This window comes from Capra hircus, chromosome 7, assembly GCF_001704415.2.
Source record: "Capra hircus breed San Clemente chromosome 7, ASM170441v1, whole genome shotgun sequence".
Taxonomy (NCBI): Eukaryota; Metazoa; Chordata; class Mammalia; order Artiodactyla; family Bovidae; genus Capra; species Capra hircus.
Window position 1 is genome coordinate 57,546,736 of NC_030814.1, and position 62,498 is coordinate 57,609,233.

Below are 62,498 nucleotides of genomic sequence, written 5' to 3' on the forward strand. Positions count from 1 at the left end.
CTCTCCTCCTCCCCCACCTTCAATACCAACGCTTCGCTAGCAGGGCTGCTTAGTCTGCCCCTGACACTTGGCAGAGATGGATGATCTGGGATGTCCAAGGTCAAGGGTGCGGGGTTTACCTGATGGGGGCCCTATGCGCATGCAGGGGAAGTTTCCCTTCTTGGTTCTCCTGCATCTCCCCCATGAATTGGCATATCCCTGGATTTAAAGATATGTTTCTGCTGCGTGGCTCAGATGTCAAAATTATTAGTTATAGCTCTGCATTTATTCACACACACCTGCACCTACATTCACAGTCTCAAATGTGCATTTACGTTTCAACACAGAACGCATACCCAGAGATAGGCTTCCTGGACACATGGTGCGGCTCGAATGCTGCTGAGAAGGCCTCCTTACCCTATCAGCTGGTCACATGTCTCTCAAAAACCCCACCATTAAATATTTATCCCTTTGGGAGTCCCCAGTCAAGAATCAAATACCTCTGGTGAAGGCAACACACCATAAAGTTATCATCTAACATTTTGGCAGGAACTCCCTTTGCCCAGGGCACTTCCCCCTGCGTGGCTGGCTGACTCTTACTCATTCTTCAGGTCTGATCTGGCCTTTCCTGCCTGCTCCCTCTTCCTCTAGACTAACAAGGGAGGTTAAGTCCCTCCATCATCCACTCTCATTACTCCTGTCATTTTCCTTAGATGCAACCACTATAACTGTAATTAAATGATTATTTGTGTCATTATAGTTGCATAGTTTGTGGCTACAATAAAACTGAGAGCTCCAGTAGGTTAGGGGCTGTCTTTCTCTCTGATCTTCACTGTACCCCTAGTGCCTAACATGTTGCCTGGTACATAGTAGATGTTCAATAAAATTTAAATGAAATTGGAGGGTTTGAGGAAAGGAAAGGAGAAAAGGGGGCACAAAAGGTCAGAGCAGATAATTCCAAACTTTTAAAATCCTGGGCCTGTGAATATCACTAGTCTTGCCTTTCCTTACCTGCCAGAGTGACATCAGGTCCACTTCCCTGGGTGATGTTAAGATGTCTGAATAGGTCCACATGGAGACAGCACTAGGATTTAAGCTGACAGAGACTTCTCAGCTGGAAGAAAGAGGGGCATCCTGCCTGGTCTGGCTCCCCACTTTTCCCAATGACTAAGAACTCATAATTCTAGAGCAAGCCTTGTATGAGGAAGCCCTTCTTCTAGATGTCTCCTGGTAAATAAAATGGAAGCTGTTTGTTGCTGAGAATGTACAACATCAATAATAATAACAAAATACTAACAGCTGGCATTTACTGAAAGCTTACTATGTGCCAAGAACTGAATCAAGCACTTAACAATAGTTACATATATAATTATTTCAATTAGTTCTCCAACCGTCTTGAGAGGCAAGTATGTATTATTCCCCTTTACAGATGGGGAACAAGTTCAAAGAGATTGTGTCATTGGCCCAAGGTAACCGAGGACCAAACTAGAAAGGAGTTGAGTCAGAACAGGACTCTAGAGGCCAAGTTTTTACCCACCAGGATATACTACCTTCCATTTTAAGCCCTATTCATACTGTTCATGGGGTTCTCGAGGCACGAATACTGAAGTGGTTTGCCATTCCCTTCTCCAGTGGACCATGGACTGCAAGGAGATCAAACCAGTCAATCCTAAAGAAAATCAATCCTAAATATTCATTGGAAGGACTGATGCGAAAGCTCCAATATTTTAGCCACCTGATGTGAAGAGCCGACTCACTGGAAAAGACTCTGATGCTGGGAAAGAGTGAGGGCAAGAAGAGAAAGGGACAGCAGAGGATGAGATGGTTAGATAGCATCACTAACTCAATGGACATAAGTTTGAGCAAACTCAGGGAGATAGTGAAGGACAGGGAAGCCTGGTGTGCTGCAGTTCATGGGGTAACAAAGAGTCAGATACGACTTAGTGACTGAACAACAATTTTAAGCCCATGGGGAAACGCCAGCCTATCCCTTATCCTTAGACTTTCATACTTACTCAGAAGATAGAAACTGACACCATTTATAAACTTGGGATTTATTTGGGATCTTGTCCTAGAAGCACCTAGACTCAGCTCAAAGAAGAGGAAAGATGCCAAAACATCTGGAATTGCAGGAGGAAGCAGATACATATTGCTAGAAGGTGCCAGTTCCTGGATATTCCCCAGGAAAACATGTCTGGGTTCAGGCCCTCCTGCTTGAAAGTTGGGCCCATTTTAGCCTTCCCTCTGGACTTCTCTTCCCCCAGTGGTGATGTTGAGGGCTTATTTTAGACTGATGGTTTGAGGTAAGTGACAGATGAGCCACGCAGGGTCACATAAACCCAACCCAGCCAGTATGAGGGAGGATCTACTACGGAGCATGGGCTGTTTTCTTGGGATCTCACTTAGGAGCCTGGATTATTGTGCAGAGCCCCATCTAGAAAATGAGAACTATTGTGGACACCGGGTCATGGTCTCTTTTCCCCCCACCTCTCCCTCATGTGCTCACCTCAGTTTTATTCCTCCAGTGATTAGCAGAGCCTGAGCTCCAAAGTAGGTCTGGATTCAGTTTAAGACCATTAAGGTCCCAGACCCCATGCGGCTGAAATTTGGTCTGTCACAGATATTTTCTGGCTCATCTTTTTAGCCTGCATTGATCCTGGTGTTTTCTCCTCTAGTCTGTGAACTGCTAAAGGGCAAGGTCCAAATTAGTGTTAAATAGGGTCAGTGGGCATGCATCCTCTATTGTTACTTTCTTCTACTGTGTTCTGGAGACTAGAAAGCTAGACTACATTTCCCTGACTCCCTTACAGTTAAGTGCACTTGTGTGACTGGAAGGCAGAAAGTGGCAAGAGCCTTCTTTCTACTGTTTTGGGCTTTCTGCTGGTAAGCAGGATTCTGGAGAGGTGCAGTTCTCCTGCAGCAGTTATTCCAGCTTCCTGGTCTCTTCTTCCTAATTCCTAGATGGCAAAGCTTTGGCAGTGTGATCTTTAATTCAATAGTACCAATGGTGGCCTTTTGAGTCCCCATTTCTGATTATGGACTATGTCCTAGCCCTCTTGGTACAGCCTCTAGGAGTCCACTCCACAAATCTTTAAAAATATTTTTGTAAGGACTCAATTCCCTATATTAAATTCCCTTCAGTTTAAAACACCTAGAGTAGTTTCTGTTTCCTGCACTGAATCAAGCCCTCAAAGAGTTGTGGAAAGACTTCTTGGACAAACTGGTCAGTATAATGAAGGGTAGGTAGGAAACCAGTTGAGCAAAAACAAAAATACACTATCATAAATCAGCTTCTGTTACTGACAACCAGTAGGCTTTCCCAATTAGGGTATAACAAAGATAGAGGCGGGGCAGAGTAGGTAGATAGGGCAAAAAGAAATAGACATATTTCAAGGCCTATAAGGCTTATACAAAGGGGATAGAAGGCAAATAAGTACACAGTTCAAATGTGTGAATTCAGAAGTCTGTTACAGATCCACCATTGAATGCACACTGAATATGTGTGATCCTTAGATACACACACACACACACACACACACACACAGCATGATTCGGGATTCTCTCTCCTAGCTTGAAAATTCAGCCCCCTTTATTTAGTATGATGGCCCCAAATGGGATGGAGAATCATGTAGAAGATAAAAGATGTGTGTGTGTTTGTGTGCGTGTCTGTTAGGAGGATAAGAATCAAGGTGAAGTGATAAAGACTGCAGAGAATGAATGAAGTAGGAATAATGAAGGAAGAGCTGGAAGTATATGGGAGAGTAAACTGGGAGTGAACTTAAATTGAAAAGAGGAAAGGAGGCGAATGAAGGGGTACTTAAGGGGAGATAAACAAGAAAACCAACCTCCTCATTCCTGAATAACTTGATTTCTAGTGCCCAATGCCTGGAAAATAGCAGGCATTAGATATACATTTACTAAACTGAAGAACAAAGTTAGGAAGGATGGGGGAGGCAGGATCACACAGGATGGGGTATGTGCATACTTATAACCACTAACATTTATTAAGTTTTACCATGAGCCAGGCACTCTGCTAAGCATTTGACATGCATTATGGATTTAAACACACAAAGCTCTCTATGAGGCAACTGTTAAAGTATCTTCATTTTATACATGAAGAAACTGAGGCTCAGACAGTGTAACTCATCCAAGATCACACAGATAGTAAGTGACAGAGTTAGGACTTGAATCCTGACTTGTCTGACTTCAAAACCAGTATTTCTCACCACCACATTATATATATTCCTGTTTGAGTCAAAGGTAGGTCAAAGGGACATGTGCCCAGGCCTGGTCTATCAGAGAGGAGAGGGCTGGCAAAGGAGGATAGGGAAAGCAGCTGGGGCCAGGCCAGGTTCCCTGTCTGGGGAGGGACCATATTAAAGCCTCATCTTCAACAACACAGAGAAAAACAATTTGAAACTTAATCATCTCCCAGAATTATGATCCCTCCCCGCAGCAGGGAGCACATTAGCAGAGCTGGGAAATGATAATTCAGCAGCCCCCAACCCAGCAGGGAGGGAAAGAGAGGAGGAGGGTGGAGAGAGTTAGGAAAACAGAAACAGAGGCAAGGCAGAGACGGGGGCGGGGGGGGGGGGCGGGGGGGGGAAGGGAGGCAGGGCCTGACCTCTCCCAGTTTTTTCTTTAACTCTATCAGAGACAGCATTCCAGGGGAGTGGCCTGGTGGCACTTGACCCTTCAATTCTCCTCAGATAGGGCAGGAGTCAAGTTGCTCCTTGGGTCAGTTCTCAGCACCCATGGATGCCCACGTCCAGAGCTGCACCCATGCCCACCCAGGCTAGGTGTGGTTTGCAGTGTCAGCGTAGGTGGAGGAGAACTCCCAAGCTCCCAGCCAGCTGAGTCTGGCCCGGAGCCCCTTCTAGTGTGACGGCACCTAGGCGAATCTTGGTCTGTCAGGACCCGAGGTGCTGGACAGCTCCCAGCCCCAGAAATATTTCTCCAGAGAGAGCCAGAGAGTTGGGGCGAGGCTTCTACCCAAAACGGCCACAATTCCCACCCTTAGGAGAAGTGCAAAGGCTGCCGGGAGCAGTGGGGGAGAGCACTTGGGGTTGTGAGGGGGTCCTGATGGAGATGTGGTGGGGACCTGGAGACTGGTGCCCTGGGGGCAACTTCTCCAGACACATTCCTTCCTTCTGAGTCGAGACCCCCCACTGACTCCACCACCCCCTGCCAGGGACAATGGTTCCTTCAGCCCCCAGAGATGAATGGGGCCTTTCAGAGCCCCACGCCACGGGGTCAGCAGCGGCCACCGGGTCCCAGGGCTGCCCAGCCTTCAGAGCACAGAGTCACTGGTCTGGGGCGGTTGCATAGCTCTTGGGGGAGGGAAGGTATCCTATGATCCTGGTCTTAGACTAAGACTGGTGCCTCCTGGGAAAGAGAATCGTCCCAGATCAGAAAGTTCCTGGTAAAGAAGGATTTTAGGGGTGTGGGGAAAGAGGAACTCCCCCTCTCTGTGCCAGGTGAGGAGACAGTTGCGTGCCTCCTTGGGAGGCAACAGAGAAAGCTGTGTAGGGACAGAACCTACAAAGATTCTCTCTCCCCTCTCCAAATCAAGGTCCCCCCTTCCTTTGGATGGGGCAGCGTCCTCCTCTCAGTGCCCAGGTCCCTTCTTCTAGGGCTGTCCCTGAGGTCTGGTCCCTCCTCCCTGCTCCTGTCTCCCCTCCCCATCTCACACTGCACAGACTATCCGGTTTCTATGGTAACAGGCCCAGGAAGGCTCTGCCAGGAGGCCAAGGCCACTATTGCTGTTGGTGGGGAGAGGGCTATAGGAATTGAACATAAGGAGCAGAAAGTGAGTTCTAGCTCTCAGAGGGGGACAAAGACCTGTTGGGAGTGAGATTTTCACTGCTGGAGGGGCACGAAGAAGGGAAGCCAGAAATATAATTTTGTGATGTGACTCAGGCAGAGTTGAAGGGCGCCTTCTTGTTGCTCCGGTTCTTAGTGCTCTAGAAATCTAGACAAGCCCCATCAGAGGGGTAACTGGTGGGTGAAGAAGTTTTGCCCCTGCCTTTTCCACCTGAGGCTCTATTGTTCTACTCCTCCTGGGGACATGCCCACTTGAGAGAAGGGGGTCCCCAGGAAACTAGAATGCTATTGGGGGAAAATCAGAGTGGGTGTGGGTATTCAGGGCTGTTCAGGCAGCTGGAGCTGGAGGTGGCCAGAGCCTAGGAGTGTCAGGTGCTTTTGTGGCATCTCTCCTCATATCTCCGTTGAAGAGTTGGGGGTGGGTCTGGAGGCTGCAGCTTCCTCCCCTCTATCCAACCTGTCAGGATGCTGGGGTATGAAAAGAAGAGAGTGGAGGTGGCCAAGCAGGGGTTGGGAGGAGAGAAAGTAAAAGAAGCCTGAGGAAGGAGGGAAGGCCAGAAGAGAAGTGGATGGAGTAGTGCAGACATGTATGGTGAGGGCAGGGAGGGAGCTTCTTAGAGGTTTGACTCAGCTCCCGGGAAGTGAACCCCACTCCTCACATCTCAATACCTCTTGGGCAGGGACCATTGGAAATCTTGGAGCCCTGGGAGAATTTGTTGGGAGGATTCCCTTGGGAAGGGGCCTCCGAGGCTATCAGAAGGTTTAGCAAAGCTTCCCTGGGGAAGAAAAAGGGTCCCTTGGGAGCCTAGAGTTTCCTGGACTTGAGCCATACGCTCTCCCTCGGCCGGAGCCCCCAGAACAGTCGTTTTGGTGTTTGCTTATTTTGGTTATTTTTTGATCAGATATTTTGGCGCTGTGCAAACTGTCTCCTGTTGCCATGGCAGCCGTGACAGGGGCTGAGGCACCGTGAGAAAAATACCAAAATTAATGAGTGAGCAAAAGTGCAGCCGAGAGAAAAACAAGGTTAAAAAAAGAGTTAAAACAGTAATGAAAACAGGCTTCCCAGCTTCCCAGCAAAGCAGCTGCTGAAGCCTCCCAGAGCACCAGCCCCCACCCAGCTCTGGGCTCCTGGCATCTCCCAGACCTCAAGGCAGAACTCATTCGCCTTCCCCCACGCAGCCAGCCACAGACGCAACAGCCACTCGGGAGCCGTCCCAAGTACAACAGTAGATCAGCTCCAACAGAAGATCAGCTCCCGTCTCAGGTAGCATTCTGCCTCCCAGAACAGCTTCCCAGGGAACAGCTTCTCATCTCCTAGGCAACGGAGTCTGGGCTCCATCCCCTAGACAAGAGTGGTCCAGCTATATTACCAGGAAATGGCCTCCCAGCTACATTTGAGCTTCAGAGCTATGGCTGCAGGCATAACAGCATCCCAGCTAGAGTCCTGCACACAGTAATAGACCAGCCACAAGCCTGGGCAACAGCATCTTAGCTATAGCCAATCCCCAGTATGCTGTCATCACAGCTATAGTTTCAGGACCAATAGCATCCCAGCTACAGTCCTATACACAACAGTAGCTCTGCTCTTATCCCAGGTAACAGCCTCTCTCTCAGGTACAGGCTCCTAGCAACAGCCTCTCATCTCCTAGGACCTAAGCAATGGATCCAGCTACAGTTCTATCTACGTCATATGAACAGAGAACAGCTTCTCAGCTATAGCCAGTCTCAGGTATGCCAGCCTCACATCTTCAGCTTCAAGGCTTACAGCATTTCAGTTACAGCCCTCCTTTCCACATGAACATACACAACAGCCTCTCTCATAATCTGATTGTTCTGGCAATAGCCTAGGCACACCAGCATCATAGCATCACAACAGTGCCCCAGCTGCTATCAGTGGCAACAATTTTTTTGTGTTACTATGCCAGGATCTACACCATCCTAACTTTCTTAGTCACAGTCCATCCCAGGTACATACATATCACAGCAAGAGCCTTAGGCCCCAAGCATTGCAACCACTCCCACACCAAGCATCACCCAGGGTCCAATCCCCAGCCATAGTCTCAGCTGGAATCTCAGGCAGCATCAGTTTAGAACTTGACCCCATATCCTACTTGTCAGTCAGGTCCTCCTCCCAGTTTGGTATGCGGCCAGGAAACTGGCTTCTCTTCTCAAATGTAACCTCCCAGTCTCTGCCCTCTGCCTGCCCTCCTTCTTTGGGAAAACACAGCCTCATCCTCATTTCTACACTGTCCCAGGCTCGGGTCCCCCAGAGTGCCCAGCCTGGCAGCGGGTTAGGAAGGGATAGAAAGCAGGGAGAAGAGTAGACACACCCTGGCCTTGCGCCGGCCCAGTTCTGCTCCCACCACTTGGTGCAGGATTTGGGCTTGATGGTGGTAGAGTAGGGAGGACGGAGGAGAACATCTGGGAGATTAGCATTTCCTGCCCAGCTCTGCGGCTGCCTATCTTGCTCAGCCCTGAGCAAGGGAGGAGAACAGAGGAGCCTTTGAATGGCTCCCAGCAAGCAGACCGGGGAGGGTTTGCTGCAGCGGGCAGCAGGCACATGCTGGGGGCAGGGAGGCTGGGGCAGCTCCTCTGTGGAAGATTTCTTGTCTCTGGGCCACTGATTCCTCCCGTGGAGCTGTGCTCAATGATGGGGAGAGTGTGAGTTTTGCAAGGGACAGAGAGAAACCACCTAAAGGACAGATTTGCCTGCCACTAGCTCACCTCATCTCCCACCAAGAGCCCCCAACCTGGGATTCTAGGGCTGAGGGCTAGGGGTGTAGACTAGAGCAGGGCCCAGGCCAGAAAGGGAGTCCAATGAAGAGAGGGCTGCTCTCGGAGAGATCTTGGCCAGCCCTCAGCTGGCCCGAGAGCCCACCCTTATCCTGAGGAGGGCTCCACCGAGAATCCAGGTGTCAGAAGGGGAGATAGCAGAGGAAAGAGACAAGGGGTACAAGAGTGATGGGGATGGGAAAATGCAGGTGGATAGGGAGGAGGAGTCAGAGGCCAAGGCAAATAGAGACGCAGATATCGGTCATCCCGTATTAGACCTTTCCACACCCAGTGCCAGGCCTTGCCAGGAACACAGTCTTTCTCACTCTTCTGAACTTCAGCCCTCTGCGTTGGTTTATCCATGGCGAAAGGATAGAGGTTGTATTGGACTAGGGTACTTAAGAGCCTCTGGTACCAAAGCGAAGGAAAAGGAATTCCCAGGCCGCTCAGCCACCTCTAGATGGCGCCAGAGAGCCAAAACTGAGTGGGAGAAACTGAGTTATACAGTGTGTGAGACACTGCGTGTGACACCGTGTGTGAGTCGGTGAGTGTGAGTGTAACAGAGTGTGGCACTGCGAGGGCGTGTGATACAGGCCGTGACACCGCGCGGCTTCGCGGGGTAGGGACCCGTGTGACTCAGTGTGAATATGTTTGTCACCGGTAAATGTGTTGGGGCCACAGCTCCATGCCGCCCAGAGGACAGGTGATTGGGGGACCCTCATTAGAGGGTCCTATTAAGCCCGAGCTTAGGCGCGTCACCTCATCCTCACACTTGCATATTTCCCCAGTTCTCATTCTAGGGGAGCCTCCGAGTCCCATTACCCTCCCCCTTCCACGGTCCCCTCCGTAGCCCCACCCCCAAGACTTGCTGCGGCCACCGACGCTGACCGCTCTGCGGCTTCGGCCAGAGGGGGAGGGGTGGACTTCCCCAGAGCGCAGTGGGAAGGGAGGGCCACTCGGGGTGCGCTGGGGGTCTGGGCAGGAAGAACGTGGATCTGGAGGAGCAGATGCCCAGAGAAGGCATCGGGAGACATTTCCCGTGCCTCGACTTCCCAGGGGGCAGAGTAAAGGACAGGTGTTTGAATGAGGTTGGGAAAGGAATTCGGGAGGGGTTCCAGATGGGGGCAAGGGTGGGATAAGTGTAAACTGAAGAGCCTGGGAGGGGGACAATCTGCTTATACGGCTCTCGGGTAGCGAGGAGATAGCAAAAGGGGTCCCGGCTTTGCGGAGCGGTGCTGGGGTCCCCTCCCAGCCGAACCAGAGCGGTCCCGAGCTCCACCTCCCGGCCACGGAGCTGGGGGAGGGGGACAGGGAGGCGGGCGGGAGGAGGGCGGGCGGGCCAGGAGGGAGGGGGAGGGAGGGGGCGGGCCCGGCTGTGCGCTCCGCTCGCTGCTGGCTCCGCCGCCGCCGCCACCGCCGCCGCCGCCGCCGCCGCCGCCTCACACACTCCGGGAGCGGGAGCACGGCGCGGACGCGAAGCCGCCGGGGCTGCTGCGCGCAAAGCCAGCCGGAGCCAAGCCTGAACCGCAGCGCCAGCCCGAGCCGTGCCGAGTCGCAGCCCGGGCCGGGGCCGGTGGCGGCTCATGGACTGCAGGGCCCGCGGCCGGCGCTGCCCAGAGTCGGGTAAGGATCGGTGGCGGTGGAGGCGGCGGTGGCTCCCGCCCGTGAGCGGCCATGGCCGGCGGGAGCCGAGGGAGGGGCACCCGGCCGAGTGAGGCCACGGCGGCCCAGTCGGTGCTCCGCGTGCCGGGGTTGAAGTGGGGGCGTTTGGGAGCTAGGAGTGGGGGTTGCGGCCGGGGCACCCTGGCCTCCAAGGTCCGCCGCAAGAAGCCGAGCGAGGAGAGGGAGTGCTGAACTGGACCCCAGCCTAGGCGCCCTGCACCCCGGTGCGCTTGGAGCTGCGAGGATAAGGGGGCTCCGGGAGCGCGAGAGATGGAGATGGTTTGGGGCAAGTACGCAGCCCCCAGTTGGGGGGGGGCATTCCCCGAGGACGTAGCAAGCAAGGACCCTCATCCACAAGCACACACACACACACTTGTTGGGCGACCAGCTCGGATCACTCAGGCGCGTCCAGCTCCCCGCGGGCACCCGGAGGGCCAGACCACGGACATATGTACACACATACATACATATGTGCGCACAGGCATACCTCCCGCACACCAGCGCCCGCTGGGGCACCGTCGCTAGCTGAGAATCCGCTTCAGCGCCTGCACACTCAGCAGCACGGACACACAACCTGTGGTCCTACGAAGCAATAGAACACAACCGGCTGTGACATTCGGCGAGTTGGACACACAAACGCAATCTCGTGCCCTAAAATAGGAGTGTCACGGCCACAGTTCGCCAGATGAACACTCAAAACCCAGTCACACACACATATTCCTTTAAGGAACACACCCTAACATAAATTATGTTACACTCCTTGGCCAGAACATAGGTACACAACGCGTCTTGCTTGCACCCCTCGATTGCACCCATAAACACAGAACCCAGTGTTTCCGCACACGCCTTGAAGGCATACACCCTAACACAGCAAGTGGCACCCACAACAGCGCTTCACGGTCAAAACACAGAGTTTATTGCTTCCCACATCTTAACACTGGATTCCACACACTCCTTCCACCAATATCACATTACACCTTGGGGGGTATACACACAAACACGCGCTCTGTCCCTCTCCCTCAGAGGCCAGATTCCGTCCTGGGAAGCCGCCGGGCCGCCGGGAGAGCACCTAGCGCCCCTTCCCCTTATCGCGATACAGGCAGTGTAAATATCGGCCCGGCGGGAACCCTAGGGGCGGGCTGGCCGGACCTGCTTCCCCGCCGGCGCCTCCCCCACCCCCACTCCCGGGCCGACCGGCTGGGTATTCCCGGAACAAGCTGGACCTGGCAGGCCGCGCCACCCCGCCTCCCCGAAGCTCCGGGGCACTAGGCCCTTTTGCAGAGGGTGCCAACCTTGGGCAGTGTTTGCGACCCTCTTCTGACCATTCAGTTGGTTTCTCCGAACCACCTGGATCCCCAGCAGACCTGGGTCCCACACACCTGTGTCTCTCTCACACCTGGGCGTCCCCTGCGCCAGGTCCCGGCTGCAGGCCAGAGTCGTGTGCGCAGGCGAGGCCCTGGGACCAGGAGGGCACGCGCGGCACGCGCAGGAGCAGACTTGGCAGGCGACAAGGACTCGCACTCCTTCCCCCCACCTACCCTCGGGAGCCCAGACTTCTGGCCTCTGTCTCTCAGCAGTGGCCGGCGACCATTCCTTCTAGCAGGAAATATTCTGGGCGGCTCTGAGGTCTTTCATGATTGAGAGTAGGGTAAAGCCCCCTTTTCTGCTGTCCGCGAGAGGCTCGGTTTTACGAGAATTTCTCCTCCGGGCCGGGCTCGCCGCTTTGTGATTCCGGCGCCGGCTCCTTCCCTGCCCCTCCCGGCGCCCGCGGGGCGGCTCTCGGCGACGCCGGCTTGTGGGGGTCCCTAGGCTGACACCGGGAGTACGGAGGAGGAGGGATTCCCCGCGGCGGCCCCTGGGGCAGGGGGCGCCTGGGGCCCATTGGTGAGGCGCATTCTCCCGGCGCCGCACTCGCGCCTCGCCTCGAGCTCGGGGAGGCCCGGCGCCGCGGGGGTGAGGGTGGGGGGTGGGGTGGGGCCGGGCGAGCCCGAGGATGCCGTAGGAACTGCCGCTGTCCCACCCCCGACACTCTCCAGTGTCCTCTGGGAGGAGATGCCCCGAGCGCAGGGTGTGTGCTGCGAGCGCCCGCTGACCGCAGCCGTGTAGGTTGGGGTCTGCCCGCTCAGGCGGACTCCAGGATGTCGTGCCGGAAGACGCCGAGGGCCTTCCATTACCTGCTTTGAGCCAACCCTTGGTAGCTGCCTGGAAAGAGAGCGCCCAGAAGGTGTTTGTGACAGCCAGAGGTCTAGGTGTGTGGGGGTTAGGGGTGGGGCAAGTGTTACTTTCTTGATGTGGGGGTCTCGGAGGATTGAGATCTGTAATTATAACTAGACCAGGGCATGGAGTGGATCGAAGAGAGAGGGATGAGAAGGGCCTCCAGAGACTGCCGAGCAGGATGGCAGGGGAGCAGGTCTGGTTTCAGTTCTGACTGCATTTAGTTTCCCCCCTTCCCTCCCACCCAGTCCCCACCCCCAAAAGGGATTTCAGCTAGAAAGGAGCGTCTTGCTGGCAGGGTGTCTGCTGCTGTGGCTAGTTCGTCAGGGGACCTGGGCTAGGTAGAGATTGAGCTAACTGCTGCCAAGTGTGGGCGGAAGGGTCAGGAGAGGGTCTCCGAGGATGGAGGGAGGAGCTGGGGAGAGGAGATGGGGAAGGAGGAGATCCTCATATGGGGTGAGGGCTGCCCCTACCATGAGAGAGGATAGTTGGTGCTGCAGAGATTCTTTCAACCATGTATTGAGCTCCTACTGTCTGCCAAGGCCCATGGTGGGTGATGAGGATGCAATACTGTAGTAAGATGCACAACTATCCTTGCCTTCATAGGTCTTCCCAGCTGGCAAGGGATTTGTTCACTTATTAATGAAACCAGTGAGCACCTACTGTGTGTCTGATGCTGGAAATGAAATGCTCCATTTAGACAGAAAGATATCGCTCCTTTACAATAGACCTTAATGTATCAGCTCCCATTTAATCCTCCCAAATAATTTCAAGAGGCAGGATTATTTCCATTCCACAATATAGAAATATCTTCAGAGAAGTAAAGTCACTTGGCCAAGGTCACACAGCTAGCAAGTGGTGGAACAAGGGTTTGAACTCTGACAATCTGACTCAAGAATGCAGGTGCCTGGAAACCCCACAGAGACTAATAGAGGGTTGTGAAAGAGAAGGGAGAGGAGCTGAGGGCTGTGCACTTATTCACTGTGGGAAGCCTCTGAACAGCCCCACCCCATACAGCCAGCTTGCTTGCCCTCCTCTCCCAGATGTTTGCTTTGTCCCTCAGTGTTTTGTGCCCACAGTGGTGGTGGCTGTTTGTTACAGTGCAGGGGTGGGGGTCACAGCTGACCTGGACTCTGGGGCTGTGACATCTGTCCCTGTGTGTTTCCTCTCTGGCCACAGCTTTCAGGAGGAAATGGCCCCTGGTCCCCAAGGTGGGCTGGCAATGAAGGCTCCAGGTGACCCTCGCTGCCGTCCTTCTTCCTGCCCAAATGTTGACACAGATGGCGTTTTCCTTGGCCTTCCCTGGACTCTGCCCTCCCACCTCACTGTGCTCGTGGAGCCTGAGAAGAATGAGTCACTGACCCTCCTGAGGCTCTGACTGCTCAGGGTCCTGGGTGCCCAGTGTCTCCAGGTGGAGGTGGGGACACCCCTGCCAGGAAGGCAGCCAGTGCCTGGGCAAGGGCAGATAAGGCACTAGTGGCTTCAGAGGCTGCAGTCTGGGGCTAATGACTCCCTCTAACCAACCACCAGGACAAAGTTCAGGGATGGTGGGAGCAGGAGTAGGAAGGGCTGCCTCACTGCCACACCTGGCTGTTCTGTTCTCTCTCCCTGCATCCAGGGAGGCCTGGTGTCCTTCCGCCCTTGAACTCTAGACCCTCGCTTTCTCTTTCACTCCTTGCCCTGCAGGTTTGGCAACCCAGGGATTGTGTGTGTGTGTGTGTGTGTGTGTGTGTGTGTGTTCGGGGGTACATAGCAACCAGTGATTTCTGTTGATGTCTCTTCCCCCATCCAGCCTTTTCTCAACTCATGTGGGAAGGCATTTTTATTTCTCAAATCCCAACTCTTCAGCTTACTAGGGGCTTCCCTGGTGGCTCAGTTGGTAGAGTGTCTGTCTGCCTGCAATGCTGATGACCCAGGTTCAGTCCCTGGGTAGGGAAGATCCCCTGGAGAAGGAAATGGCAACCCACTCCAGTACTCTTGCCTGGAAAATTCCATGGACGGAGGAGCCTGGTGGGCTACAGTCCATGGGGTCGCAAAGAGTCAGACACGACTGAGCAACTTCACTTTAACTTTTCAGCTTACTATTTCTATGACCTAAGGCAGTTATTCTTTCTGAGCCTCAGTTTTATCATCTGTACTATGGGAAGCCATGTAATAATAAACAAGACCCATTTCAGAGGATTGAGAGGATTAAATGGGAAATGGATGTAAATGTAGTAGACTCTCTGGGAGTGTTAGAGATGATGGTGGTAAAGATGATGATGATAGAAATTATACTTCATTCTTAATTCCAAAGACCTAGAGAACCTCACGGTTGTTCCCAGAAGGTTCCGGACCCTTGCTGCCTCCACCTTGCTGCCTGGGGGGTTTCTCCAGGCCCCTCTTCCAGAATCAGAATTCCTACGGGTGGGGCCAGATAGTACTCATTTTAAAGGGACGTTAAAGTGTCTGTCTACAATGTGGGAGACTTGGATTCGATCCCTGGGTCAGGAAGATTCTCTGGAGAAGGAAATAGCAACCCACTCCAGTACTCTTGCCTAGAAAATCCCATGGACGGAGGAGCCTGGTGTCCATGGGGTCGCAAAGAGTCGGACACGACTAAGCAACTTCACTTTCACTTTCAGGTACTTAAAGAGCCTAGCCTTCTTCAGCTCTTGATCCTACTCTGGGCAAGCCTCTCCCAACCCCTGGAAACTCCCCCTGCCCCCAACTGTCTTTGCCTTGGATATTCTTTTTAGTGTTCCTCCCAATCAGAAGTTAGATGCCACAATCCTTTCCTGACTCCTGAGGGTGACAGGGGTGCTTCCCTGGTGGCTCAGTGGTACAGAATCTGCCTGCCAATGCAGAAGATGCAAGAGACATGGGTTTGATCCCTGGGTGGGGAAGATTCCCCGGAGAAGTAAGTGTCAACCGGCTCCAGTATTCTTGCTTGAAAAATTGCATGGACAGAGGAGCGTGGTGGGCTATAGTCCAAGGGGTTGCAAAGAGTCGGACACAACTGAGCGACTGAGCAAGGGTGACAGCGTGACTGAGAGAATGTGTATGAGTATTAGGAGGCAGGTGGGAGGTGGGGAGAATGTGTCACACACATGCTATGTTTGTGCTGCCTGGGAGGCCTGAGGGGTCAGAGCCCCTGGTTGTGACCTGAGATGGGGAAGGAAGCCCCCGAGATTGGTGCTTAATCTGTAGCTCTTAGAGCAGCTACAAATCAAAGTCACCCTTACGCTGCCAGAACACGGACCTCTGAAGTTGTAGCCAAAATTTGTGAACATTCGTTCTTCTTGGAAAAATCTGCCATGTAGTTTCATAAAATTCACTAAGGGGGATGTGACCCCAAAAGGTTACAAATTGTTGATCTGGAGAGAGTGAGTGGAGGCAGGCCGTCACTGCTTTATTTCTCCTCTTTGTCAGGTTTAAGCCCCACCCAGCCAACACTTTAGCACGGAGTTGGTGCTCACAGTGATCCCATATTGTGTGTGTGCTGTGCAAGGGAGGGCAGAATAAGGTGCCCAAAAGAGAGTGAGGTTCTTTGGAGATAGGTGTGTTTGTGTTGGGGCTTGATGGTAAGATGAGCCCAGTGCCAGGTCCATGGAGAGAGGGGAAATGGCTGAAGGATGGATCCAAATAGAGCATCAGATAAATTCCTCTCTCCTTTAAAGAGATTAAGATTGCAGCTGGGAACAAACACACACTACTCATCTGATAACAGCCTCACATGTGTTGAGCCTATTACTGGGAGAAATGACCAGGGAGGGGCTGTGCTTGTGTAAGGAATCTGCATTCAATGACCATTTGCTGAGATCTAACCTACACAAGAAGGAGAAGGCAATGGCACCCCACTCCAGTACTCTTGCCTGGAAAATCCCATGGATGGAGGAGCCTGGTAGGCTCCAGTTCATGGGGTCGCTAAGAGTCGGCCACAACTGAGCGATTTCACTTTCACTTTTCACTTTCGTACACTGGAGAAGGAAATGGCAACCCACTCCAGTGTCCTTGCCTGGAGAATCCCAGGGACAGAGGAGCCTAGTGGGCTGCCGTCTATGGGGTGGCACAGAGTCGGACACGACTGAAGCGACTTAGCAGCAGCAGCAGCAGCAGCAACCTACATGAGAAAGGGTTAGATCAGAGCCCGGGGAGTCCTCGGTGGAGTAGAGAAGCTGGGTGAGGACGAGCAGTGAACACACACCAAGTTCCAGGATAGGTTAGCTAAAATGATCACAGTCATTCATGAGCTGTGACTGAGCACCCACTGTGCTGTGCAGGGGCTTCCCTGGTGGCTCAGTTGGAGGAGGAGGTGGCTCCTCCTCCAACGCAGGAGACCCCGGTTCAATTCCTGGGTCGGGAAGATCCCCTGAAAAAGGAAATGGCAACCCACTCCAGTATTCTTGCTTGGCAAATGCCATGGACAGAGGAGCCTGGCGGGCTACAGTCCATGGGGATGCGAAAGAGCTGGACATGACTTAGCGACTAAACAACAGCAGCAGCAGCAACTGTGTGCAGGGTCCAGGGCGAGGCCCTCAGGATGGATATACGAGCAAACAAAGCAGAGGCTCTCTTAGTTTCTGCTCACAGAAAGACAAACAATTCACAAATTATTCCCCAATCGGCTACCTAACTACAACTGTAAGTGCTTTAAGGGAGTGTTTGTTGAGTGCCCATGTGCTAGGCATTCAGCCCACATGATCCCAAACTCCCTGGAAAAGAGGTAGTATTATTCCCATTTTACTGACAAGGAAACCGAGGCTCTAAATCAACTGCTGCGGCTCACATGGTCAGGAAGTGGGCAGCTGGGGTCTGCCTCAGACTCCCTGATGTCACAGTCCCTGCTCTCTCCATCCTGCTGCCCTACACCTGTCAAATGGGTGCAACCCAACAAAAGTGACAAACAGTCATGAGTTAGAATGGTCAGCTCCACAACGACAGACTGCATCTGTCTTGTTCACTGCTGTGTTCCACTGCCCAGGATAGAGCCTGGAACATTTTAAGTACCCAATAAATGTTCCCTGAAAGCATGAATGAGCACTGTAGTGAGCCCAGCTCTGGGAAGGGGATGAGTGCAGGGAGCCCTGTCCCTTCCTTCAGAATGCTTGGGGAGGTGGAGAATAGGTGCACAATATGGGGACTGAATAACACGGCGGGCGGTGTCCCCGACTGCACGGTGATTCATTGCCAAGGGATTGGTACGCACAATAAGTGGCTGTGAGTTGGAGGAAGGAGAGGTCACTGTGGGCTGAAGAGGCTGGGAAGGCTTCCTGAGCAACCAGCGGCTGCCTTCAGTGGGGTGGGTGTGGCCTGTGACAGGGCCTGGGTAGGATTTCCAGGTGCGGGGCACCTATTCCAGGGGCAGGCAAGGAGCTGGGGACAGGCGATCCAGCCTGAGCCTCTGTTGAAGATGTCGGGCCAAAGACTTTGGATTTGCAAAGCGGGGCTGGTTGTGGCGGAGTGGTGCTGGAGAAGAGGAGGTAGTCAAGGCTGGTACTGAGCTGGGGTCTGCTGACACACAGCTCAAAGCTGAGGGGAGACCAGCCGGAGCAGCAAGCTGCTGTTGTGACTGTGGTGCAGCTTGTGGTTGGCTGGGCATACGGGCCTCTCACTGGAAGGATCTGAGGGTGGGCAGGGAGAGCCAGGTGTGAGATGGGGCTGGACCGGTTAAGGCCGGGAGGGGCCAGGTGAGAGGCACACTGGGAGACTGAACAGATGTGTGGGAAGTGGTCTGGGCAAGGCTGCTCGTGTCATCGGCAGCCCTATCCCAGTTAGACCTGCTGGACTCCTAGTCTCTAAGGACAGGCCAGGGCAGCTCCCAATGCCAGTTCCAGGGCTGGTCAGCTCTGACCACTGCCCTGACCCCAGTATTGATGTCTGGTATCTTCCACGTACTTGCCCATGTCTCTCCTCCCCACCCCGCTGTGGAGAGCGAGGGCGGAGGAGCTGTGTGTGTACACACAGGTGTCCATGCTCAGGGGCATGTGTGTTTGCAGGGAGGTCGGGGAGGGAGAACCCCTATTACTCAACCTTGTTTGCAAGCCTTGGTTGGGCCCCTGTTCAAGCTGGCCCTTTGCAGGGGTGGGCACCCTGGTTAGCAGGGTGATTAGTGTCAGAAGGGGATTTGAGATGTCCTACCTCACATGCGCACACTGACTTGGCATCTCAGAAGGGATAGGAACGTGACGTCATTCCTTCTGCCTGCAGCCAACTTGAGCGGCCCTCAGCGTGGGTGGTGGTGGTGATGATCGGGGTCTGGGGAACGTGAGGGTTCCTGCGTCTCTCCTACTGTGTTCACGGCAGGGGGTGGGGGGGCTCCAGGTCTCGCCCTTGCACTTGCTGTCTCTCCCTATCTCAGTATCAGGGTAATTAGCATGGGTGACTAAGGCAGGATGCTGGTGAGAAGGAGGTGTTGGGCAGAGCACAGAGCAGAGAGCAGGGAGGGAGGGAGTGTCAGGTGGGTCTGGGCGTTCCAGGGGCGGGAACTGCTCTAGACCTGTTCCGGTGCCTACCGGCTCCTCCAGCTGGAGCAGACATCGCTGCTACACTGGGCTGTGGGTGAGCCTCTGGGTTCTGGGTCCTGGAATCAGTATTCTCTCTCCTGGAGATCAGTGTGTGGGTGGGAGGGGGGAGTTGGGGGTGGCTCTGGGCAGCCCTGAGAGCCTGGGCTCTCCTTCCAGCTGACGACTGTGTTCTCTCTCTCCCCCTTCCAGCCCTCCTGATTCTGGAGCCTGCCCCAATGGGGCCCCTGAGGCACAGCCCAGGGCCCGGGGAGCGACGTCTGCTGCTGCCTACCCTGCTGCTAGCACTGCTGCTGCTGCTGGCTCCATCCCCGGGCCATGCCACTCGGGTGGTATACAAGGTGGCTGAGGAACAGCCGCCCAATACCCTCATCGGGAGCCTCGCTGCCGACTACGGTTTTCCCGACGTGGGCCATCTGTACAAACTAGAGGTGGGCGCCCCGTACCTGCGGGTGGATGGCAAGACGGGCGACATCTTTACCACTGAGACCTCTATCGACCGTGAGGGGCTCCGTGAATGCCAGAACCAGCTCCCTGGTGAGCCCTGCATCCTGGAGTTTGAGGTGTCTATCACGGACCTCGTGCAGAATGGCAGCCCCCGGCTGCTGGAGGGCCAGATAGAGGTTCAGGACATCAATGACAACACGCCCAACTTCGCCTCACCAGTCATCACACTGCCCATCCCCGAGAACACCAACATCGGCTCACTCTTCTCCATCCCAGTGGCTTCAGACCGAGATGCTGGCCCCAACGGAGTGGCGTCATATGAGCTGCAGGTGGGGCCCGAGGCCCAGGAGCTATTTGGGCTGCAGGTGGCAGAGGACCAGGAGGGGAAGCAGCCGCAGCTCATCGTGATGGGCAACCTGGACCGGGAACGCCTGGACTCTTACGACCTCACCATCAAGGTGCAGGATGGTGGCAACCCCCCACGTGCCAGCAGTGCCCTGCTTCGGGTCACCGTGCTCGACACCAATGACAATGCCCCCAAGTTCGAGCGGCCGTCCTATGAGGCTGAGCTGTCTGAGAACAGCCCCATAGGCCACTCAGTCATCCAGGTGAGAGGCCCCTCTGTCTGTCAGGGTGACCCACTCTACCCTGGGTCCACTCTACCCTCCATCTTCCCTGCTCTATCCTGTGGCTGACTTCCATTTAGAAATGGGAGCCCACCCCAACCTCGTGAGAATTCCCTTCACTTAAGGGCAAAACGGTCAAAATACTTCAGTGAGATCTCTCTTCCCAGCCCCTGCTTGGTGAGACTTTCCTACCACACCCCAGCAGGGGAGTGACTTTCCTCTGTCAAGCTATTTACATGACAGTGACATAGCATAAGAACAGCGATCCCCCATCCCTGAGACAGAGTTGAGTTGGAGAAACCTCTGCAAAGTGAGACCCCCTCCCAAGTCCAATGACAGTCTCCTCCCTAGCCAAGCGAGCTGACCAAATGAACTGCCTTTTGTCCAAGTAGATTCTCTCCAGAGATGAGAATGTCTTTCCAACTAGGGGCCCGTTAGCCAGATGAGTTTCCCGAGGCTCAAAGCCAGAGCCTTCCTTTGCCCATCCCTGACAGTCAGATGAAATCATTTTAGCCAGGTGAGTCCTCAGAATTCTAGAAAACTGTGCTCAGATGTCTATACATTCGTCTCCTCCCCTAGGCACCGGGCACCCATGGGTATGGGGTGCTGGGCACAGTTGGGGGGTTGGTGGCCTCTGTTTCAGTTCTCAGCACCCCTTTCCGTGGGAACTTCCCCAGGGGCTGGGCAGCTTGGTGGGGCCAGGGCCTGGGAGGGAGCAAAGAAAGCGTCCCTGTAGACAGGTGGGTGTATCTCGCGCTGTCATCTCAGCCCTGGCTTCCTGCCAGCCCCAGAGCCTTTCTCCTTCCCCATGGGCTGAAGTTGTCTGTCTTTGACGTGAGGGAGCTGAGGAGGGCTCAGACTGCCCTGCACACCGTTAGCTGTTCACCGAAGCCATTCCTTCTACATCCCCAAACTGAAGCAGGGCACAGGGGGAGTTTGGACCTGTATTTAGTGGCTGGTGAACTGGAACCTGTAGAAGAAAGACTGAGAGAGAGAAGGGAGACAGACAGTCGGGGATGGTGACTAATAATAGACTAAGTGCTGGGCACTGTTCTGAATACATTCTGTGTATTATATCATTTAATCCCCACAGTACAAAGTACGCATTATCCCATTTTACAGATAGGGAACTGAGCCCACAGAGATTAGGAAACTTTCCTCATATCACCCATCTGATGTGTTCAGATCCCACCTTGGCGATGTCCAACAGTTTGACTTCAGAGGTCCAACAGTTTGACTTCAAAGCCCGTGGGTGTAAGAGTCAAGAAGTGGGATGAAGCAGGACAACGGGGCAGAGACGAGGCTACAGGTAGATAGAGCAGGAAAGAGAGGATACGAGAGAACCAGCAGTGGGAAAGAGGCTGAAGAACTGAGCAAGGTGGGGGGGTGAGACAGAAGTCAAGAGCCAGAGAGAGAGGTAAGCTGGCAAGAAAGGGGGATAAGGAGGTGTGTGACCAAGCTAGAGACAGGGAGGCAGACAGTGGGAATCATAATGAAAAGTCTGTGACAGACTGAGGGGAGGGAGGGTCGAAGAGAAACTGTTAAGGAGTGAGCAGAGATCAAGCAGCTGGGAATCCTGACCCACGTGTGTTTACTGTCCGAAGAAAATCCTGATGGGAAGGAAAGACACTAGCAGTGGCCCTTAGAGTATCAGCACTGATTTTCAGAGGTGAATGGATGGATGGCTGAATGGATGAACAAAAAGAGAGATACATGGTATTTAGGGGGCACTTGGCACGTGCCAGGCAGTGTTAGACATTTTTACCGACATCATCCCATTTAACCCTCATCACAACCTTGTGAAATAGGTTCTATTATTATCCCCGTTTTACACATTTGTAAACTGAGGCTTGAGGATGTTAAACCATTGGCCCAAGGTCACGTTATTAGGAAGTAGTGGAGCTGGGATTTGAACATAAGACTCTGTTGCTCTGCTCCCCAGAGACTCTGCCTAGTTGCACCCATCAGGTCTCATCTCCCCACGCATACTGCCAACACATTCTCTTGGGCTGTGACCTAACTCTAGATCGCATGTTTCTACCTGACCAGTGCTCCCTCATGGCCATTCCCACCTGGCTCCTGTTGCTCCGTCACCACCCGTGTTTGTGTAGACCTGGGCTGGGTGTGCGTCGGCCTCAGCGCGGGAGGGCGTGCCCACTGCAGAGGGACAGGCAGTTCGTTGTTTGATGCTGGGAGCCCAGCCTGCTACCAGCAGGCTCTGTGGCCTGCACCAGTCCCTCCTTGGCCGCGGGCTCGGTCGGATTCCTCAAGTTGGTGCCTAGCCAGCACCAGACCTGGGAGGGGAAGAGACTTGAAACAGGTTTCTCCGGTTTGACAAGGGTAGTGGCCTGGCTTGGCGGGCTCCCTCTGACCCACATCCCTATCTGGCTGTTTTCAAAAAAAGCAGTCCCCTCACCTGTGGCCTCCAGGCGGGCATGTGGGTCTCCATTCATGTATAAACACACACGTACACAAACATATATACCTTCTCACATAGTCACAACACGTGTATGTTCATGCATGCCTATTATACACATATGCCGTACATACACACCATCTCTACTACTCACACATTCCCAGCTCTTCAGAAGGGTTGAAGGTCAGTTAAATTGGGTGGAAGGGCTACCCTCGTTGCTAGCTGGATCCTCATCCCCACATTTGGGTGGACTAGTATAGAAATGATAAGTAGAGTTCAGTTCTGCCCTATCCCATCTCTAGTAGTAAGCCTGCAGCACCATCGAGGATTTGTGGGCTGTTATCTGTGCTCTTCAGGGAAATAGATCAGTAATATCAGCTACAGTGTCAGGAACTGGGAAAGGGCAGGGCTCACACGTGCTGCTTTTGGAAAGGCTGCCTTATTAGATTCGTCATGTCTGCTGTGCTCTCTGGAAAGGCAGCCCTGGTGTCCCTTAATTTGTTATTCCCAAGCTAACCCAGCCCTGTTTCCCTCGTTTCTCCCCCTGCCCTGTAGGTGAAGGCCAATGACTCAGACCAAGGTGCCAACGCAGAGATCGACTACACTTTCCACCAGGCGCCTGAAGTCGTGAGACGCCTTCTGCGACTGGACAGGAACACCGGACTTATCACTGTGCAGGGCCCCGTGGACCGTGAGGACCTGAGCACCCTGCGTTTCTCGGTGCTTGCCAAGGACCGTGGCACCAACCCCAAGAGTGCCCGAGCCCAGGTGGTGGTGACTGTGAAGGACATGAACGACAATGCACCCACCATCGAGATCCGTGGCATAGGGCTGGTGACGCACCAGGACGGGATGGCCAACATCTCAGAGGATGTGGCGGAAGAGACAGCTGTGGCCCTGGTGCAGGTATCTGACAGAGACGAGGGAGAGAATGCGGCTGTCACCTGTGTGGTCGCAGGCGATGTGCCCTTCCAACTCCGCCAGGCCAGCGAGACGGGAAGCGACAGCAAGAAGAAGTACTTCCTGCAAACCACCACCCCGCTCGACTACGAGAAGGTCAAAGACTACACCATCGAGATTGTGGCCGTGGACTCGGGCAACCCGCCACTCTCCAGCACCAATTCCCTCAAGGTGCAGGTGGTGGACGTCAATGACAATGCGCCTGTCTTCACCCAGAGCATCACTGAGGTCGCTTTCCCAGAAAACAACAAGCCGGGTGAAGTGGTTGCCGAGGTCACTGCCAGTGACGCCGACTCGGGCTCCAATGCTGAGCTGGTTTACTCTCTGGAGCCTGAGCCAGCTGCCAAGGGCCTCTTCACCATCTCACCTGAAACTGGAGAGATCCGGGTGAAGACATCCCTGGATAGGGAACAGAGGGAAAGCTATGAGTTGAAGGTGGTGGCAGCCGACCGGGGCAGCCCTAGTCTCCAGGGCACAGCCACTGTCCTCGTCAACGTGCTGGACTGCAATGACAATGACCCCAAGTTTATGCTGAGTGGCTACAACTTCTCGGTGATGGAGAACATGCCAGCACTGAGTCCGGTGGGCATGGTGACTGTCATTGATGGGGACAAGGGGGAGAACGCACGGGTGCAGCTCACGGTGGAGCAGGACAACGGTGACTTTGTTATCCAGAATGGCACGGGCACCATACTCTCCAGCCTGAGCTTCGATCGGGAGCAGCAAAGCACCTATACCTTCCAACTGAAAGCTGTGGACGGTGGTGTCCCACCTCGCTCAGCTTACGTTGGTGTCACCATCAACGTGCTGGATGAGAATGACAACGCGCCTTTTATCACTGCCCCTTCCAACACCTCCCACCGGCTGCTGACCCCACAGACCCGTCTGGGTGAGACGGTCAGCCAGGTGACAGCTGAGGACATTGACTCTGGTGTCAATGCTGAGCTGACCTACAGCATCGCTGGTGGCAACCCTTATGGACTTTTCCAGATTGGGTCACATTCTGGTGCCATCACCCTGGAGAAGGAGATTGAGCGCCGCCACCATGGGCTGCACCGCTTAGTTGTGAAGGTCAGTGACCGCGGCAAGCCCCCACGCTACGGCACAGCCTTGGTCCACCTATATGTCAATGAGACTCTAGCCAACCGCACGCTGCTGGAGACCCTACTGGGCCACAGCTTGGACACGCCACTGGACATCGACATCGCCGGGGACCCAGAATACGAGCGCTCCAAGCAGCGTGGCAACATCCTCTTTGGCGTGGTGGCTGGTGTTGTGGCCGTGGCCTTGCTCATCGCCCTGGCTGTGCTCGTGCGCTACTGCCGGCAACGGGAGGCCAAGAGTGGCTACCAGGCTGGCAAGAAGGAGACCAAGGACCTGTACGCCCCCAAGCCCAGCAGCAAAGTTTCCAAGGGCAACAAAAGCAAGGGCAAGAAGAGCAAGTCTCCCAAGCCCGTGAAACCAGTGGAGGATGAGGATGAGACTGGCCTGCAGAAGTCTCTCAAGTTCAACCTGATGAGCGACGCCCCCGGGGACAGTCCGCGCATCCACCTGCCCCTCAACTACCCACCAGGCAGCCCTGACCTGGGTCGCCACTATCGTTCTAATTCCCCACTGCCTTCCATCCAGTTGCAGCCCCAGTCGCCCTCTGCCTCCAAGAAGCACCAGGTGGTGCAGGAACTGCCACCTGCAAACACATTCGTGGGCACCGGGGACACGACGTCCACGGGCTCTGAGCAGTACTCCGACTACAGCTACCGCACCAACCCCCCCAAATACCCCAGCAAGCAGGTAGGCCAGCCCTTGAGGCTCAGCACACCCCAGCCCCCATCCCACCCCTACCATGGGGCCATCTGGACCGAGGTGTGGGAGTGACGGAGCTGGTGTCTCAGACCTGCTCTGCTCACCAGCCCAAGGCAGTGGTGGGAGGTGGAACCAAAGGTCAGGGAATGCTGGGACTGGCAATGACCCTGCTGCCTCACCCAGGCTTGGAGGGCTGGGCCCAGTGAAAATGGAGGGTGCATTCTGTGTCCCCCCACCCATCACCCCTCCCCACTGGGAGAGGCCTGTGATTTGTTACATCCTGGGACAGGCCCAGATGCTGGGTCCTGCAGGTGGGGGCGGATGGGCAGGGGAGCCAGAAGGGTTTGGAGGCAGAAGCGTGGAGGGAATGGAGAATAAGTCTCCTTCAGACCTGGGTCTCTGTCTGAGGCCAGCCATGGGTGCTTCTCTAAAGGGGAAACAGGGAGACCTGGGGCCCTGGTGGGTAACCAGGTGGGGACTCTGTCAGGGAGGGGCCCCCCCTTTGTGCCTTCTCTGTGTACTGTGTCACCCTCTTCCCCACCCCAGACTCCTGGGCTGGGCCCCCCCTTCCTCTTCCCCCATCCCAAACACTTCCCCCTGATAATAAAGTTCTCTATTTTTGGAGTTTTGGTTTCTTATTTTCCTGGAAGTGAGAGGAGAAGTGAGAGAGACTGGAAACAAATCTTTGTCTGGAGGTCCTGCCTCAAGGTCCCCATCCCTGCTCTTCGTCCCTCCCCATGTCTCAGGCCTGCACCTCTCTGCCAACCGTATCTTAATTGATCACCTTCCCCACCCCCCAACCCATGACTATGACCGAGTCCATGTCTGGGTGAAGCACCCTTCAAATAGAGCTGTCCAGCAGCGTATCCCTCTCCTCATGTTTTTTTTTTTTTTTTTTTTTAAAAAAACAATATTTGTTTGTTTAGGCTGGGCCAGGTCTTAGTTGTAGCATGTGGGATCTAGTTCCCTGAGCAGGAGTCGAATCCAGGGCCCCTTGCATTGAGAGCACAGAGTCTTGCCCACTGTACTACTAGGGAAGTCCCCCTCCCCTCATGTTTGTGAGGCCTCCCTGGGAATGATGCCCTTCATCAAGAAAGTGGGTGCAGAGGCACCCAAGTCCTGACCTTTCTCCACTGACTAAGACTTGACCGTTCCCCTCTGTGCAGACGGAGCAGTCCCTAGAGCTCAGAGCTGAGTAGCTGGTAGGGGTAGGTGGAGTGCAGTCTGGCTGCCTCAGGGGAAGGCACAGAACCTCTTAATTATACTAGGCAACTTCCCTAGAGGCAAGATCTTCCCAGGTCCCTTTCCCAGCCTCTTCATCCCAGTACCACTCAGCACCCAGCAATTAGCCTGTTTTGCCCTGTCTTCCCACCAGGGTCACCAGTCTGGGCTGCCGGGAGAGCGGGCCCAGGGAGAGGGGAGGGAATCCTCCAGTGCTGCGGGCTGACCTGCTCTCTGTGTCCCCACTGCTGACCCAGGCTGAGGCGCCCTATATTGCCCTCTCCTTTCCCTTCCTTCAGCTCCTTGCTGTGGCCACCCTTAGCTGCGAGCTCTCATTCACTCTCTCTCTCTCCGTCTCTCACTTCTTGCTCTCCTGGGTCTGCCCTGTCGCTGGCTGTGCCCAAGGAGGAGGCTAAAGTCAGAGTGAGGGGACTCAGGTCCTGCGGGAGTCTCTGAGGCCAGAGGCAACCTGTGTCCATGGTGACTGAAGAGGCTTGAGACACTCCCAGGAGGTCCAAGGCGCCAGCTCTCTATTCTGATTCCGTCCACAAACTCCCCAACGCCCTGGGGCACCCCCAAAGTGAAAATCCTGGGGGTTTTGGAGGAGTGGGGCATGGGGAAGTGAAATCTGGTTTCATCTCATTTCTCCTGGACGAATAAGCATCTCTCGGGTGGCCTCTGGCAGCTCCTGACCAATCATCCTTTCTCTCTTGCTCCTCTCCTTGCTGCCGCTCCCTCTCCCTCCTTCTTCTGTTCCTGTAGCTCTTTCATCTCTTTTTCTTTCCCGGAGTCTGAGGGATTATCCTTTACTCGGCTCCAGACCAACCCAGGGATGGAGCCACACTGCACACTCGAACATAACCAAGTCACGACACCGCTGTTATCATCAAAACACATAGGATGAATCCCTACTGTGTGCTCAGCACTGTGCTAGACCCTAAGGAAAAAATGGTCATATTTCTACAAGACATACAAGTGAAAAGATGAGGCAGTTGAGAATCTTGGTGTTGATTCTCACCAGTGAGAATGCCACGTAGAAAAGCATTTCCCAACTTGTTCTGCCACTTCTGCCACTACTGGCTTTCCTTTTTTTTTTTTTTTTTTGAGTCCTTACCAGGTGCAACGTACCATGCTAAGCATTTTATGTGAATTAGCTCATTCAACGCTCATAACTCTTTGTGAGTAGGTCATTTTACAGAAATGAAAACTAGGTAGCGATGGAGTCAAATTCAAATCATCAGGAGATCTGGTTGCCAGAGTCTATTTTCCATTATGCACTTTTTGACTAAGTTCAGATTAACCTAATAAAGGCTCTACAAAGTTCTGCAAGAAGGGAGAAAGTGTTAAGCTTTGTATAACTCTGGGTTTTCCACATTTACTTGACCATGGTGTCCCCTCCCTTTCTTTGAGGCATATAGTATGAGAAGACATGGGAGTGGGCTCCTGAGAGGGAGCACCTTGAACCAGCTCTTCATGAAGTGAGGAGCAGGAGATGGACGGGAGGCTGAGCCAGTCCCTGAGGCAGGAGTGAGTGTCACCAAGCTGGAGGCAGGAAGAGGGCAGAGAGGGGATTCTGAACAGAATTGAGGATGGAGTGGGGAGCTAAGACAGGAGATTGGAAGACTGTAGGCTATAGAGGACATAGAGGCCCTGTCAAAAGTTCCTTAAGAGGAAATGGGAGCCCCTGAAAGCTCTTGAATTTTGGATGAACTGAGTTTTAGAAAGTTCACTGGAGTGTATGGTGGATTTAAATTGGTAGAGGTGAAGGTACAGGACTGAACCCCTAAGGTCCAGGCAAGGATGGTGGCAAAGGGAATGATGGATGGATGGATCAGCCTGACGTTCTGGAGAAAAGACCCACAAGACTCAAGGAATAATTGGATATGGGGTAGGGGTGGGAAGTGAGGGGAGAGCTACCAAGATTTCCAGGTAGATACCATCCTTCTGAGTCTGGATAAGGGGGATAATGGTAAGATCATTGCCCATGCAGAAGCTGACTGGAGAAAAAGAATTTGGTTTCAGGCATGTTGAATCTGAAGGGTCCATGGGGACACCAACTAGAAATATCCAGCAAGTGTCTAGAACTTCTGGACTAGGGTGTGTTTCAGACAGATTTTGGACACAGGCTTTTAAGATTTATTTATTGGCGACACTGCATGGCATGTGGAATCTTAGTTCCTCAACCGGGGACTGAACCTGTGCCTCCTGCAGTGGAAGTGTGGGATCTTAACCAATGGACTGCCGGGAAGCCCCTAGACTTTTTAAGATTTGATAGTCATAGAACTATAGGGAATATTTAGTATTAAGTGTGACCCAACCCTCCATTTTAAAGAAAAGCATCATAGAAAAAGACCAAGTAATGTGTATTCCAGGAGGCAGGATTGCAGCCTTGGATTACCAGGGACAGGTTCTGCAGGGACAGAGGGCTGCTGGCTAATGTCTAAAAAGAAAACTGAAGGAAAAAACACTTGATAGCCAGGCTACTCTGTGCCTCCCAGAGCACCTGGAACCTATCGTCAGGTCAGTTTGGAAGATCTTGTCTGTTATCACCCAGGCCTTTCAGTGTTTTGGATCCCAACATGGATCTCGAGAAGGGTTGCCTGTGCCTGAAGATGGAGTGGGAGGCAAGGTGGGAAGGCAGCTCCCTGTGCTGACACCCTCCCCCACCCCAGCTGCCTTGAATGGGACACAAATTGTGTAGGGTATCAGGAGGGTGGGTATGCAAACCTGCGCCACCCTCCATCTCGATAACCTCCTATTGAGAGTTTTAAGAAGAAAGCAGCACAAAGTCAGAGGATTAGAGAGAACCTGGAGACTCATCAGCAGGGGCCTGGGCATGGGCTGCTCCCACCCCTGGGCTCCAGGGGCCCTTGGTCTTCGCCCTCCACAACTCCTAATTTCTGGTTGGCAGGAGAACCAGTGGCAGTCCCAGGTGGGTGTTTGGGTGATTGGTTGGTTGTGCCAAGTGCCAGGCTGAGGTTGCCAGGTTCCTGGGATGATCATTAACCCATGGCAGGCAGACGGAGCTGTTGGCTGGGAGCAGCCTGTCACTGTTGCTCTCCCCCGACCCCAGCTCCCAGTCTAAATCCTGACTCCACCAAGCCAGCAGCCCCTCCCAGACGCTCCTTCCTGTTTCCTAGAAGGAGTCTTCATCTGAAGCCAGCCTTCTGAATCCCTGATGGATGCCGGGCGCCCCCCTCCTATGCCTGGGTCCTCCTGGGCCCTGCCCTCTCCAGTTAATACTGTTTCCTGATGTGGAGGGCTGGTCCATTGTTCTGCCACCCCACCCTCAAGGTGCCCTGGTTTGTTATCAGGCTCCTTTTCCTTCTTCCTTCCCACCTTTTTCCACTCCCTGGCCTCTCTGAAGGGGAACAAGTGGGGACAGGGGTTGAGTGGCAGAGGACTCAGCAGGGAGTCCTGTCTACGGCATTACAGACCAGGGGGCATTGCAGACCAGGGGTGAAGAACAGAAGCTCAGAAAGCGGTTAGCAACCCAACTGGATGGAGGCAGTAGGAAGTTACGGAGCAATGAGACAGGTGAGGAGCTGGAGTCTGGAGGCTGCTATTTGGAAATTAGGGAACTGTTCTTGTATTGGTGAGCTGTTTTGGAATGAGGAGTGTGTCCTGCTTTCAGGGAGCTGTTCTAGAAACTGGAGGCTTGCTGGTGGTTAGAGGCTATGCTGGAATTAGGGGAGTTGGCTGGTATTGTGCTATTTTGGTGTTGGCTGTCTGGAATGAAAGAGAGGCTGTGCCAACACTGGGAAGCTGTGCTCTAACAAGTGGTTGTACTGGATTAGGCTTATCGTTGCTGACCTGGGGGCTATCATAACACTGGGGCCTGTGCTGTGTTAGGACTTCCAGTGTGTGGTCCTGGCTGTCCTGGGAGCTGTCCTGGAATGAAAAGCAGTCCTCTATGAAGGTATCTGCTTTCTGGGGGGCTGTGCTGTGCTGGGGGGCTGGGCCTCTTCTTGGTTGCCGCTGAGGCCTAGAGGACTAGAAGCTCTGAGGGTAGGCTTGGCTGGGGCTGCAGCCTGGTGTGGTGGTGGGCCCGTGGGGCAGGCTAGCCGGCCAGCAGTGACGCTTCCTCTCCCCGCAGTTACCTCACCGCCGCGTCACCTTCTCCGCCACCAGCCAGGCCCAGGAGCTGCAGGACCCGTCCCAGCATAGTTACTACGATAGTGGCCTGGAGGAGTCCGAGACGCCATCCAGCAAGTCGTCGTCAGGGCCCCGACTGGGTCCCCTGGCTCTGCCTGAGGATCACTATGAGCGCACCACCCCTGATGGCAGCATAGGAGAGATGGAGCACCCTGAGAATGGTGAGGGGCGTTGGCATGGTCGGGCACCCCAGCAACGAGTAGAAGCCTGAATATGATGACAAGACCTTACAAAACAGCCTCCATCTCTTGAGCTCTTCCGTGGTCAGCAGTAATCACTGTGCAGAGTGCTTCCTGGCAGATATTCATTGAATCTGCATAACCACTCTGATCTGAGAACTTTATTGTGCCCACTTTACAGTGGAGAAAACTGAGGCTGAGAGGTTGAGTCACTTACCCAAAGTCGTATACAGGAAGTGACAAAGCTGGGAAAGATTCAAACCCAGGCTTCTCTGATTGCAAAGACTGCATGTAGCACTACTCTATATTGCTTCCTAGGAACAGGGACCCCAAGAACGGGGACCAGAGGGCTCAGGCAGTGGTGAGGGAGCCTTGAGGCAATCTTTTGATGTAATGAGGGTCAGAGGGCCTTGAGGATGCTCAAGGGGCCCTGGATGCTCTAAGGAGCCCAGAGAAGGGTGTGATGGTCCCCGAGGGAGCAGGAGATTATTTGTCTGAGAAAAGGGGTGGTGGGGCTGGGGAGTGGAAAGTCTTGTCTGGGAGAGGCTTGGAGGGTGATGGCAGAAGTGAAGTCTGGGCAGGAGCAGTGTGGGGACAGACAGGGGATGTGTTGTCAGAATGTATGGGTGCAGTGCGTGTGTGTGAAGGCATCTGTGGTGGCCCACGGTGGGGAGCCTAAATCAGCTTGCCCTTGGGATAGACAGATTCTCCAGCTTGGAACTGTCCTCAGGTCTCACCCCCTCCCTCAGGCTGAAGTCCCGAAGCCCCCCAAAAGATGAAAGGTTCCACACCTCATCCCCTGGGCACAAGGTTCTTGTCTGACCTCCCAGGCCCCAGGTCTCAGAGTGTCCTCTCTCCCCACTCTGCCCGTCCACGCGCGATCTCATGCCCGTCTCGTCCTTTTTGTGCCCGCGCAGAGCCGGCTGGCAGGAGCAGGCCCTGAGGCGGACTGCCAGGTATGTGGGAGCTGCTCTGGGGTCTGGGGTCTGTGGGACTCGGCCCAGCACCCAGCCCCGCCCACCCAGTGCCCGTGCTCTGCTCCATGCCATGTTGGGTCCCCCATTCTGCCCTGAGCTAAAGAGCCTGAGTGCTTTGAGGGTTAACGACAGAGCTGACCCCTTCTCACCTTGCACTGGCAGGAGGCCAAACCAGGGTGGGTGGTGCCAGGGGAGCCCCCACCCCAGGTGGTGCTGCTCAGTCATGTCCCTGCGGAGGGGGGGGAGTCACCGCCTGGTGCTGTCCCCAAGAGAGGGCGGGACGGGGGCAACTGTGACAGGAAGTGCTCCAGGCCCAGCCGTTCCCATAGAGACCCCGGCTGCCCAGCAACCACACTGGCTACTGCTGATGTCAGGCGGCCAACTCCTGTTCCCGTGGGTGTTCTGGGCAGGGAGCCGGGGCAAGGCCAGGGGTGGTGGTTGCTGTAGGGGCCAGAGTAAGGCGTGGTGGGGCTGCATGAGCGTGCTTGTGGCTATGTGAGTGTGTGCTTCTGTGGGAACCCCTGGCTTTGTAGCGGGGTCTTGCTGTGCTGGGGTGGGGTTTCAGGACAGCTGGGGGCATGGTGAGGCTTGAGGGGGCTCAGAAGGAAGATATGTGCCCACCTCTGTCTGAGGATGGAGATGCCCGGTGTAGATTTGTGTGTCCATGCCTATCTGAGGGGAAGGCTATGGGTGTGTGTTGGGGGGGGCCGACAAGGGAGAGAGAGCTTGTGTCTGTAATGAGCACAGGGGTTTCCTCATCCCTGTCTGGGGGCAGAGGTGCGTGTGTCAGCCTGGCTGGAGGCAGATGACAGAGTGCATGGATGAGTTGTGTGTGCACCTGTCTGAGGGCAGATACAGTGGGTGTGTGAGAGGAGAGCTGGAGGATGGGTGAGGATGGAAGAAAGGAGGTGTCTATTTAAGGACAGGCCGTGTGTGTGAGAGTGCACGCGCTGTGGATGGTGGGAGGGTGTGTGTGCCTGTGAGCTTGATGGGCAGGAAGGGGTGTGCACTCTTGTTCCAAGACAGAGTGGAGGTGCTGCTGGGAGGCCGTGGAGCAGAGCCCTGGGAGGCTGCCCTGCCTGAAGACCCTCCCCTTTCTTCCCTGCAGACCTGCGCCCTCTGCCTGATGTCGCCATGACGGGCACCTGTACCCGCGAGTGCAGCGAGTTTGGCCACTCCGACACGTGCTGGATGCCAGGCCAGTCGTCTCCCAGCCGCCGGACCAAGAGCAGCGCCCTCAAACTCTCCACCTTCGTGCCTTACCAGGACCGAGGAGGGCAGGAGCCTGCGGGCGCCGGCAGCCCCAGCCCCCCGGAAGACCGGAACACCAAAACGGCCCCCGTGCGCCTCCTGCCCTCCTACAGTGCCTTCTCCCACAGTAGCCATGATTCCTGCAAGGACTCGGCCACCTTGGAGGAAATCCCCCTGACCCAGACCTCGGACTTCCCACCTGCAGCCACACCGGCATCTGCCCAGACGGCCAAGCGTGAGATCTACCTGTGAGCCCCCTTCCGGCCGGCCGGCCATCCCTTCCCCAGTCGCCGGCCGGCTCCCAGGCGGGCCCATTCCAGGGTCCCCGCTCCTGACTCCTCCAGCGTGGACTTCCTGGCCAGGGCCCTGAGTGTGGGGTGGGGTACTGGCCTCATGACCACGCTGGCCCTTCCCCCATGCAGGGTCCAGGTCCTCTCCCTTCACTTCATCCCCCAGACCCTAGGGAGCCCCCTCTTCCCCTTTATGGGGCTCCTCCCAGCTGATGCCCAAGAGGGCTCCTCTCCGATGACTAGGCTCCCTTCCCTTGACTTCCAGGGAGCACCCCCTTACTTTGGGCAGATGGTGGAGTCAAGGGCAGGTAGCACACTTTTAAGTCATTGTTTCCCGGATGGCCGACCAGGGCGGGGATAGGATGCCCCATTCCAGCCCTGCAGCAGGGCTGAACTGGGGAGCCCCCTTCCCTGGGAACTCCCAGAGGAACTTCAACCACCAGGGGCTCCCCAAAGGGCTGTTGTTACCAAAGGTGGGGTGGGGATGGGGGTGAGAGTGGGGCAGAGGCCTTGTCTTCCTGTACTGCTCCTGGGCCGGCCCACCTGCCTGCCACATGCCCATGCCTGGTCCCATCTGGGGGCCCCCCTTCCCCACTGGTCATGCAGTGTCTGTATATAAGGACCTTGGAATGATGTCCCCATTTCTGCCTGATTTGCAACTTTTCTTGTTGATGTTGTGTTGTCTTGGGGGACCCCTCTGGGGGAGCCTGCCCTACGCCCCCTCCTCCCTGCCGCAGTGCCCCCCACCCCAGGCCTCTATTGTTCCATGTTGTAAATACCCCTGGGGCCATGGTGGGGGTGCAGGCCAGGGAAACAAAGGGTGGGCGGGGGTGAGGGTAACATTCGCCTATCAGCAGAGCTGGGCTTTTATTTAATTTTTTTTAAGAAACAAATCTCTATTTTTTTGGAACTGTTATGCTGTGCCCTGGTGGGGGGAATCCCCACTCAGGCTGGCCCCCACATCCAGATGAGCATCACAGAGGGGCCCTGAGGCTGTGGGGGGCAGCTGGACAGGGGTGGGATGACTGTGCCTCTGGCCTGGTCGGGTGAGTTGGGAGCAGGAAGGTTTGTTCAGGGGGTGGCTGGTTGCTGCCCCCAGTAGGGGTTACCTGCACCCTGCCCCCTCTCTGCCCCCCACCCCCAGCCCCTGCCATGACTGACCCGTCAGCCTGTAAAACCACCATTGCCTTGATCTCAGGGGGTGGGAAGGGCGCCTCAGGGCACCCTGGGCTCCAGGCCCCCTTCTTCCAGTTGGGCTTCCCTTTGCCAGGGTCAGGGGTCCCATGGGGGTGGGGAGACTGGGGGGCAGAGAAGCCCAGTCAGCCATGATGAGGTGGGATTCTTTTCTTCACCTCAGGGGGCCAGGGTGTGAGGGGCATCCTGCAGAGCCTCCGTCTCCCACTGTGGCCATCTCAAAGCCTCAGTCCCCCTTCCTTCCAGAAACCCCCACTGCCTTGGCCCATACCTCTCCAGCTCCCCAGGGGCCCAGGCTGGGAGGCTGGAGACTCAGGGTATGGCCCTTGCTTGACTTCGTCTAAGCTTGGGGGATCAGCCCAAGGGTGGGAGGGGTGGGTACAGGCTGCTGGGTCGTCTGGTGCCTTTGGGAGCTGTGTTGCTGGGGTCTTGACTCCTGTATCCCCATAGACCCCAACTCCACCCCTGAAAGCCAGGGGGCTGAAGAATCACCTTATTCTCTGCTCCTTGCCCCTAACTTGGCTTGGGGTAACAGTGCTGGGAAGGAGAACATTGTTAGGCTGGTGGCCCCAGCATCCATAGCCCTTCTATGGAGGGCAGGGGGTAGAGTGGGCTGGGGTGGCAGCAACCAGGTCCAGGGATTGGCCAAAGGCTCCTTTCCCTTGGGGAGGCCCAGGAGGTGGGCTGGGGCTGGTTAAAGAGACAGCCCCTTCCCCCTGCACAAACGGGGCAGGTGCAATACTGGTGGAGTTAGTACCATGAGTTGCCCAGCTGGTGGGTCAGTGGCTTTGAGGGCTGTCCTGGGTCCTGCAGTTCAAGATTCTGGCAAGACTGTATGCGGCCCATTTGCTTGGTGGAGAGGGTGGTCCAGACAGGAGGCATTCCTGGGGTTGGCAGATTCCCCTTGGAAGCCCCTGGTGGCCTGGGCACCCTGCCCTGGTCTTGGAGGCCCCTGAGCACTAAGTGAAAGGGCAGAGGAGCACTTTGCACAATGGAGAAGCCAGAAGGAAGAGAGTGGCCCAGGTGGCCAGGAGGGCTGAGAAGCACAGAGGAGCTCTTCCCACAGGCGAAGGCAGAGCCCCTAGCCCCCTGGTTGGGGTCGGGGCACTGAGTCTGTCACCACCTGGGCACTGGAGAGGTGAAACCAAAGGTGGGCAGGGGGTGGGTGGCAGCACTGGGGACCACTCCGGTTGGTCCTAGGTCTGTGAAGCCCTTCCCCAATGCCTCGTGTCGCGTACAGTTTTATGTACAAATAGGCGACATCTGGCCAGAGGAGACCCCGCTCAAACCCAGCCTGACCCAGTCAGTGTCTTCCTAGAGGGGACCTAGTCTGTCCTCACCCCCTACTTCAGAGCATGTCTCTTGGTAGGGGGAGGGTATATGGGGACATACTTCTCTCCTAGGGTCCCTGAAGCGTGTCTCACATCCCCAGGGGAGAGTCTCTGGGGCATCCCTCACCTCTGGGGGCTCCCTAGGCCCTATCTCTCCCCCTGGGAGTCTCTAGAGGGATATGTCTTCCCTCTGGGGACCATGGGAGCATGTCTCCCCCCTACCCAGGCTCTCTGGGGAGCCTGTTTTCCTCCTAGGGTTCCTGGGAGTACTTAAGGCATGTCAGTCTTGGGCCATCTCTCTTCCCAGGGAAGGGGGCTATCTCTGAAGCATGTCTGGGAAGAGATGTTTCTGGCCCTCCCCGCACCTCTCCTCCAGGGGTGTCTCTGACCTGCAGCTCTTGGGATGAGACTGGGCAGCTCTAAGTTGTCTTTTCTCCTAGGGGCTCTGGGATACCTCTATCTCCTGAGGGCCCAGCCTCTGGAGCCATTTCTTCCCTGGATGGGGGCTGTCTCCTGGTGTTGGGTTGGCTTGTGTTGGCCAAGAGAAAGCCTCTTAGGGGGCGTCTCCACGTGGGACTTCTCTGGGAGGGGGGACTGTGTCTCGCCCATGGGGTTTCCGGGCGGTGTGTCTGCCCGTGGGGAGGGGGAGACTGTGTCTCCTCGGGTTATCTGAGTGGGGAGGGGGGCCGTGTCTCTCTCGTGTGTTGGGGGGGTGGGGATCAGGGAGGGGGGTTTTGGGCGCGTCGGGTGCCCACACTGGGGTCGTGTTTCTCTTGGTTCGTGCCACTTCCCACCGCCTCGCTCCTCCCGGGAAGGGCCCCCGCTCCGCCCCACTCCACCCCTGTCCCTGGCGCTGCGAGCACAATCCCGTTGATTTGTAATGATTTCTGTCTCTCTCGTCTTTCTCTTTCTCTGACCGCCCCTCGCCCCCCGCCGCGAGCATGCGCAGGCACCGCCCCTACCCCTCCGGTTCGGTTCGTTTCCGGTTTGTTTGCTGAGCTGTCAATGAAAGACCCGTGTAATTATTCCCGAGCTTTACAATAAAAGTGTGAAAACCGGACCCCACTTGGCTTCTTCCAGCCCCTGGGTCGGCGTCCCGAGGAAAGTGGAGGCTAAATCTGGGGTAGCGACCTGGGAGGGCGTCGGGGGATGCGGACGGAGAAGAGGGATCGCGATCCATAATGGCATTAATCGGCGCCACGCAGGGATTGGGGACAAAAGGACGGAAATTGATGGCAGATCTACTTCGTACTCCAAAGCCATCCACTGGGCTCGATCCGCTCCCGGCAACCCATTCCCACGGGAGTTAAGGTGTAGGCTTGGCCTTAGGCTGGAGGACGCGCCGCGCTGCGGAGGGTTACGCTATGCTGCCGTCTTCCGTAGGGCACGTATCCATTCCTGCTACCCCTCATTTAGCAGTTTGAATCACAGAACTGGATGGGAGCAAGGGCAGGGGACACCTGTCTGTCGCTCCGTCGCATGCTCAGGAACGAGGGATGGAAGTCTTATGTATGGGGACCCGATAAGGTCTCAACCTCTGGCCCCGAATGCGCTCCCCTCCCCCAACCCCGCTTCCGGGCCGAGTGGCCAGGCCTCCTCCGTCCGGCTCCCTGCTAAACACCAGCTCGGAAGAAGTCGAAGAACAGAGACCGGATCAGCCGGTTTCGCGGCCCCGCCTGCCCGGGCGCCCCTCCTCCCGCGTGCGCTTCCGCTCAGTCTTCGTGCACCCTTCCCCACCCCACCACCCCCCAGCTCTCGAAGCGTGGGCCTGACTCCCGGACCCCGGGGTCGGTTCAGCTGCTGGGATTAGTCGAGCGCAGGGACTAATCCCGGATGAGCCTCCTTGTAAACCCGGATCGACCGCGGTTACGGCGTGGGTCGTGGGGGCTCCTTTATCCATTCCCTTACTCCGGCCTTCGCAAGGCTTGGACCCACCCCACGCCCCCTCGCTACTGTCGGCCCCCTCGCTACAATCGGAGACAAGTGGTTGGATCTGCTGTGCTGAAGATGTTGGGGCGGCAGGGGCAGAGTGGGAGGGGGCTGAGTGAAGACACCACCAAGATCAGGTCTGATCAGTTGTGCTCAAGCAAGCCTGGCAGTGGGGTCGGGAGTGGACACCCTGAAAGGAAGGGCAGAGGTCCCTCTGGCAGCCTCTGAATCCACAAAGGGTGAGATCAGCTCCCTGGCTCAGTGTGCAACCCTGTGCTCCCACCTTCCTCCAGTTACAGAATCTCCAACCCTTCCTCTACCAGTTAGGCCAGGGAGACCTGTGCCTAACCTTGAGGCCTCACTTCCTGATCAGAGGAGGCATTGAGTCAGCAAGAGGGCCCCATGTCATCTCCACCTCTGAGTTGGCCAGACAGTGAGGGCTAAGGAGCTCCTGTTGAGGCCAAGCCTTGGAAATGATGTCAGGGTTAAGGGACTTGGGTACTAGAATCCTGTTGCTGGTTGGTTTATTCATGCTACAGACATTTCAAGGTCTCTGGGAGAGGCAGACAGGTAAACAATGACCACATCATATGTTCAGCCCTGCCCTGAGCAGTAAATTCAGGCTGGAGAGCCAAAGGAGGTGCCTTTTCCAGCACCTTGCAGCAGGCTTCCTGGAAGAAGTTGGGCCAGAGCTGAGTTTTGAAGGGCAGATGGGGAAGAGCCCGCTGAGGAAGGGGTCTGCTTCCCAGGCTATGGAGTGGTGTGTGCAAGGGCCTGAAGGTACAGCAGGAGAAGATGAAGTGGTTCAGGAGGGCCAGAGAGATTGGAGAAGACAGGGGCCAGAGCTGGCAGGGCCTGCTGGTCAACCTAAGGAGGGCAAGGGAGTCACTCAGGGATTCTAAGACTCTAAAAGGAGAGATCAGATTTGTGTTCTTTACAGATTCTAAAACTCTCCTCTTGCCTTCTCTGTCCAGGTTTCTGGAGATGCCTGGGGTAGAGGTGGAGGCATATACCCACAGATAGTGGGGAAGTGGAACCACAGCACAGTGTATGTCAGGAAATTCAGTCCCCATGTCCTTCCATCATTCCTGGAATCAAAAGAGATCTACATTAGAAATCTATCTGTAGCACTTCCTGTGGTATGAGCTTGGGCACATGACTGAGCCTTGGCTACTTCATCTGTAAAATGGAGCTAATAATGCTTACCATCACAGAGGATTATTTGGGGACTTCAATGAAATAATGTGTCCACTCTTGTATTTAACACATATTTAACACCTACTGTGGGGCAGGCTCTGTGCCAGCTGCACTCATTTAGACAGGCCTGGTCCCTACTGTCTCTTAGAACTTCCATTCCAGTGGAGAAGACAGACAATAAACAAACAAATGAGATAATTATAGACTGTGTTAAAGTGCTGTGAAGGAAACAAACAGTGGGACATGAAGGAGGATAACTGGAGGTGGGGGAGAGGAGGGGGCTGCCTTACTCAGTGTGGCCCAGGAAGCTTCTCTAAGGGAACCTTAAGTTTCAGAGCTTAAAACACTATTCCAATACAGAAAATTACAGCTGCCAACACCCTGAGATGGGAGATAATAAGGAAGTTAGCCTGTTTCATCTAAGATGCTAAGCTTTCTGTGGGCAGGAACTGAGGTCTCTCACTTTTTAGAACCTTCTGGATAAACATGGGATGAAGTAAATGGAAATGGAGGGGAATTTCCAGCTTGCTGGGCCAATCTCCCCACCTCTATCCCCTAGAGTGTGTTGGGGTGGGGTGCTTTTGGCCTCTTAGCAGCCTGTCCATCTGCACAGCTTAATCTTCCCTCCAGCTGTTCTATACAGGAAAGGTCTCTGCCCACTCCTGTTCCTTTCCTGGGGTTCCCAATCCTCTCCGTGGACAGGTGGGGCAGCTTGGGGCCCCTCCAGAATCTTTTGATCAAAGGCCTGGATTGAAAATTATTTAGTGTCTGACCTGCAGAGGTTAAAGGTCATTGGGGCCCTCTGGAGTCTCCCCCTCAGCCAGGGTCTCACTTCAGGGAGCCCTTGAGGAAAGCTTCCTCACACATGGATATGTATCACACACAGCCACCCGTGCTGCAGAGTGCACACAGCTCCTCTCACCCGCTTACCATCCAGCTGCACATTGTGTCTCCATGGCAACCAGTAGGTCTGGTCCATGGATGTTAGAAATAAGTGCCAGAGGAAGAGGAAAGAGAGAGAGAGGAGCAACATTATAAATAAAGAGACTCAGGAAGATAGCCTTCCAAGGAGGCCCCTCTTTCTCCTTGCATCTCCTATCAGAAAGACCTGAATGGACTCTCAGTGCCTGAGAATGGAGGGCCTCAAGGTGGGCACTAAGCAATGGGCTGACAGCTGTCTGGACACAGGTAACTGGGGCCCAGTGGCCAGTGGAGGAGGAGCAGGATCAGGAGAATCTGAGCAAGTCAGGAGTTTGGGGCACAGAATACTTGGTCTGAGTAAAAGGCAGATGAAGGGGGAAGGACGGGAGACTTGGGGGAGCGTCTTTCCCTTCTTCCCAGCCTAATTGGCTGTTCAGGCTGAAACCACCTCTTAGTCACTTAGTCTAATTAGAATTGTTGGGAAGAAGACAGTGGGGGAGGGGAAGGAGAAGCTGGGGTGTGAAGGGAGAAGGGTGGGAGGAGAGGGAGCCCCGTGGGGGTGGGGAGTGGAGCGGAGTTCCTTCTCTCACCTTCCATCCATTCTGTCACCATCCAGTGGATGGGCTGGACTATAGCTGTCCAAGCTGTGGGTCACTCTAATCCCCCCACCCAGCTGTCACTCATGTTCCCTCACACACACCTGCTTTCTGCTTAGTGTCTGTCTCTTCCTCCAGCTCTTCCTCCTCCTCTGTCTCCTCGCCTTCACTTTCCCCCTTCCTCAGGGTCTCCCAATCCCTGGCCAACAACGTTTGCCATGAGGACTGCTGACTGAGGCAGATCCACTTTGGAGTGGAGGAGGGGCAAGGGGGTGGGATTATATTGAGAGCAGCCTCATCTTTTGGGAGTAAGACGGAAGAGAGCAGACACTACCCCAGTATGACTCCCCATACACGGACACACACACATACACACACACATGCAACTCTATTCCCACTTCCCACCCCTAACCAAGTCTCATCACCTTTCTGGAGTATGTGGAGCTGAAGTTGAACTGTCTGAATTGCCTTGGACAAGTAACGTAACCTCTCTGAGCATCAGTTTCTCTAGCTATTGAGATGGGGATAATAGTCCTAACTTTGTAGTGTAGATTTAAAAGGATAATGCACGTGAGCTGCTTAGAACAGTAAGTTGTGAGAGCTCAATGAACACAGCTTTTATCATCATCAGTCCCCAGCTCTTTTCCTTTCCTGGGGCCCTTCAGGAACCATATCGTGTGCATTTTCCTTTTCTTGTTCTTCTTCCCATTTATTGTGGCCCCCAAATTACTTCTCAGCTCCTAGACTCAACCCCACTGCCCTGCTCTCAAGGCTTCTATCTGCGGGTGGCTGTCCTTGTTATGGGGTGGGGAGGGGACAGGGAATAGAAGGTTAGGCTTGATTCCTGCCCCCGCCCGCCCACGGGGCCAGGATGGGAGGTTCAGGACATACCCTCCTCCAGTCTGGAGACTGGTTTTCCCTCCTCTGCAGGACTCCAAGAAGAGGGAAAGGGACAGCCATAAATGATGTAGGGGAAGTGCACTTGCTGAGGGGGACAAGAAGGGATAAGCTGAATCCAGAAGCCTAAATATTTCATGGGGCTGCAGCACTGGGAAGGGCAAAGTCCCCGAGCTGTGTTTGTGAACGTGCCCTGGACTCCACGTGGCTTGGAGCTGTTCCACATGCTCAGTGCCCACACCTCATGGGAAACTGCCCACAGTGAACCCTTTCCTGGCCAGGAACGTGTCTCGGTACGTGCATATTTTATTTCTTACAGCTGTGGTAGTTTGTTCAGGCATGAAGCTGAACAAACTATTTCGACAAGGTCACGTTTTTCTTACCTGTATCTCCGTTTCCCCCTCTAGATGCCCCAAGACTGATGCCCTTGCCATCAGGAGAGCTGCTGTTGGCAAAAGCTGGTGGGGCGGGGGTAGGGGCAGGGCTGGTAGGGATGAGGTCTCTCTGATTTCCTGTCTCTGTCCGTCATGGTTGACTGAAGAGCAAGGTATCTAATGAGAGCAGGTGGGGAGTGGGTGCCGAGCAGCAGGGTCTAGTAGCTCCTCTGTCTCCTGCTTAAAGAGGAGCTGAGGGACAGCCTCTGCCAAATCTCTGCCTCCAGGTGGCCCCTGTCGGCTGCTCTCCATGATCCTTTTCCTGACTCCATATCTAAGAGGGGGATTAGAAGGTGCCCTTGTGATCTCTGTCACAGGTTCTTCTTTATCCTTTTCTTTGACCTTGCCCAGTCTGTCATTATTTCATTTCTATGTTTACTTTTTCGATTTCTGTCTCTTCTCACTAGAATAAAAGCTTGCTTGCAGGAGGCAAAAATCTTGTTTAACTTATTTGTCAGCCCTCAAAAAATGTTTGCTGAAAGAACGAATGAATGAATGAATGGGAGGAAATCTGCTTGGGGTTTCTGCAGCCTGAGCACGAAAAGGAGGCAGAAGGAGGGTGGTGACAGGTGAACAGGGATATGGGTGAGAGGGCTGTGGTGGAGAGGAGGAAGGGGGTGTGGAAGGTGGGTGGGATGGGGATGAGAGGGAGACTGGGGAAGAGGGCTGTGAAGAGGGGGCTAGGGTGGAGGTAGATGGAGCTGGAGCCATGAGGCATGGGCTTTGGGGGAAGGGATCCAGGCCTCCAGAGGGGCTAGAGGCAGGTACTTGGGCAGAAAGAGATCAAGTCTGGAATAGAAAGCTAAGGACAGGCTCTACCCTCAGCAAGGCTACACTTGGAATTCGGGTTTGGGGTCAGAGTAGGTGGAATGCAGAAATCTACCAGGAATAGCTGAGCCATGGGAGTTTCCCAGGGCCTGCTGCTGGTACCATCAGTGTTCCTCCAACTTACCCTCATCTGAAATCTGGGCCAGATGCCCAGTCTGAGAGCCCCTCCCTTTGCCCTTCTAAGCCCATAAACAGGAAATGCCCCAGGCTGGGCTGACCAGTGCCGCCCTCAGAGAGTCAGGAATGTCCCAGAGCAGGAGAGAGGGAGGTACACAAAATCAGTAGGGGGTCCTGACTCTGATTACCCAAGCTTCAGAAGCCTCCGTCTGCCCAAATCAAAGGTGACAGCAATATTAACTCTTAGCACTAAGCCCATAGAGGAACCAGGGCTTGAAGGAGGAATCCTTTCCCAGGGCTCTTCCTTATCCCTGGGCCCCCTCCTGAGGCTGTGGCTTCCTGAGAAGGCAGGAAAGGGACAGGGGTGGTAGCCTGGGGTGGGGATTGGGAGACTCCCATCCGATAGATGGTGTCTCCCCCAGCATTGGTCAGAGTGGCTGTGGAGGGGGAAGCAGAAAAGATTGGAGGTGCTGTGCACCTGCAGTGGTTGTCATGGCAACCTGACTTGTATCCCAAGAGGGTGGCCTGGAACACAAGGGTGGAAACACACACACACACACACACACACACACACACACGGCCAAAGGTGGAAACACACACACACACACACACACACACACGGCCAAAGGTGGAAACACACACACACACACACACACACACACACACACACACACACACACACACACACACACACACACGGCTTTGCAGAACTCTATCCCTGAGAGAGCCCTATCAGCTTCCCCGCTTCTGCTCTCTACTTCCCTGGGTGAGGCTGAGACCAGGGACTGAGCCTGAGAAAAAGCTGTATGGGGGAGGGGCAGGGATGGGGAGGCCCTCCACAAGGCAGGGTGTGCTTCCCAAGGGTGTCAGTGTGGGGAGCGCATGGAGGGTCCCTGAGGTGGTGTCCCTGGTATATGTAGAGGATGTGTCTACTCAACTCACCCACTGCCAATCCTGCAGTCAGACCACACAGGAGAGGGACTTGGGAGGGAGATGATTATTAACAAAGACAACAGCAATCACAGTTAACCTTAATTGAGAGCTTATTAAATCCCAGTCCTGTGATTGTGGTGAGCATTTTACAGGCAGTCTCATTTGATCCTCACAACAACTGTACAAGGTAGGAATTATTAGCCCCATTTACAGATGTGAAAACTGAGGTTCTAAGAGGTGAAGTAACTTGCTGTAGGTCTAGGAACTGGAAAGAGACAGGGCAAGACTCTGCAGGAGGGGAGAAGGCAAAGGACAGAGTGCCAACCTCAAAGGCCACTTGTCCTATCCCCAGGCCCCACATGACACTCCTGCCCGTGTGCCTTCATGCACCTTGGCAGAGCTAGTCTGGTACTGTGCCAAGAGGCAGGGCCTGGGAACCTCAGATTGCTGGACTGGGGCAGCTGAGGGTACCTGTGAGGATGTGGGGACACTAAGCAGCGGGCACCGTGATTGGCACGAGCCAGGGGAGCGGCTGGCAGCCTTGCTCCTGGTAAACATGAGGAGAGGTTACTTCACAAGGAAACAGTAATTAACTTTAATTAGCACCTTGCATCTCGGAATATTATTAACATCTCAATTTCTCTAATCAAGGCAGCAGGAGAGGGGCGGCATCTGCCTTGCCGACTCCTTCCTGGCCGTGCTCCCTGGCTTGGTGTGGTTTCTGCCCAGCCCCTTCCCCCTGGATGGCACCCAAGAGCACCTCCTCAGAGCCGGGCTGCCAAGGGGAGCCAGGGAGTGAGGGGAGCCTAGACTGACAGGACAGAGACAGGAGGTCCAGGGCACGGACACAGGAGCCAGCAGTATGGCAGGAGTCCTGGGGCCTGCACCCTTTGTGTGGCCACCTATGTTTCCAAGCAGACTATAAGCACCCAAAGAGGGCTAGGCTGCGGCCCCCATCAGAGAACAGCCCGGTTGCCTCATGGTCCCCTCTCCCTCCCTCCCCTTCTCCTCCCTTCGCCCCTCTCCTTTCTTCTCCCTCTCTCAGGTCTTTCTCTCCCTTCTTTCCAACTCCCCTTCTCCTCCTCACTCTAATTTTCCATTTCAACACGGATTTATTAAGCATCCTTTACAGGCCAGGGACTGCCCTCCCCCATTGGGAATGCAGCAATGGACACCATTGGATAAATCCTGCCCTGGGGAGTTTAGAATCCCACAGAAGAGATAAGCTTGGGCATAAAGAACTGTAATTGGGCTCCATCCTGATAGGCATCATAATAGAGGTGTAGATAGAAGGCTGGGATGGGGGCGATTCTAGGAGGGAGGAAGAATGGGAGAGGCAGGGACCCTAATGGGTTGGGGGGAGGCCAAGACAGAGACCATCTTGGAAGCCACCATGAAGGCAAGGGAATCCTGAGGCAGGGAGGGTACAGGGAGCTGTTCAGCCCTCCTCAGAAGGCCAAAAAGGGAGAGGAGGCCTTGAGGGTGTAGCAGGTGCCTCTCTCGTCCTTACAGCCACCCTCCATGGCTGTTAACCCTGCCACATGTCTGATATTAATAACTGACTATCCTTCTTGGTCTAATTACAGTGGCTTGCTGCTTGCACAATTGGTTTCTTATTTGGCAGTGTCTTCATGGCTTTCTCCTCATTCCACCCAATTTGTATATATTGAGTGCCTACTGTGTCTTTTTTTTTTAAGGAGACATATTTGTTTTAATTTTTATTTATTTGCCTTTTAGTTGTGGCTGTGGGCTTTTTATTGCATCATGTGGGATCTTTTGTTGTGGCACAGGGACTCTCTAGTTGTGATGTCAGGCTCAGTAGTTTCACATACAAGCTTAGCTGCTTGAGGCACATGGGATCTTAGTTCCCTGACCAGGGATCAAAACTGAGGCCCCTGCATTGCAAGGGGAATTCTTAACCACTGAACCACCAGGTAAGTCCCTGAGCACCTTCTAAGTCTTGAGGGCCAGGTGTGCCTGGAGTAGGTTCCAAAGGCCGGGGGTCCTCACAACAGGGTCAGGAGAGGTCATGGTTGGTAGAGCTGCCTACAGGTCTGACATCTCAGCAAAAAAAAAAAGGCAGTACGCACTGGGAGTTCCCTCAGGGAAGAGGCTGGTTCCACATTGGCCTCAGCAGTACTTTTGCCTGCACAGTTACACTTCCCTTCCATCTCTGTTCTAACAGAGGACAGTGCCAGAAGGCTAAGGTTCAACTGCAAATCTTGTCCAACATAACCCAGAGGGCAGGGTAAATGTTCAGTGGAGACCCTATGTCACGTTGCCAGGTACAGAATGAGGCTGGTTTTGTCAGACCACCCTACTGTGCATTTGCTTTTATTTTGCTCTTACTCTACTTGCCAGTTATGATCATCCTTGGGTGAGGCCTACAGCATCTCATTTAATTCTCACAGGAATGTAAAGAAGCAGGGATTATCATACCCATTTAACACTGAGGGGGAAAGACTATGAGGTGACTGGCCCCTCGCTGGTCAGAAGTGAAAGCAGAGCAGGGCAAGGCCCACTGTGGCTGCCTCAGGATCACTTTCTTTATCTCCAGCCTCCCCACTTGATTGTGAGCCTGGCCTCAGCCTGGAGCTGGGGCACTGGGGCACTGGGAGAGGCCTGAGCAAGTCCCCTGCCTTCAAGGACAATGAGGGAGCAGCCCCTCGCCTTTTAGCAAACCCTAGCTCTCTCCCTTCCTCCTCCCCATCCCCCTCCTCCTCCCCCCAACTCCTCCCCACCCCCGCTCCAGCTCGCCAGGGCCAGGGGGCTGTGCCTCTGTAATTGCAGAGTAGCCTGCACAGGGCGGGGAAGAATCTGACGTTTCCAAAGGCCTTTTTGATGTTGGTGATTATGGCAATGATGAGGCTGTCCATCTCCCACCAAGACTGGGGCCTTTTTTGTTTCTCTCTCAATCGGGGTCTTTCTGCCTCTCTCTGTCCTGAGGACTGGTGGGGATCAGTACTTGCTCCTCTTTGGGGGAAGAAGGAGAAGGAATGTCCGAAGTGAAACCTGGGGAATCAGTCCGTCCTTCACCTTCCCCGAGCTCTAGGGTTTTCGGAGGTGATCATTAGCATTATATTTGCATAAGGAACAATTGAGGAGATTGGAGTCTTGCCTCAGAGGAAACACCTGCCAGGAACTGTGAATGAAAGCCTTTCCCGCCTCCCACCCTGAGATCCCTCCCACCCCCATCGCAGGATGGGGGAAGTGGCAGGAACCCAGTGTGCCTAATGACGATGATGATGACAATGTGGTCACACATCACAGTTATCATTCCCAGAGTGCCTACTGAGCTCCAAGCACTACAGTGTGTCTTCTGTTTTCTCTTAGTCCTCACAGCCACTCAAGGTGGCACATTTTATTATTCCATAATACAGCTGACAGAGGAGGAAGCTGAGGCTCAGCTGCCCCGAAGTCATCTAGATGGTGACAGTGGCAGAGCTGAGTTTTGGAATGGGGCGTATGCCCTCATGCCTTCAACCACTTACAGCGGATTGGGGTGCTCTGAGCTCACCTCGGGCACCTAAGAACCAATCTCTGTGGGCCCAGGGAATCCCGGAGGATTAGAACAAGGGCGCCAAGACAGGCTCCTACACACAGACACACACACACTCACACACTCATGCACAACTGCTCTGCCCTGCCCCCACCTGTGCTTCTGGAGGCAGAGGAGCTGGGCTGACTTGGCTCATAACCAGGTTAGCCAAGATCCAATTAGCTAGTTAGCGCAGGCAGAGCTGGGGGCAGGCAGAGCACGCAGGAGGGCCGGGACGGATGGGTCGGGTAATACGCAGAGACAGCCAGAGACAGCGGCTCCGCGCTAACCTGATAAGCAGCTCCCAACATCAATGAGGCCCAGCCTGGCAAGCAGAGGAGGCCCCAGTCCTGGGCGGCTGGCAAGGGTGCAGGGACAGCCTCTGACCCTCCGTTTCCTGACCCTGGCCACCACACAGCCTTGCACAGTGCCCTCATCCTCTGGCCTCCCGTCAGCAGCACCCACTCCTGCTCTGCCTCCTCTGAGGGTTTTGGGGTAGGCAGCTTCTGCAGGATACGTTTTCATCAAATGAGTTTGGGAATGTCTGTGTCAGGCAAGGAAGGTATGGGTGAGACCATCACCTCCTGCAGCTGGGAGGGCAGGGCTGAAGCAGCTGGAGGAATTGTTGGGAATCGGTGCTGAAATAATAACAGCTATTATTTGTGGAATTTGCTATGCACCAGGCACCGGGGAAACCATTTATATGTAGTCTCTCTTTTATACCTACAACAACCCTTTACTGTAGGTACTATTAGAATCCCCATTTTGCAGATGAGGAAACGGAAGCTTACAGAGGTTTAGAAACTCGCCCAAAGTCACACGACTATCAGGATTCCTCAGCCTCAAAACCACCATACTTTGTACTACCCCTGAACTGGGTGCAGGATTAACAAGAACGTAACTGATGGTCATACTTCTTGATTTTTTTTTTTTTGTATATAATTCTTTTGCTTTAGAATTTACAAAGGCTTTTTGGATTTATCCTGACAAGTCCATAAGGTAGATGTTTTATTTCTAATCCCTACTTTTGCAGAGAAAAGAAATCAAGGTTTGGAGGGTCAAAGGTGACCTGCCTGAAGCTTCATAGTTGGTGAGTAACAGTCAGAACTTGAACCCAGGCCAGGTCCTTCTGCTCCTAGTCTAGTGCTCTTGAGGAGACAATGGAAAGAGAAAGAGACATCCTATCTCTAAATCAAGAGTGGCTGGTTCATCTATTTACTCACTGGTCACAAGCCTGTTTGAAGGATTGTGCAAGGCACTGTGCTAGGCATGCTTATTTAGGGGTGGAGAAAGCAAACGTTTTCCTGTCTCCATGGAGCAGGTGGAAAAGAAAGCCTTGAAGTTCAGTGTCCAGGGATATGGAGCTGCATTGGTCAGGGGACACCAGGGAATGAAGGCCCAGAGAAGGGTGTGCCCCTTATGATACCAGGTCATCTCTGGTCTGATTTCCTCATTTTTCACAGACTACAGCTGAAGCCCAGAGAGTTAAATAACTCCCCAAGGTCACATGTGGGCAAGCGAACCAGGACTCCTGACTCTAAGACGAGTTTCCCCTCAGCCCGGGGCCTCCCGTCCACAGCAGCATGTGCTCATTCAGTCGTGTCCAACTCTTTTCAGCCCCATGGACTGTAGCCTACCAGGCTCCTCTCTCCATGGGGTTTTTTGGGCAAGAATACCGGAGTGGATTGCCATCTCCTACTCTATGGGATCTTCCTGACCCATGTCTCCTTCACTGGTAGGCAGATTCTTTACTACCGAGCCACCTGGGAAGCCTTTCCAGCAGAATGGGGACTTCTTTACCTTCTGACCTCAAAGTTCTGTTTGACATCCCCTAACACCCACCAGTGAAGGAAAAGATGCTGTGCCAACCATCCCTAGGGGGAAGCGCCCCCATGTCCCTCTGTCTGGGCTCTGGGAGAAGACAATTAGCAAAATTCTTGCCGCTTCAGGCCATTTGGGGCTTTGGGGTTGGGACTCCAGAGATGCAGAGGTGCGTATTAAGCAAGACATCATGAGGAAGGCAGGCACAAAACAGCATGTGGGCCACACCCAGGTGGGCGTGCATCTGTGCTCCTCTCTGCTTTCCCTGATACTGGCACCAGAAGGGTTAAGACGTCCCCAGCCCAGGAGACTGAGGAGCTGTCTGTGCAGGAAGCTGCTCTCCCAGTCCCCAAGGCCTCAGGGAGTGGGGAGGGGAGCCGCTGGCTCAGTCTCTTTCCCAGGCTCCTCAGCCTCCCTGGGGATCCAGCTACATGCCAGAGAGGTGACCCTTGACCCTTCCCCCTCCACCCACCCGCCCTCCCCAGCCTAAATGGGTAAAGACTCTGATCCCTGCTCAGGGTGCTGGGAGTGTGGGATCCCCCTCTACTTCCTCACCTCGGTTTTCCCACCATCTCACTTATTCCCCTTCGCGCCTCCCTTCACTCTTGTTTCAGAGTCATCATATTCATATTCAGACCCCTGAGTTTCTCCGCTTCACCCCAGTTCTGGGGCCCTAAGCCTCTCCTCCCAGCCCCCTGCATTTGTAATTTTCTAAAAATAAAAGCCTGTGTTTCAAGTAGGCAGCTCCGGAAATATACAATCCAGGCCAGGCATCCGCCGGGTGGGGACAAGGAAGGACAGTGTCCAGAGAAATACCCAGACACAACAGCCCCCACCTTCCCAGGTAAACACAGGAACACAGTGTGTTCCTGATGAGAAAGAAGGTAGGAGTAGGGGATGGATGTGGGGGGCTGGGTGGAGAAGACTCCTCTGGGTGGGGCTCTTGAACTAAGGTCCCTAACAGGGAACAGAAAGCGGTCTCCCAGTGGCCGCTCCTGTCTGTCTTCACAAGTGATTGCTCCCCTCCTACCTCCTCAGCAATTACTTAGTGAGGTGGAGGGCTGCCTTTCCCTATGGAATCATCCGGAGTCAGGACTATGGGTGGCAGATAGACTGGGACCAAATTATACCGAACTTGGCTAAGACCCACTCCCTCACTGGCCCTCATGGACCTCCTGGCTGGAATTTGTCTAACTGCCCAATTTGAGGCAGTCACAAGCAGTAAAAATAAACATCTGAGGATGTCCCAAGCCATAATAATAATTAACTGGAAGAATAATAGCTCATATTTTTTTAAGCACTTACTATGTGTCCAACCCGGGCTAAATATTCATGCGTCCTGTGTGCATGCTCAGTCATGTCTGACTGTTTGCGACCCCATGGACTGTAGCCCACGAGGCTGCTCTGTCTGTGGAATTCCCCAGGCAGGAATACTGGAGTGGGTAGCCACTCCCTTCTCCAGGGGATCTTGCGGACCACCCAGGGATCAAACCCAATACTCCTACATTGGCAGCAAATTCTTACCCACTGTGCCACCTGGGAAGCACTGGACCAAGTAATTAATACTACACATGCTACGCTGAAGAACTGAACTGTGGTGTTGGAGAAGACTCTTGAGAGTCCCTTGGACTGCAAGGAGATCCAACCAGTCCATTCTAAAGGAGATCAGTCCTAGGTGTTCTTGGGAAGGACTGATGCTAAAGCTGAAACTCCAATACTTTGGCCACCTCATGCAAAGAGTTGACTCATTGGAAAAGACTCTGATGCTGGGAAGGATTAGGGGCAGGAGGAGAAGGGGATGACAGACAATGAGATGGCTGGATGGCATCACTGACTCGACGGACGTGAGTTTGAGTGAACTCCAGGAATTGGTGATGGACAGGGAGGCCTGGTGTGCTGCAATTCATGGGGTCACAAAGAGTCAGATACAACTGAGTGACTGAACTGAACTGAAGATATGCTACATTCTTACTTAATCCTGTCAGGAGTCAATTTTTATCATCCTTAATTTATCGGCAAGGAAACTGAGGCACAGATTGCTCAAGAGCTGACCCAGCCCCAGGTCATGCTAGTAAATGGCATCCTGACAGCCGACTGACCCTTGTTAACCCCAGCCAGTGTGACTCCTGCAGCAGCCTCACAGGCGGGGGCCCCACTGGCCTGACTGCTTCCTTCAGAGGGAGGCTGGGCGGGGCCGCAGACTCAACAGGGCTTACCCACAGCACAACAGGGAAGGAGACAAAGACTGGAGAAGCTGCCCCTCTCTCTGCTGAGCATCTTGGGGCCCTTTCCCAGGCTCTTGCCTGGCCGTGGTGCTTTTCCCCATACCTTGGTTTTGTCCCTAAAGAGAAGGAGCCCCTCTTCTCAGGCCCAAAGGAGCTATCCAGCTCTTCCTCTACGACCCACAATCGAAACCAGAGAGCAAGCATTTTGAATTGCAACCTTTTGGGTTTAAACAAAATGTATCTGTCACATGGGAATTCAATGGTATACCGGTGCCTGGGAGAATCCCACGATTAAAGTCAGTAATACAGGTAAACACTTAGGCCAGCACCCAGCATATATATACAGTAAGTGGATTTGGGGGTCCTTCATGGGGCCCCTGAGATGCATCACCCATGGTAATACTATTGCTAGCATTACCAGCTTATCAGCTACTGACTATTATCAATCTCAAGCCTGATACTGCGCTGAGCACTTTACAGACATTTAGTATTTTCCATGACCTATAAGTTAGATGCTACTTATCCTCATCTTACAGATGAGAAAACTGAGGCGAAAGTCTCATAGTACATGAACGAGCTGGGATTTGAACCCAGGCCTATAGGTTAGTGGCTTTCTTGTAGTCACTCGGCTCCTGAATGACTGGCCCTTGTGCCTGTCCCACAAGTACACAGGCCCCCCTGGTAAAGTTGGCAGCATTTCCTGAAATTCCAAAACTGCTCCAAGCAGTTCTGATGGGAGTGTCCTGCGACTTGGGTCAGGCTTTGCTTTAGCCCTCCAGTTGGCTGCTGGCCAGCACTCACCTTCCTGTATCAAACTCTTCTGATCAATAACTAGGGGATGCTTTTATGTTCATAAAGCACCCACTAAAATACCATCTCATTATTATAATTCTTGATAGTCCTTCCCACCAAAGAATCCCCTTTCCCTTTTCCTGTTTGTCAGCTGAGCTACTGATTTATGAGTCCCCTTTGTCCTTTGCTTTTAGGTTCTACCCAATCCTCCCTCCTATTTGACCTTGGGGGTCCAGGATAAATTCCATTTAAACTCGCCCTTCCCCACTCCTACCCATATGGCCTTGAGACAGAAATTTTAACTCTAGCCCCTCTGTCTGCCCACCCTGTTATCTCTTTCTTAATATTTCTCTGGATGTCACTCCTGCTTCTCTGACTGCCTCTGGTGTCTCTATCATTGCCTCCCTCCCCTGAGCCAATGCCACAGAACCGCCCAACATGTGTAAGTGTGACTGCCTGGAAAATGTAACTTTCAAAGAGACTGAAGTTGAGTGACAGTAAACAGAACCTTGGAGACCCAGACATCATCTCGGGTGTACATGGACTCAGCAGCAGGAACTTAGACATAAGGCAAGATGGGAGAGAGAGAGGGATGGGACAATCAAAAGAATGAGCTGGAGGAAGAAATGGGAAATGGGGGAGATGATATCGATTCAACCAGGCCAAAAGAATCCTTGACTGTCAGTGTCGGAATAGCCCTTAGAGATCAGCCAGTCCAGGAGTGGCAAAGGAGTTTCAAGTTAATGCTAAATGATGAATAGCAGCTGCCTGGAAAGTGTCCTGAGAAGAGAGTGTCGTTATTGATTAGCAATGTCTGCCATGGGCACTGGATTAGAAATGGTAGCATGGGTGCCAGAATTTACATCCCTTATCTAGTTTCAATCTCTTCATTCTGGAGCAACCCAAAGGTGAAGAGACCTGTTCAAGGGTCTCAGGGCCCTTGTTGTCTCCTAAGATCCAAGTGAAAGTTGTACGATACATCCTAGACAAAGTCAAGGGACCCAGGGAAACTGGATCCTTAGTATGGGATAAGATCAGCCAACTTGAAGCTGTGGAGAAGACCATGGAGGCATCCCTCACTGGACACTGAATGAGTGCTCAGTTCTTACTGGGTGATCAGTTGACCGGATGTGCCCAGTCCCCAGTTGTATCACCTCTGACCTCTGGCCCCTTCCATCTTAGTCCACCCAGGGAGGACAGAAGGCTCCCTGGAGCAGAGACCCTCGCTCTCTCTAGACAAAGAGTAGAGAACGCAGGCAGAGGGAGGCAAAGGAGGGGGAAATGGTCTTGGGGCAGGGATGGCCTCCACAGGAGCAAGGCACTGACTGTGCTGTGGAGAGGGCCTTGGAGGAGATGGCAGTTAGGAGACCATCACAGAGGTGCCTGTGCAGGTTTGGTGTGTGAGCCAGAGGAGAAGAAAGAACCTCCAGGTGACAAGAGCTGCAGAATGGGGATAATGATACCCTGACAAAGTAGTGGGAGCTTGGAGCTTAGCCCGGCCAGGTGCTGGCACCGCTAAGCCATGATGCACCACTTCCAGGCTGGGGGGTGTGGGTGGCGGAGGGCAGGGAGGTGGGCCAAAGTGCCCAGCATCAGCACAGCCTTAGAGGTTTGCTACTGAACTTCTGCCTCCCTCCCAGTCTCTGTCTCTGTTGCTTTTCCCTTGTCTTCCTTTCCTAGCCTGTCTCTTCCTTTCTCTTCTCTCCCTCCCTGTACTGCTCTCCACCATCATCTCCACCAGGAGCAGAAATGGGGAAGGGAGTGGTGACAGCAGAGGTGCCTGGAAAGATCTGGGCACTGCTTTCCTGCAGATCACCTGCCCAAGGTTCTGAAAAGAACCCAGGCTGTGAAAATGTCCAGGAGCAGCGGATCCGATGTGGGCACCTCACCCAGTTTACCACACAAGGAAACCAAGAGACCAGAGAAGTGAAGACCCCGCCCAAGTCAGAGTCACACTGATTTGCATACTACTTTCCATCTCCTTTCTGCTGCTGAGCACGCCTAGATTTTTCCTAGGAACCACCGCTTCCCTGATTCTGTCCATGAGATCTTAGGGTGGCCTATGACTGGAGCTGGCCCATCTGTGCCATCCATCCCTGGGTCACAAGTTTTGGTAACAGCTGATCCAGCAAGAGTGCTTTCTTTCCATTGGATTTGTCCAAGTTGGTAAGTTTTAAGCCTAGAGCTGCTTAAAACGCTTGGGGAGTAACTATTAAAGAGTAAAGCCAACACAAAGGAGAGGAGAGCCAAGAGCTGAAGAGAGACAGATGCCAGATGACATTGTCTAAGTGCTTGGATCCAGCTATACCTGAAGTCTAACTTTAGACTTTTCAGTTATGTGAGTAAAACTTAAGCCAGACTGTGTTGGATGTACATCAAAGAGACTAAGGCAGCTTAGAGAAACAGGACGACAGAATGACCACCAGAGACAGACAGTTGTAGGAATGAGGACCAAGTCTGATAGGAGAGCAAAGGAAAGTCAAGTAGGGGGAGGGCTGGTCCATTAGCATCACCGAACTGACGTTCAACAGTGAAACAGGAATACCAGAGTTTATTGGAAAGAAAGCACAGCTCAAGACGATCCTGCAGGTGGGTTAATCCGAGGTGGGGTGAAAGCTTTCTTCCTGCTACATAGGCCGTCTATCTGTGTACTAACACAAGTCCACCTGAGCCCCCAGCCTGCACAGGGTATGGGTCAACAGAGGGTGGGGAGGAAGGCAAGGGCAGTTAGCGTTTATTTTGACAGTCAGCAGCCAGTTGCAACAGACGTCCCTATTAATAGCTCTTAACACTTTTAACAAGCTTCATTCCAAGACAGATCTTTAAAGACAAATGAAAACATTCAACCAATCCCTGCTTATCACGTGTGTTCAGCATTGCCCCTCCCTGACCCATTCCTTATCAGACATCCCCAGATTTCATCTGATTTACAGGATACTAAGTGATAAACAAGAGAGACAGAAGGAGGAACTAAGTCACAAGCTTGACTCATCCACGGTCCAGGTTGCCTGGCTCCGACATGTGCCAGATGCAGCCCAGGGTGGGTGATCACAGCTTTCCTTGCTGTTACTGCATGATATGCTGAAACCCCATCGATTATAACCTAATGGGATGACCTCCTGGGGACCACCAACCTCGAGTCTTGTCTGTGCTGTTTGAAGGAGGTGCCAGGTGTAGACGGGCATGGTGGGAGGAAATCATGCCCTGTGCTGATAAGGAACTCCCTTCCCTTGTCCCAGACACACCAATGTCTGCCTTGCAGGGGTGAGAGGGAGGACATGGCCCTAAAGAAAGACAGAGAGGGTGGAGGGTCTATTGCCTGGTGCCTGGGAGTGACTTCTCTCTTTACTCTTCTCCATTTCTCTCACTTCCCCTCATTGGGAAATGATCAATGTTTTTTTAAAAAATGACCTAAAAATACATTTATGTAGTATATGCATATATACAAAATTCAATATATAAAAATACATACAATATTCAAGTAGTTGTCATTCTCCCTATTAACTCTGTTTTAGAGAAATTTCCATGCTTCCCAGTTACGATCTGCTTCATCCTTTCTTACAGTAGCATGGTAATTCTGTTTATTTATCCACTCCCTTACTGATGGACACTGAGGTTGTATCTGACTTTTTTACTGTTGTAAACAAGACGTCTCACATGTTTTGTGCAGTGAACACCTAATATACCTTGTGCACACGTGTAAGTGTTTCTTGAGGATTCATTCCTAGAAGAGGGATTGCTGGCTCAAAGTGTGTATGAATTTTTCATTTTGAAAGGTACTGCCAAGTTGAAGTGGAGACCTTTTTCCTGTGAAGGGGCTGAACCAGGGATGAAAGGCACCTGGGGTGGAAAGAGCATGAGCTTTCGAGTGTTCAGGTTCAAATCCTGGCTCTCCCGTCTTCTTCCTGTGTGACCCTGGATAAGTCATTTAACCTATCTGAGTTTCAGTTTCCATAACTGCAAAGTGGAGACCATTAAGCACTGCCTTACAGGCAGCTGCATGGATCAACTGGCTTCCTGTAGGTCAAGCTACTAGCGTTAGCCTGGTACACAGTAGGCTCTTGGCCGAGGTAGCACCCTTTCTCTGTCTGGACCCCTTTTGCATTAATTGTGGGAGGACAGCTCTGGGGAGAGGCTGGAGAAGTATCTTAAGAAGAATGTTAGGACAAAGTCAGGACTCCAATGATTCCCTCTATAGGTCACCCAGGCAATTCTGGGGATTAGGGACCATTTCAAGTAAAGCAAAAGGATCTGCTTTGGAGAACACAGCCTGGGGGCCATTGCCTGGAGGACCTTTCACTAAGTGATCCTTTCACCCCAGTCACTGCCCTCTTGTTCTCATGGAAGAAAAAGAGTGGGGTGGGTGGACTTTATTTTAGGGCGTGACTGGATTGCTCTCAGCACAGACACGCAACAGAACAAGAACATACACAGCAGACAGGACTCCAGTTGGGCGGCAAGGTGAGATCTCTGTCCTGGAGAGCCAATGTGTGTGGCTAAGGAAAATGTCAGGGCTGCCTGCTGGAGATCCCGGCTCGGGAGCCAGCCCCTCCGCTTCCATTCAGTGACAGGGTGGCCCTGTAGAGGGAAAGTTGGTGGGCATGGCCATCCTTTGAGGTGATGGCCAGATTGTGTCTATAGGCCCAGTGGGTCCCTGGCCATGCTCAGAGCCCCTCAGCTTCGGGCCACTGGGAACCCTCCCTCGACCTTCAGGGCTATGGTTTCTTCCTCCTGGAGATCGCATGAGACATGAGACTCCAAGACTGGGCTGCCCTTCTGGAAGAGGATGAGGATGTGAGCCCAAGGCTGCTGTGACAGGGCCCAGGGGGGTGACTGTGCCAAAAAAGGCAAAGCCTGGGCTTCCCCGGCGGTCCAGTGGATAAGAATCTGCCTCACAATGCAGGGGACATGCGTTCCATTTCTGGTCAGGGGACTAAGATCCCACATGCCATGTGCCCAAAAAAAAGAGCCTGATCTGAGCAGAGTGACAGGCATGGTGATGAGAGCCCCACAGGTGCAGCTGGGATGAGCGATGCCTTGGTCAGGGAGACTGTGGGGGCCTGGTAAGGCCGTACTCTGTAATTGGAGTCTGAACACTTGGTTTTCAGTCCCAGATTCATCTATTACAAGCTGTGTGGTCTGGGGGAAATAGGTTACCCTTTCTGACCTCAATTTCTTCATCAGTAAAATGGAGACATTAATACCACCAGTCCTATTTCCCTCAATGTCTTGATCAGCAGGTGTCTTTATACCAAAGGGCTGGAGCAAATTCAAGTGGAGCTACTTCACTAAAAAAACAGCCTGGAAGGTGAGGAGATGACTGAGCAGAACTGGTCACATTATCCTCAGAATGATTTCTTGTGTCCCCTGGAGATTCCTGTTACCATGACTCTATTTCCTGGTTCCCAATTCCTGGACTCCAGGGTAGCTGCGATCTCTGGCTCTTGCCTCCCTTAGCATCTTCCTGTGATGATCTGGCTTCCTGCCCAGGCCCCACTCACCGGTGCTGGTGTGCTGGTGCTGACCCTGTAGGCCTCTGGCTCCCTCTGCCCAGCCAGGAGACAGGGTTGCAGCATGCTGGAAGGAACTAACAGGAGGCTTTCCTGAAAGCCAAATGCTGTGATTAACAGGTGCTGATTATGGGGGATGAGGGCCGGGCCTAAGTAGTCTCACTCTAGGGGCTGGGAGAATTTTGGCTTCAAGCATGATTCTGTGTTGAATGGACGGGGTGAGGGGTTAGGTAGGGAAATGCATCCTCCAAATGGTCAAATGGTCCCTTAACCCATTGTGGAGGTGGGTCCTAGAGCCAGTGGCTTTCCTGTTGTGCCCATGCCCTTATTCGTGCTCTGTAGAGATGGGCATAGGCCAAGACTTCACAGAGGAAAACCAGCTCTCCTCACTGAGATGGGAGGATGAAGACCACTCAGTCCCCATCACTGCAAAAAGGGTGACAGAGAGGAGTAGGACTGACCAGTGCTTGTCAATAAATGGGAGGGGCCAGAGCTGGGGCGAGGACCCCAGTAGGGGAAGGATGGGAAGGGAACTGTCCTTCCCATAATTTTGTTCATCCTCACAACCCCCTTGAGAGGTAGGTGCTATCTCTGTGGCTCTATTTCACAGAGGAGGAAGCTGAGTGTCTGAATGTTAAGTCATGCTGCAAGGAAGAGGCTGACATGGGATCTAAACCCAGGACTGCCTGTCTGACTGTTAAATTGGTGCTCTGTGTTCCTCACCTACTGCCCAGGGCCCAAGCCCTCACTCCTACATATCCACCTCTCCCAGGCCTGGCCTCCATGCCCGCAACCTCCTCCTAGTGCTATCTCCTGAGAGCCCCTTGAATCTCTTCACTCACTCCTCACTCTGCTTCCTCTTTGGAAACCAGCCACAGGCTTTTTTCTTCCATCCAAGGGAGAGAAAATGGTCTTATTCCCCACCCCCAGGTCTTTCCATCCTCTCATCCATCCAGACCTTAGCATCTCTCTCTTCCCCATCCCCCCTCCCTTCTGTTTTTTTTTTTTCTTTCTGTTTATCCATCACTAGAATCCAGCCGCCTTCCCTCTTGCCTGTAGGTTCTGTGGCTATAATCAAATCATAACTTTTATTAAATTTAAGATTACTTTTTAATGGAATCAATTTCTTGTGTGGTGCTTCTCTGCCTGCCCGCGGGCTCTGCCGGCTCTGGGCTCAGCATCCCCACCCGCACAATTGTCTCTGCCACTGGCATTTCTGGCTAAGCTGCCTGAGAAGGAGGGGCAAGCCTGCTATCTCTAAACACACACACATACACACACACACACACACACACGCACATGCACACACACACGCACACACCCACACACCAAGACATACCTTCCTGCAAAGCCTCAGATAGACAACCCCCAAGCCCCAGGCACCCACGCTGAGTGGTGGGGGTGGGGGAGCCAGATTGAAGTGGCCAGGGCAGGAGGAGGGAGCTGCAGAAAGACTGAGGGTGCAAAACAAACACAAGCCCAGCAGACATTTCTCAGCCTGTTAATTTCCTACAGTTCTGTTTTCCAGCCTCAGAAACAAGCTGGTTTCTGCCAGTTCACCCCCTTCCCCTGCCTGCATTGTGCAGCTGGTGAGCAGGGAGAAGTTGCAGGGAGGAGGGGGCCCAGAGGAGCTGGGAGGGGACTGGGTCCTCATTTGATTTATAGAAGGACAGGCAAGATGCAGAGATGTCTCAGAAGCTGTGACTCCCCAAAGAGAAGCCCAACTGGAAGATTTGCAGGCTGGACCGGTATAACCAGACAAAGCTGAGTCTACAGGAGGAGGCAAGTGGGGTGGGGGCTGCTGCAGGGAACATTCTGGAGGTAGGAGGAGAAACAACTTAATGGACAGGGGCTGGGGAGAGGTACTGGGGGGAATTCTCATGGTGAGGGCCTGTAGAGGTGGTTTGCTGATTCAACAGAAACTGGCGGCCTCCTGGAGCTATCCGGGCAGCGCTGGGCTCTGCTCCAGCTTTCCTGGGAGGCTCCCTGGACAGTCTCAGGTGGACATGATCATGGGTGGACAGGTGGATCTGAGGCCACCGAGTGGTCACCCTTTGGCTTTTCACACTGTCCTCAGTACACCTTGGTTACTCAGGGTCAGGAGGGTTACCTCATGTCCACCCCGGCGGTGGTGCATAGCTTTGTGGGTAAGGGCACACTTTGGCATCAGGAACTCTGTGAATCTAGACTCCGATGCTTTCTGTGTGACTTTGGGCAAGTGACCTAACCTCTCTGAGTTTGTTTTCTCATCTGTAAATGAGGATTCAGGGAGACGACGCATGTGGAACATCTAGCATAAAGCCCTGCACATAGCCAGAGCTCAATAGATGAACTATTAGTATTCGTATTCTGTCTTCTAACCACCAATCAAATGCAATCGTACCTGTGTCCCAAAGGCCAGTGCAACAAGGGGTAGGCTGGAGGGCTCCCCACCATGCAGGCCTGGTTCCTGGATGCAAATCATGCCAGGACCAGAGTCCATGGGGTGGGTGATGATGCAAGGACTGGAACCCAGGACATGGCAGGTCTCTTCTCCCTCCTGCAGGAGGACAAGTGGCTGACAGTGGGGAGAGGGAGGGACTGGCAAAGGCTCCTAGACACAGAAGGTCAAGTCCACTGCCCCAGCCCTCACTGTCGGGGACCAATGAGCCGGAAGTGGGGGCTCCCTCTGGGGCAGGAATGAGGGAGAATTTCCTGCGGCTGATTCTCCCCTGCGGTCTCCGAGCCACCTGTTGGTCCTGAAGACTTAGAGGGCTCTGACCTGAGAGCAAGCCCAGCAAGAGGAGTCTGTGAGAATTCTTAGGCAGTGCGCATGAGTGACTTTTGTTTTCTATTTCTGTCCTCCAGCTCTATGGGGAGGAAGAGACTGGTGGGGAATAGGAACAAGGGGCAGAACTGGGAAGGGCTGCTTCTGTCCATCACAGGATAACTGAAATCTGCAGCACAGCCCCCTTCAGGGCTGTGCTCTGGGGCCTGGAAGCTGCTTTGGAGCAAGGGGCAGGTTGGAGCCCCCTCCTGTAGGCTAGAGCTGACCGCTCACCTTTCCCTTCCTTCTGAAGGGAGTCTGATCCAACCTGTCCAGCGCCCGCCTCTGTCTGACCTCAGGGACAGGCTTGTCTGTTGAGGGTGCACCCAGACCTGCATACCTGCAGGGTCTTGTCTGGGCCTGGATGTTCCCATGAATGGGTCACACAGAGAAAGTTTCACTGCTCCAGGGGACTTCTGAGGTCTGACTATTATTCACTCCAATTTCTCTTTCACTCTCAAGGCGAGCAAGGCCTAAACAGGGAGAGTCACAGGGAGTAAGTGGTAGAGCCTGACCAAGGTCTCTAAAATAGTCCAAGGCTGCCTGCTGTGCTCTGCTCCCCTGACTGTGGATATAGCTGTAACCCCTTACACCACACATGCTTACACAGTGTTTACCATGAGCTGACATTTTACATGCAGTTTCAGCAGCCCTCTAAGACAGGCACTATTAATATTACGATCCTCATTTGACAGATGAGGAAGCTGAGACTCAGCGAGGCTGAATAACTAATCTAAGCTATAAGTGTAAGTTGTGTTATAAATGTTAGTTGGAATCTAAAACCAGAATGTCTGCTCCTAGGATCTGGCTCCTCACCCCTCCCCAGCTATTCCTCACCTGGAGCTTCATAATGTACCCTCACTTTCCCTTTCTCCTGGTCTCTACGTTCACCATCTCCATAGCCATTACTGCCAGCTTCCCAATTCTCATTTTCTCATTTCTTATTTCAGCCTAAGCCAGATAATCCCCAGAGATACAGGGCAGGCTCCGTGTTGTTACTGCACTCCCCCTTCCTCTATCTTCCCTGTCATCTTTGCCAACATCATCTTCAGCATTATCATATTAGCATCAGCACCACTTTCACCAGGTATAAATCCATAATTGCAAAGGACTGTGTCCTTAGGGACCAATGCGAACCTAACTCCTGCCATGAGATGAGACAGGACGAGAGAAGAGAGCTTACAGTCTCCTCCAGCCGTATATACGCCCTCAACTAAAGATACAAAGCCAGAATGCAGAAAGACAGTCTCCCTCTTAGAGACTTTTCTGGAAATAAAAGGTGGGAGAGAGAAGTTGCGAACAGCCAGAGTGTCTGTTGAGGGAAATTAATCAATGGCCAAGGAGATTGCTTGTCATCTTTCAATATCTATAGAAATAACAAGCCTCCAGGGATGGGGGGGTCAGAGCTCCAAGGGAACAGAAGATCAGAAAATATTCTGCTCAACCCATGCCTCTAATGAGCTACAAGGGAAAGATGGAAGCACAAGCAGCTTCCACCCACTTTGGGTGTTGGCCAGTATCCCATCTTCCCAGTCACAGTAGCTCTTACAGTCCCTGGATGCCAACAGCAAGCAACACTGCCCAGGAGTTTTAAAAATTGATTATTCCTTTGGGTCCAAATTCCACCTACCTCTCAGCCCAAAGAGTCTGCTGGCTGGCTCTCCCCGGATGCTAGCTGCCAGGGGTGCCATCATCCTACCCAGGATCAAGGGAAGGGAGGGCACTGACTTCCCGGACCAGAGCCTCCACCCAGAATTCCAGCCAAAGCCCCAGAGCTCCCAGGACCTAGAGGAGATTTTCCCCCTGGTTGTGTTTGGAATTGGCTGGTTTTCTGGGCACCAGGCCCAGCTCAGTTTAATTTTTGTTTATTTTTATGTACAGATTCTCTTCTGTTTGGGGAAGAGCTTTGTGTAAATTATTATTATTTATATGATAAAGAATAAATCACACCAAATAAAAAAACCCACAATCTCTTTTTCTCAATAGAATTACTAAATTAGGGGCTGAAAGGAACAGCCGATATGCTGGGGTTTGGTTTCAGGAAGCCTTTGGACATGGATTCTCACAAAATCTCTTAGTAAATGGGCTCTGTTATCCTGGATTTGATGCTACTCACAGCCAGCAGAGGTATACAGGGCCTCCCAGGAGGGC

At 53.6% G+C, this 62,498-nt stretch overlaps 1 protein-coding gene across 3 annotated transcripts; it reads left to right on the plus strand.

Moving 5' to 3' along the window:
• On the plus strand, positions 9,994 to 36,868 carry PCDH1 (protocadherin 1). 3 transcript variants are annotated; one of them, XM_018050218.1, is made up of 6 exons: positions 9,994 to 10,197; positions 19,146 to 20,008; positions 22,998 to 25,193; positions 30,523 to 30,742; positions 31,678 to 31,716; positions 32,846 to 32,927. In XM_018050218.1, exons 1-5 carry the CDS (start codon positions 10,158 to 10,160, stop codon positions 31,701 to 31,703), a joined length of 3,345 nt encoding a protein of 1,114 aa, XP_017905707.1. In that variant the 5' UTR covers positions 9,994 to 10,157; the 3' UTR covers positions 31,704 to 31,716; positions 32,846 to 32,927. The 3 variants fall into 3 exon arrangements, with proteins under 3 accessions (XP_017905707.1, XP_017905705.1, XP_017905706.1); XM_018050216.1 differs by lacking the exon at positions 31,678 to 31,716 and having other exon boundaries at positions 32,846 to 36,868; XM_018050217.1 differs by lacking the exons at positions 9,994 to 10,197; positions 31,678 to 31,716 and adding an exon at positions 18,898 to 18,990 and having other exon boundaries at positions 32,846 to 36,868.

Coding starts and splice junctions, on each gene's coding strand:
- PCDH1 (XM_018050216.1), top strand. CDS start 10,158: ATGGACTGCAGGGCCCGCGGCCGGCGCTGCCCAGAGTCGG. Junction 10,198..19,145: donor CCGGCGCTGCCCAGAGTCGG/GTAAGGATCGGT, acceptor TCCCCCTTCCAG/CCCTCCTGATTCTGGAGCCT. Junction 25,194..30,522: donor CCAAATACCCCAGCAAGCAG/GTAGGCCAGCCC, acceptor CTCTCCCCGCAG/TTACCTCACCGCCGCGTCAC.